Below are 70,659 nucleotides of genomic sequence, written 5' to 3'. Positions count from 1 at the left end.
GGAAAGAAAGGGCGAGACACGAGAGGATACAATGAGGGGGCGAGAGGTCGTGAGCGCGAGGAGGCGACCATTACCCATTAGAGTTTCGACGAGAGTTTTGGCATTTATAATTGAGTATTTTTTTTATATCATTCGTAGCGAAATTGAAATTTGGGTTTTTCGATTTCGAGATTTTATCTCACAGCTCGCATCGTTTTCGTCGTGTCTCGCCGCTCACCAAATACGTCTCTCCTCAATTCTTACCGTTGTTCGCTAGCATCCGACTATCATCCCCTCGACCCTTTACCTCGTTAGCCAAGTACTCGTGCCATCCCGCACCGAAGCTCGAATACTTGAACCTGCGAGATCGAGAACGGGTACTCTAAGCGGGAAACCCGAGAAGGCGAGATCAAGATTGGATACACCAAAAAAATTCGATACTCGACCTATGTTCTAGGAGGGACACGGATCGGATATCCGCGTTTTTGGAAATATTCGTCTTCGTTTTCGTCTTCGCGAGTTTTATAAAAATATTATCTCTTTCTCTATCTCATAACATCCGAATACACGTTAAACGTATATCCGCGACTAAATAAAGGATATGAGTGAATACCCATATCTGTGTGTATAATATTTACCAATTTAAAATTAAACAAATATCCAAAAAAATTATATATATTTTAATTTTAAAATATATTTAAAGTTTAAAAGTTCTTATAATATTATAATATACATAAATTTCTAGAAAATTTTCAAATATATAAAATGATTTTGAAGTTAAAAAAATTATGATGTAATAGAAACATTATAAAATCTTAGATATTTCGGTAAATTTGTTTAGAAATGTAAAGGTAATTTGGTATTTTTTATATATATACATATACCTCTTTAAATATTTGAAACTCTGAACCCGAACCTGTAATATGGGTTTTCTATATTTTAATACCTGTTTTCGTTTTCTTTGAGTGTAGAGTACCCGTTTTTCGATTATTCGTAAAGTTGATACATTAGATATCAGTGCATATCTTTAGATATTGCTCTGTAAAGAATTTACAAGACTTATCTTCATACATTAGACGATACAGGGATCAATCATTAAGTGAAGAGAAATCACCAAAAAAAATTATATATGCAAGATTTCTTAAGCTTATTTCCTTCTAAGAATGAGGCAGTGTTGACTCTAACTTCAATCTGTATCATCATGACTCGGAGAAGTGTCGGGCTGTTCTTCTTCGCGTCTCTTCGACTCGATCAGCATCAGGACAACCTCTCGCATGGTCGGCCGAGCAACCGGAGATACGCTCGTGCAGAGCAGAGCGATCTTTAACACCGTGAGCATATGCGAAACGACTCGTTCGTCCTCGACGTTTACCCGAGGATCAAGTATTCCGGATGATAATGCCTCTCTCCTTATGTAATTCCTGACCCAATTCACTAAATCCCCTCCTTGATCCAGCGGTTGGACCGGCGTTTTTCCGGTCAGTAGCTCCAAAAGAACGACTCCGTAGCTGTAGATGTCAGACTTCTCTGTAACTTTCATGGTGTATGCATACTCTGCAGCAAAAAAAAACAAAAACAAGAACAGAACCCTTTTTGTCAGTTTCATGTTCTGTTTCTTTGATGGAAAGCAGATACAGATTCGATGTCACATACCCGGGGCGATGTATCCGTAAGATCCAGCAATGGCGGACATTGATTTGGATTGCGGCATATCAATCACCTTTGCTAATCCGAAATCTCCGACGTGAGCTTCGAACTTGTCGTCGAGGAGGATGTTGTTTGACTTTATATCGCGGTGGAAGATCCTCGGCTTGCAGTCATGGTGCAAATACGCAAGGCCTTGAGCCGCCCCGAGGGCGATTCTGAATCTCGTAGGCCAATCCAAGTTACACGAGGAACCGTGAAGTATTTCCCCGAGGCTTCCCCTCGACATGTACTCATACAGAAGCAGATTCGATCCTTGATGATAGCAGAATCCGTGTAACTTGACTATATTACGGTGTCGGATATTCCCGAGGGTCTGAATCTCGGCTCTGAAGCTGTTATCGACGTTGTTGTTGTTGCCGTCCCGGTTTGAAGCCAGTTTCTTGACAGCTAAGGTGTAGCCTGCGGGTAGAACTGCCTTATACCCTACTACAAAGTTTTCGTCGAAATTATCAGTGGCTGCAACCAAATCTTGGAATGTGAATCCTTCTTTCGGAGGGAAGTAAATGTCGAGAGAGGATGGCGGTTTTCCGACTTGCAAAGCTGAAACTTCTTCTTCCCCCGTCTGAAAACTAATTTTTAAAGGAAATGGTCAAGCCATGATTGTTTGTTTGATAATCAAAGCTTTGAAGCTTGAAATTTTCTATTATTTTTTCCCACATTAATTAAAAAATCCTTACACGTATTGGTCTGCGTGTTACAATATAGCTTCAGCTGCAATGGAGCAGCATAGGGGGAAAGAAAGCACAATCTTGAATTCATTAACAGGAATAGGACCGGTCAGGTTGTTGTAGGAAAAGTTGCAGCCGAGCAAGCTGGAGAGGTTAGCGAAAGAGCTCGGGATTTCGCCCGACAAATGGTTGTTGTTGAGGAGAAGGAACTCGAGCATTGCAAGATTACTGAGCTCTGGTGGGATTTCCCCTGTGAGATTGTTGTAACTGAGATTCAATGCTATCTGCAAGCTGGTCAGACTACCTAAACGCGGTGGAATTTCCCCGTAAAATTCATTTCCGCCCATTTGTAGCTCGGTCAGACGAGATAAGTTCCCGAGAGCTGACGGTATTACACCTGAAAGCTTATTATTTGAGAGCTCAAGAAGCTCAAGCATAGAAAGGGAACCAACCTCGCTTGGTAATGTTCCAGATAAGTTATTTGCGCTGATATCTAGCCGTTGAAGCATCTTGCAGTTGAAGATTTCAGACGGTATTTCCCCTGTGAGCATATTAGACGAGACGTTAAATGTCCCGAGCTGAGAAAGCTTGCCGATCTCTCTTGGGAGCTCGCCGCTAAAACGATTGTCCGCTAGATGCAACCTTTGCAGGGCACTGCAGTTACCAATATCCGAAGGAATCCAGCCATGGAATCTGTTCTGTCCTAACTCGATGGCTGAAAGGTTAACCAAGTTGCACAAGTTCGATGGGAAGCGGCCCACGAGGCTGTTTCTGACAAGACGAAGCTGAACCAGGCTTCTGCAGTTCGTAATGCCGCTAGGGATGTTTCCGGAGAGATTGTTTCCGCCCAAGTTGAGAAGGATCAGGTTAGAATGTAAGCAAAGAAACCGAGGAATCCTTCCAATGAGATGGTTATCGGATAGATCAAGCACCCATAGATTGCTATACAAGCCAAGTCTTGGTGGAATGGTTCCACTGAGGGAATTCTCAAACAGCTGCAACATGATGAGCTCTCTTAAGTACTGAAACCCGAGGGGGATAGGACCCGTTAAAGAATTGATGGAGAGATCGAGCTTTGTCAGGTTCTCCAGTGTAGCAAGCTCAACCGGGATAGTACCCGTTAGTTGGTTCTCGAAAAGGTACAGAAGCTCGAGCCCGGGTATGCGGCCAAGCTCCACGGGTATTTCTCCTGTTAATGCATTCTCTGAGAAGTCTATCTCGAGTGCAGCAGAGAGATTCCCGATCTCTCTCGGGATCGTGCCATTCAAACCGTTCCTGTAAAGGTATAGGAACTTGAGATATTCGAGGTTTCCAATCTCCTTTGGGATTGGTCCAACAAGCTGGTTCTGGTAGAGAGCAAGGACTAGCAGGCTCGTACAGCTGCCAATCTCCTTGGGAATGAACCCTGACAACAGGTTGTCCCAAAGAATCACCTGTGAGAGATTCTTGAGCAAACCCATCTCTTTCGGTAACTGACCGCTTAGCCTGTTTTGTGCAAGGCCAAGAACCTGCAAGCTCTCACACTGGCCAATCTCTGAAGGCAGACTTCCGGATATCAGATTCTGCCCGGCTCGAAAGCTGGTCAACCTCTTGAGTTTGCCAATGGAAGAAGGCAATGGCCCGGTTATGTTGTTGCTGTAAGCCACCAGTTCAGACAGATACGAGAGGTTCCCGATCTCATCAGGGATCGAACCCGAGATTCTGTTGTTGAAGATGTCAAGCTCCCGCAAAGCCAGAAGCTTCCCTATTTCTTTAGGCAACTCACCCTCAACCTGGTTATTGTTCAGAGCAAGAATCTCCAAACTCGAACAGTACCCTATCTCTTTCGGTATATTGCCTGATAACTCATTGTATGACAGATTCAGATACTCGAGATGAACCAATCCACCTATGCTTGGAGACAAGTAACCGGAGAGATTCATCGAAGACAGATTCAGAGACAGAACCTTAGGACCAAAGGGATCGCTGTTGCAGTTCACGCCCCTCCATGAACAAGGTACGGAATCACTCGGATTCCAGTTTCTGAGATTCTCAAAATTATCCACAAACTTGCTCTTAATGTCGAGAAGAAATCGCCCTTCCAAGTTCAACCCTCTTGACTCGGAAACCAAAAGGGTAAGAACAAGAACGGATATGGACAATACAACCTCCTTCTTCATCGTCATCACCATCATCATCTCCATTACCATTTACACATATCCATAACCAGAAGCAGAAATTTCTAGATCTTATTTACAAGACAAGATCCCAGAGTTTCCCTGTCTGCAAAACCACCATACACACGCACATACATGTATATATATATATATATACCCTCCCACCTCTACGCGTCTCTTGAAAATCCATAAGACCCTCCCAAAAAAAACCCGGCTCTTCACCTAACTAACGTGTCTGAAAGCAAAACATAGACCCAAACACATGCCTCCGAAGAGCCTAGGCAAGTAAAAAAAACGACCTTTGAAACTGTCTTTTTTTTTTTTTGATTTACAGAGGAAAAGAGAAAAAAGAAGGGTTTCAGACCTTCCTTTTGTTTTCTCTGAAAACTAATTTTTAAAGGAAATGGTCAAGCCATGATTGTTTGTTTGATAATCAAAGCTTTGAAGCTTGAAATTTTCTATTATTTTTTCCCACATTAATTAAAAAATCCTTACACGTATTGGTCTGCGTGTTACAATATAGCTTCAGCTGCAATGGAGCAGCATAGGGGGAAAGAAAGCACAATCTTGAATTCATTTTTGTATCTGAGGTTGAAAAATAAACGATTAGTTCGTTCATTAATTAATCATTTTTAAAAAAATTAAAATATAAATCTTTCTTCGTCCTTTGTGTAAATCTGAAGGCGAGAGGAAGAGAGAGATGGCCGACAACATGGCATGAGAGCCTTAGCTTTCCCACTTTTCTCACGCCCGTTTTCATGCATTATTTTATTGTGAATAGCAAACAGGTCCCTATAGTTTTCAGCTTTATGCGTAAAGGTCCAATGTTTTTCCAAATTACAGCCTAGCACCTGTCATCTTCTTCCAAATTCCAAGGTTTCCACAACTTAGAGTACAAGATAAATTCACCAGTGAAACGAAAATCGAGTGGTAATATCTTTTCTAAATACAAAACTTACATCTTAAAATATATTTTTCAAGTGTACAAATATTTGTGTACTGTATAACATGAAATATTAAGTTTATGTTAAAAAAATCTCATAATAAATTCACGAAGAATTAGTTGGATCAAAAATTAAAATTTATGATATAATATGAATTCATTCGCAATCTCGCATGAATTTCATGTATATTCATTGCTTATTGAAACAATAGAACTTAGGGTTTATTTGGATGTAAATAAACATGTAACCCAAATTTAGAGCTTAGAATAAAATGGAGGATCCATTTTCAATTAACCATCATTTACATTAAACCCAAAAAGGCGACTTAAACAGTTCACTGTTTATCTATTGATATTTAAACATAAGCCCAAAGGTTTCTGATTATCCAATTATCCTCTATTTTAAAATTATTTTTATATTAATTTAGGCAGAAAGATATGCAAAAGGCACTTTATAAAAGATACACCGCAACAATTGGCATCCCTTTGAAGTGTAAAACTCAAAAATCCATTAACATTCATTAGTGTTTATACAAATAAAATAATACGTTAGAAAAATATATTTATATATATCATTCTAGCCGGTTAAGAGTAGTTCATTGGCTGGTTATTGAGTCCGGTTATGTATTGGTGAATTGAACCAGTTATTGCCGGTTTTGTATGTCAACGGTTGAGGTGAACTCTTGTTTGTTTTTCGGTTTTTAGTTCGTGTATTTTTGGACTTTGTGTTTTGGTATTTACTAAATCTCATTTTTTAATATATAAGAAAACTATTTATTTTCTCTTTTTTCCTGCGTAACATAAGGAAGTGGACCAAATGTTTATCAAAAATCTAGTTTTGAAAGTTGTATAGAAATTCCAAAATTTTATAAATTCATTTTAATATATAATCTCAAGTTTTAGCCACCTCAAACAATTATAAAACATTATATATTCTCATTTAAAATTCTCTTGCATAAGAAAAAAGTCAAGTTATTCACGTAAGACGAATCCCAACCTCTTCCAATTATAATTCTTACGACTTTCAAATTAAATCATGTAATTTTTCATATTTCTCAATAATTCCTCGTATGCTTTTTACCCCAAAAAAAAATCCTCGTATGCTTAAAATTATATGCACTATCCCGCAGAATCCGGACCTTATTCTTTGGTCAACCTTCATATATATATATATATACACACACACACCAAAATATATATATATATATATATATTAAATATTATATACTAGAAAGTAGTTTTGTTTGCACATTTATTCGTACACTTAATGAAAATGCATGGTTCGGAAGTCATGGTCTTTGGTAACATCGCAAATTAAAATGTTATTAATTAAGTCAAACAAATTGATATATATATATATATAGCCTGAATAAATTCCGTGGCTTTGACATATTTAGATTTATTAAAATGACTAATATTACAATATTACCGACTAAAGTCCGCGTACAGTAAGTCGTCCGTGCCTGGGTCGAGATTGAATGAACGTATTCAAATAAAAGGGCGTCAATGGGAAATGTACGTATATGCACATAGCTTATGCTATATATACATATATATATATAGTCGTTGTATCGCATTGGTTAGTTTATTTCACCTATAAGATGTAACCAAAAAGAAAGATACAAATTTTTTTTAAAAAAAAATTGTGTAATGAATAGAAAAACATGAATTTGTGCGTAATTTGCTGACTACTGCGCATGGCGGTAGGTTTTCTCAGGTCCGCGATGCTGTCTGATGTCGTTCTCGTCCGGTCCATGGGCTGAAAGACGTTACGATGTCCAGTGTCTGACCTGAAGGGTTGTAGGATAGGGGTTTCCCATCATAACAAAAAAAAATATGAATTTGTTTAACATTGCAGAGATTTAGAAAATTCGGTTTTCGATTCTATTAATTAGTTTAGTCTTCGATTTTGAAAAATATATATTATTCATTCAGTTTTTATTGTCAATATTAATCTTGATTCTATTCGCGGTTTGTTTCACTTCTTAGTTAAAAATGCTCATTTAAAAAAAATATTTAGATTTTCTATTAAAATTTCTTATTATTTTCATTTTAAATTCGGTTACTGTGATTTAATAAAATACAATGATAATAACATTATCTTAACATGATCAATTCAAATTCAGAAGGCCAAGTTGAAATAGGTAGTCTTATATTTCCGTATCTAAACCTTTTTTCCTTGTAAATTCTACTTTTAAGTTTAGATATATATAGCAAACGCAATTTATGTTATTTTAGTATAACAAAAAATAAATAATGTAACCATTATGTATTCACATGCATGATAAAGTGATTTTTGGATCAGATTCGTGTCCATGCTTGCGTGAATTTAAGTAATTAAACCTCATTTTTATTTATATTTTTGCCGTTGGATTAAGATAAAGATATTCATTGAATCTAGCAAATCGAAATCATTAAAATTTTCAGTTCAATAAAAATAATTCCAAAATATGCAATTGAATATCCCAATAGCAAAATAAATATGTGGTTATTTACACATATGATTCCCACTTCAATGTTGGTAATGGTATTTACGTACACAAGTTTTCATATAAAATTTAATTAAATTGTTGTATGGCACATTACATAAGAAGCTTCCATTAATTTGGATATTAATTAATACATTATCATATATATATATATAGTAGGCTTTCGTCATTGCTGACGTTCATCAAAGCGCACATTCATTGGCTGCGTCACAGCTGATGTATTACGGATATATTATAGTAATGCTAGGGTTTTTATCGTTATAAAAACAATGTTAGGGTTTTTCTCGTTATAAAAAAAAATGTTAGGGTTTTTATCGTTATGAAAAAAATGTTAGGGTTTTTATTTCTCGAAGTGTTTCAAGAAATAGAACCCCTAACATAAAAAACATTATTCATGATTTCGGTCGTAACATATGGAAGGTTTTTATCAATGTCTAAGTCTTGACATACAGATTAAACAAAATTATTATTATTATTATTATTATTATTATTATTATTATTATTATTATTATTATTATTATTATTATATAAATTATATACACTGTTTTGCACGGCGGAAGCCACTGAATCTGCGATAAAATTTGATAGAATATGAATAAAGTGAAAAGAGAACAATGGAAAGCGTCGATTTGGTATGGTAATTATGGCTCTTTTTGAAAATATTAAAAGGACCACGATATCGGGCTGGGTAAAACAAAACACGAGCCATCCAATTTGGTCTATATATACACACACACACATATATATATATATAAGCATATGTATATATTATACAGGCATTTTTTTTCTATTACACTAACAAATAATCTCTAAATACAGAATTTAATAATATAATTTACTCCATAAAAACATATGGTGAAAATAAAAACACTAAAAACAGTGAGGACTAATCTCTATATGGGGCAATAATAGCTTCTTGGATATATCATATGTCCACATTTGGAGTCTCGAGAGTAGCGGATGTGAAAGACTTGGGATACTGAACATTATTTTGGATTTTTCATAGATGATAAATACGATATTCATTTTTATATAATTATTTCATTTAATATTTTAATTATTTTTCAAAGTTTATTTGTTTTTATTTTTATTTTTTTGTAACCGGTTATTCTAGTTCGAAGTCAAGACTGATTCCAAGGGAACTCATGTTAAGGACTCTCTCCGAATGTAGGATTTCGAATTACACTAAACACCCCTTTCATTTTATTTTAATTTAAATATTCTATTATTTCATAAAATAATGGCAATGTGTTGTTTTTTTTTTTTTATCGTCTTCGTGCAGTCACATTCTTGAAATAAAAAAACTTTCATTTGCTTCAAAATGATATCAATTAGAAGATATTAATATAATTTTTTATAACGTTTTGTGAAAGTGCGATATATCTCTGAATGGAAATGCCACTGACATTCTGCATCTAGTCTCAGTTGTGTTTAAGCTTCCCAATGATTGCAGTATTGACTGAGTTGCCACCACATAAAAGTTCATCTGCTTTCTATATATATGTATATATATATAACCAAATATCCGATTTTCGGATAAATAATTGATGTTTGAAATTCGGTTATCTGGAAACTTAATTATTTCGGTTTCGAATTCTATATTCGTAATAACCACAATATATTTTGTATGTTATCAACATTGCAAATTGTAAAAGTATTATTAATAGTTTTCTTATCCCAACGTAAATTTTTCTTTAGATTTTGATTCTAATGCCTACAAATATCGGATTATTATTAATACTTTGATTGAAAATAAAGATTCGGATTTAGATATCCACCAACAGCTTAACATTTTTACGTTCCAAATTCGGATATCTAAATTTTGTAAACGTGGAATCTAAATTAAACATTCAAATCAAAATATTTAAATTCAGGTAATCTTATAATGTATATGTCTGTTTGGGCGTATTCTATCTGTAATATATACATATATATATATATATATATATATATATTGCATAATGTGCATGATAATTATGGGTGCGAACACACAAAATAACATTCCATTAAGGCCGTCCCCATGAACGGATCAAATCAAAATGGAAAGACGTGCCTAAGTAATCATAACCACACCATTATTGCTCATATATAATATTACTTTGCCAATTTTAATAATGAAATGTGCACTAATAAGATGATGCCAAATATATTCTTAATCACTTTCTTTAGGGTATAATGTTATTTTTAAAACATAAAAAAATGATAATGGTATAAAAAATGAATTTGCAAGATCCAAGTTAGCTGTCCGGAAGATCGATTCTTAATACCAATAATCAAACGAAAGATTTTTTGGATCTTAAATAATAAAATATTTCATTTTTTTAAATCCTTTTTCTCTTGGTACTTCAAATTTCAATTTTTTTTATTATACAAAAACATGGAATTATGAAAAACATTATTTGTAACGAATTATAGACAATGCATATTAAATTGCTTCACCAGTGGTGTGAAGAAATCTTGATTCACTAGGGAAGATTCTTATAGACATTGTTAACGTGAAATGTGCAATACGAACCAATGGGCCGGAACCATCACACTCCATCCAATTTCGGCCCATTTCACTTTTTATTTTTTATTTTCATGTAATTTTTTTAGACATTGTTATTTTTTTTTGTTTGTCTGTGTCGTCTCTGTTGGAAAAAAAAATCGTTTTAGAAATAAAAGATTATTCCATTTAAACTCAATTTCGATGTGAGTTTTGATTTTGAAACTATTTTTCTAACAAAGAAAATTATTGTGGTTTGGAATTTTCTTTTTATTTTTTTTTGTTTGTTTATGAAGTCTTTTGATAACATAATGTAAATATATCTGAAACTAAAATAAGTTAGTTCCAACAAAATAAAAATAACAAAAAAGTTTGATTAATTAATTTAAAGTAAATATATTTATTAATAAACATTGAATCCAAATTAAAAAATATATATAAAAATATATAATCAAATGTATATTTTTCCTGAAACCCAAAAATTTAAGAACTAAAGTAATGGAAGATAATCAGCAACATATATCCTTGCATATAAATATATATATACATATGAATATTTCTTGCAAATACCCTGTACCCCTGTGGTTGTAGACTATCAAAATCTATATATATAAAAATTGGATTTGAAGGAATATGGTGATGACACATCAACATCCTACATGTCTTTTTGCTTAAATCTCATTGGTTTATAAAATTAACAAAATAAATTTATATTTTTGTGGCAAAAATATTTATTAGCCACTAATGAAAATAAAAAACGGTCACAAGTTTTCATTAGCCCACTAATCAGTACAGTAAATGGAATTAAAGAGATTTGATGCTTAATATTTAGTGGGTTACACGGACTTTTTGAGCAAGGACGATTCTTTGAACAATAAAGCAATAATCTTGCTAATTGACTTGTGATTTAGCAAGTGTTTGTGTTGTTCTTTCTGCATGAATCAATCTCTTTTATGCATGTGATTTTTTTATTTAATTTTATATTGTCATATTCGTATTTGTTTTTCTGCGTTCTCTACAGGATGGGCTTAGGAAAGGATCATCCGGAAGGAGACATGATGAAATGTATCTTATGGGACTCAAAATTGTTCGCTCTAGGTGCACGGAGGTTCTTCTCCATCGGCGCTTCTGTTTCCGGAGATACTTTTCGGATTTTCGCACTTCTCCGTGTTTTTTTTATATCAGATTTATGTGAACTTTCACTTCAAAATGCCCTTTTTCCTACATTTTTTTTTTTGGATGAAGATGATACATATTGGTTCTGAAACTTTGGATTTTCCGGCAGAAAAATTGTGTAACTAAGATTTCTAGGGACGGAGATTGATTTGAGAGCAAACGCATTCGGCGTCGACTTTCATCTCTCGTAGAATCTGGTGGCTACCGGTCTCATCTTCTCCTTCACACATGCTTCGGCTGAAATCTATGACAATCATGTATTATGTATGTACATCTCATTGTTTAAACATCCAATATATATATATGTAATATATTATTATTATTATGTGACTATATAAATGTTAACAAAATATCAGGAAATCACATCAAATTCATAACTATATGCATATTTATAAAATATAGTCATGCAGGACATGCAAGATGAACCATGAATTTGAAGGCTAAGCTTAATTTGAAGACCATTCGGCGAAGTTAAAGTATATCTCATTCGTGAAGCATTGTATCTGGTCAAGAATCTACTACAAGTACCTTTTTTTTGGCTTACATGGATATTCATACCTTCTGATCTTCCTGTTGATCTGAATCTAATTTTTTTTTTGTCTCTTTTTGTATAACAATATTATATTTTTGCATATGTGGACGCTTCCATATATCAGATACTGAAGAACTTGAACATCATCAGTACTGGTGTTTTGTACAGAATTATATTGAACAAAAATTAAATTCTTTTCCTTCCAAATGTATATCATTATTTGCAATCCATTAGATTTTTCTTTCATATGTTTTCTCCTCTGTGTTTGCAACAACAATTTAGGTGATTTGAAATGTGAAAAATTGTTAAGATTCTGTTAATATATATATATATATTTTTTGGTAAATATGTTAAGATTCTGTTAATATATTTTGCCATCTAAATCTTCCACAAGATTACGCGAGATTCAGTGGACGGCCTCCATCCTACTGCATTGTGGATGCACCACAGTTCAACTGGATTCCAAGTAAGTGTGGCTCTTTACTTTTTGCTTTCCTTGGCCACTGAATATTTTCAAGACGAGTATTGGTTATTCTCGCTTTTGATTAAGAAAAGTAAATGATCCATCGAAAAATATTTGTATGTATGTAACTATGTGTATGAATATATATATTTATATGTATGTAATATATAATTTCAGATATGTGTATGAATAAATTATTTATGTATCTGTCTATGTGTATGATTACACATATATATATATATAATATAATGTATATGTATATGTACATATATATAAATATATATGTGTAACTATGTATATATATGTATGTATGTATTTTATATTTTTATTTTTATGAGTGTAATTATACATAGTATATTTATATTTTTGTATTTTTAAAACTTAATCAATAAGTTACATGAAAAGTATGTAAATTTATCTATTTTTAAAACTAAATTATGTACGTATATGTATATATATTTATATATATAGATTTATTTATTAATTTTAATATTAATGTTTGTATTTGATTATTTATTTTTCAATTTTTTATTTTTAATCAAATGTAGAGAAATAAAATATATATATTAGATAGATATATAGAATGAGATTTAATCATTTTTTCCTATAATTTACAATTATTTTTATTAAAAATATATAATATTTTTTTAGATATCATAAAATTCAAATTTAAGTTGAACCATTCAAAACAATATATATATATATGAATATATATGTTTATATGTATTTAATAGATAATTTCGGATGTGTACGAAGAAATTATTTATATACGTATTTGTCAATGTGTATGAATATATATATGTATATATATATATAACTATGTATATATGTGTATATATATATTTATGTATTTTATATTTTTATTTTTCTATGAGTATATTTATATATATTATATTTATATGGGAAAACTTTTGGTGTTGATATAGAATAATTGTTTATCGCCATTCGGTAGATGACAAAAGATCTGATAAAGGTGATGAAAGTTAAGAATTCCACTTCATATTTGGTTGCTTCTAATACGAAGACCACTCATATCATGTTCTTTTTTTAATTTTTATATATTCGATATATATATATATATATAAACGAATAAATGAAAGCTTATAAACATTATTATATTATTAGCATAATAATGATATTGTTTTATATATAAATCTATTAAATAATCTAGAATTTATTAGGTATAGGATTTATTCAAAAAAACCATAAGTATAGTCGCCATTTGGATACCAATAACGAAGAAACACCCGTGTTTGGAAATGAAAATAAGGGTGTTTCTGACCAGAGTAAGAAAACTCCTGAGGAAAACAAGGAGAGTAAGGAGGAGAAGGAGAGCGGTACGACTGACGAGAGAGATGGGTAGGTGAGAGATTGCAGAAGAAGACAGAGGCGAAGAAGAGAATGGGTTTGATAAAATATTCTGAATCGGTCACTGGTGTGAGATCTTTCTCTTTAATTCATGGAAATCTGAGGAGAAAAAAGAAAATGAGATAAATCAATGGAAGATGGTATAGATCTATTTGATAACACAGTGAATCAGTGAGTTGATGAGCTTAATTGTATTTTATATATTAATCCAACTCATAAACAAACATGTGTTTTTAAAAAAATATATAGAAAACCTTATCATGTATAGACACCATATGTTCTAAAAAATAAAAAACTTACTGTAAATAAATCTAATAGTTTAAATTTTTTTTATATAATTACTAAATTTTTTAAATAAATTTCAATATATAATTTTTTAATATAAATATAGTAGTTCAAAATTCAAGATAAAAATATCATTATTATCTAACATCCTCACCATATCAATATTTATATTTTATATTAATCATTCTTCTATTATCGGTTATATTTTATATCCATGCATATTATGTTGGTCAAACTAAATTATGTGTATATATATATATATTTGTTTATTTAAAATAATATGTAAAGTAATGAAATGTATTTTAGAAAAATGAGATTAATAAATATTTTTTATCTAGATATTTATAAGTTTTTTCATAAAATTTAATTAAATATTTTTAAAATAGTCGAGATAAATTTTGATAAATTTAATTGATTTTTCATATAATAATTATTATTTTTAATAAAAAAATAAATAAATTTTTTAAATGTAATAAAAATCAAATTTAAATTGAGTCATTCAAAATGAAAAATATCATACATGTATATGTATATAATATATATATATATATATATATATATATATAATATACATAATTTTGGACATATGTATGAACAAAGTATTTATATATGTATATGACTATGCGTATGAATATATATATATATTTTCAAGATAGTTAATATTTAGTAAAGTACAAACTTAAAAGAAGAAACGGTATTCATGACAGTCCATTCTCAATCTCAGATAGTCTCTCCGACAAATCTAACATCCGCCGATCCTCCAACATCTCGCCGGCTATGTCAACTCTGTCTCCATCGATTTTACTCCGTCTCCGTTTTTCCTTAATAAAATCTGAACTGGTATTTAGTTTGCTAGGAAGCTGAATCCGACTAGGATGCGCAGAAGTCTACGTGCTGTGGAATTTAAACTGACAAACCTTTACGTGGATTATGGAATTACAAGTAAAGCGATAGAAAAGTTGCGTTAAAAAATTAAATTTATAATTTTTCAAGGGTGGTTTTGTAATTGTTTACTTTCTTTATATTCCAATTCAGATCGATGGTGTAAAATTGAATTATTTATAGTAGAGATTTAAAAGTAGAAATGAAATTATAAAAATTTATACATGAGGTTAACAAAACAGACTACCAAAACTATACAATCAAATTAACAAAACACTCATACTCAATTAAAAAAAATAAAGATATAATATATATAGATATATTCATAAAAAATAAAAACATATAAATACATATATACACACATAAATATATATATATACACATATACACACAGATATTTTAATGACTCTAGCCCAGTGGCATGTAGAGGAGGGAATAACAATAACGGTATAGCCTTCGGAGGATGACGAGGGAGAAAGGATTGCTGGAGCGATGTAATGGCGATGATGTTGATCGAAGAAAGTTTCATGATCCTTTTGGGGGAGAGCGTAAACAGTGGGATGATTCAGGCAAAACTTCGATGATCGGTATAAGAACAAGATCGATACAGTGAAGAAGAAGTACAAGCAAGAGAAAGACAAGCATCATCAAATGGGCAATAAGATCGACAGTGACACTCTGTGTACTGGTTATATCCTATTCATTTATGCCCGGAAATTGATATGATTACAGGATGATTACAATCTTTAAAACATGCCAAAACTCCGTTTAGTTCATTAGCTTCTCATCAGATAGTTTTGGTTTACTATTTTCATTCATCCTTTATTAAGTAAGATTATAGTCAAACTCACTTTTCGATGTCTCATATTAGAGTCAAATTAATGATGTTAAATTTTTATTAAGTTATTTAAAATGATATAATATTATTTTTAAAATTTCCGGTGATTTTTGAAATTTATTTTTTTAATACATAGTGAATTTTAGAAATAAATTACGGAAGATCGAGGTAACTTGATTGATCAATGATTTTATTTATAACAAATTAAAAATCCAGTAATTTTATGGAAATAAAATATATTAATATAAAAGCTTGTAAGTTCAAACTTTTCTTTGAGCTAATTTGGTGTTTTTCATTGAATTATTATTATTATTATTAACACAAACACTCCAGAAGTGATGAAGTATTTTTATAATTTTTCTCTTATTCATAATTACACTATTTATATTAATATTAACGAATTTGTTATTGTATGCTAATATTCATTTTCAAGGTTTCGAGTTGAGTTATTCGTTGACGATGTTAAAGATGTTATTTTAGTTATTCATCGTTTTTCGTATAAAAATTAATTAAAGTGCTTATGGTATGTGTTTCCGAAACAATTAAAACTAATGTACTTTTTAACACATTTCAAAATTTTAAATCGTTGTCAAGACAACGTTGTTGATACAACAGTAAAGATAAATGGAAGAACAAAAATATAGTCGAGCTATAATAAATTTATAATATTTAACTACTCTAAAAAAATATATCTATAATATTTAACAATATCGTTTTTTAATATCTTTTAATTAAATGTTTTTTTATCAAATAAATAATAAATTACTAATATCAAACATATATGTATAGAAAACGATACTCATATTTCTTTACAGTTTTACCCCTTTAGATTCATTATATAAAATTACAATAATTAAATTTTAAATATATTTTTATATCAAATAAATAAGTCTATATTATTTTTAATATTAATTTTAACTAATTTTATAATTAAAAAGGGAATAACCCGCGCATATCGCGCGGGTACTAAACTAGTACATTCAAAATTTAAATTAAACACCGTATAAGATCCCACACTGAATTCTGGAAAAAAAATATCCGTTATGGGCCAAGAAGCCCAAACAGAAGGACCAAACTCAACGTGAAGAAACCGAAGCCCTTTGCACCCTGTCTTTAACCTTGTCTCCGGCCTTACGATTCTCCTGCAAACTTGAGCGGCTTAGCTGCAGAAAACTGAAACGATTTTCTAAAACCCTAGTTGCTTCTCACTAGAGAGAGACAGAGAGAGAAGCGCAACTTTACTTTACCTCTTTTGATCTCGTTTATCAGAAAAACCCTAGTTTCGGAGATACCCATTTCTACGATCCTGGCTCTGGTCAATCTGCACGCTTTTTTCCCGGTAAAAAATGGCGGGTCTTGTGGACCGTCTTGTCTCCATTTCTGGGTCTGTCTCCACGAGCTCCACGAAGGAGCGGGCCCGGATCTTCCGCAGTGAAATTCCGGCGATCATCGAGAATTCCGGTGAGCATTCCCGTTTTGTTTGGGGAAGTTTTTGATAGGTTCTCTTTGTTTCGATCGGTGATGAGATAGCATTGTTTTCGACTTGGATCTTCGATCAGGAATTCGAGTTTTACTCAGTTTCTTGAGCAAGTTGATATGCTCATTCAACTTTAAAATGTAAATTTTTCTTCCTTTTTTTTGTTTTTTGGTATTTGGGCGTATGGGGTGAATTATGTTTGGTTCTTTTCTTCTGTATCTTCTATTCTTATATCCTTGCCAATGACGCCTTTTTTTTATCTGGAAAATAAATCAGGCATAAAGCTTGAATTTTTCTGGTTTAAATCTTACTTGGGCTATCAACTTAGGCATGAATTTTGTAACTTGGCGGCGTAATTCTGAACTTATCCGTGCACTTATGACTTGTTGAAGGCAATTAATTGAAGCATTTGTAAGTATGATCAACTGAACCTTTGTCAAATGAAATCGAATGTGATACTTGCTTATAGAAGGTCTGCCTTAGTGGACCAATCAACCAGTTTGTACTTTTTTTTCCTTCAAGATGCCGGCGTCTGGCTGAATGCTTCCGGGAATTGGTTGTTTTCTTGTCCTGCAGATTTCAATTTTTGCTTTGTGTACCAATTTCTCTTACATGAATCTTTTTGTCTAATTGGCCTCTTCTATATGTTTTTTCTTTTTAATTTGTAGTCATAGCAATGGGTGGATACTATCTGTTTAAATTCATTGTAGTTTACACCCAAAATGTGCATTTTGCTGTATTTGGTTGTTCTTACAGAATGAGACTCTCTAAAGGTTTTATTTGTTTATTTATCTGATTTCAATATGTTCAAAATTCTTGCAGATATGAGCTCTGATACTGCGCCAGTTCTGGTTGATACAATATTTCAAACGTTGGTTATATATGACGATCGGGGTTCAAGGAAAGCCGTGGATGATATGATTGTAAAGGCATTGGGAAGTGTTACATTTATGAAAACATTTGCTGCAACACTTGTACAAGCTGTGGAAAAACAGATAAAGTTTGGATCGGACACTGGCTGTTACAGACTGCTAGTTTGGTCGTGTCTTCTTCTGGAAAAAAGTCAGTTTCCCACAGTTTCAAAGAATGCGTTGGTTAGAGTGGCGTCAGCTCAGGCTGCACTACTTCACATTATTATGCAGAGATCTTTCTGCCAGAGAAGGGCATGTAGAAGAATTATTTTCCATTTGTTTTCTCAGGTTTGGTCTGGACTCCTTGCATGTAGCAAAAGTTGATGGACTACTGGATTGATTGAACTGCATTTAATTTTTTTTTTAAATTGATTTGCAGTCACAAGATATATACAAAACATATGTGGAAGAAATCAAAGATTCACGGATTCCATACAAGGATGCTCCTGAATTGTTAGGACTATTGCTCGAGTTCTCTTGTTTATCTCCTGTTTTATTTGAACAGTCCAAGGTAAGTTATATTTGAATTTCTATTCCGTATCCACTTTCCCCTGAAACAATATGTTCTTCAGCTTCCCTGAAACCTGTGTATATGTTGCTCCTATTTTTGATTAATACCTCTAAAATTACTTTGGCAGGCAACGTTTCTTGATACTTATGTCAAAGCAGTTCTGAATTCTAGAGAGAAGCAAAAAAAGCAGCTTAGCGAGTGTTTTCAGCCGCTTCTCATGCGGCTGACCCATGAAGAGTTCCAAACTATAGTCCTTCCAGCCGCAGTGAAAATGTTGAAACGCAATCCAGAAATTGTTTTGGAATCTATTGGGGTTCTTTTAGCGAATGTGAACATTGATCTGAGTAAGTATGCCTTGGAAGTGCTACCAGTAATACTATCGCAAGCTCGACATATGGATGAAGATAGGCGTTTCGGGGCATTGTCGATGGTTAGGTCTGTAAGTGAAAAGTCAAGTAATCCTGATACTTTGGAAGCAATGTTTGCTGCTGTTAAATCTGTGATTGGAGGTTGGTCTTTATTTCTTTGATCATATCTTTGGTTATTTTTTCTATTAAAGATTTTTTTTTCTAGTGAATTCCTCTCTTATGCCAAGTTGGTGCAATTCCCTTGTTTGTGTTTGTAAGGGAAGGGGCCTGGGTTGTGTAGGGTATTTTCCTAATTGATGAATACGCATGTATTTATGGATCTGTGCTGATAGGTTCCGAAGGAAGACTTCAATTGCCATATCAAAGGATAGGAATGATGAAGGCTATGCAAGAGCTGGCCAATGCTCCCGATGGCAAACATCTTGGTAGTTTGTCGAGAATTGTTTGCAGCTTTCTCATATCCTGTTACAAGGATGAAGGTAATCTACTATTTGTTGGTTATTGATGGCTTGCTACATTGGTCTTATTCCATGGGATCTTTGGCCAATGCTCCCAACGGCAAACATCTTGGTAGTTTGTCGAGAACTGTTGGCGCTTCTGTGAACCAACTGTTGGTTCAAGTGTTGTTGGATCTTTGGATGTCTTCAAGTTCGGCATTGTGTCGCAGTTTCTGCAGAATTGAGATTCTGTGTTTAGTTGTATATGTTCCTTTGTATCATCGATACTTTTCCTCACGTAACCTTTAGGTGTCATGTTGCTGATTGCTGTTCTGTATTATTACATAACAGGAAACGAAGATGTAAAACTTGCAATTTTGTCAGCCATAGCTTCCTGGGCATCACGTTCTTCTGAGGCGATCCAACCAGATTTAATTTCTTTCATTTCTTCGGGCCTTAAGGAGAAGGAGGCTCTTAGGAGGGGGCATCTTCGATGTCTACGTATCATATGTAGAAATTCTGATACCATTTCACAGGTTTGGTTTCGTTTTCCAGCTTTTATAGGTTCCCTCTTCCATGTCTATGATTGTTGTTAACTAAGTAATACACTGAATAAGTATTTCAGATATCAGATTTGCTTGGCCCTCTCGTTCAACTAGTGAAAACGGGATTTACGAAGGCAGTACAACGCTTAGATGGAATATATGCTTTGCTTATTGTTTCGAAGATTGCAGCTTGTGACATCAAAGCAGGTCTCAAACTGACAATATCTCTCTCCTTGTGTTATTTTTTCCTGGTCCTTTTCTTCATATTTCTCAGTTTCTAATTTTATTTCCTCAATTGAGTTTATCTTCTTTGTAAACTTCAGAGGATACTATAGTGAAGGAGAAACTGTGGACTTTTATATCACAAAACGAGCCTGCCCTTGTGCAAATTCCTTTGGTACTATTTCTTATCAAGTTCCTTTGCTACTGAGTAATCTTGAATTAATTTTTGCATACAAGGTGCTTTAAGTGTCATTTTCCTTTTCTTTTCTCATATACTGGCGCATCTCAACCCAAAGACCTCGAAACTATCAAGCGATGATTGTGTGGTGTGTGTTGAACTTCTTGAGGTGCTTCTGGTGGAACATTCACGCAGGTAGACCTCCCATCTGGTGCTTATACTTTACACTTTTACAATATTAGCTGAAATCTTAGTATCTTTGCTGCTTGTTTTGTAGAGTTTTGGAAGCGTTTGCAGTGAAATCACTTTCACAGGTAAGCAAGTCTATGATCCTGGATGTCTGCGATGCGACTGTGGCTGTGAATTATGACTGTTGTAGTAGTCGTGGTTGTTGCTGTAGATTTTTCTACTGTGGCAGTAACTTCGAGTGTAGACTAAAACATAATTGATGAAGATTTGCTGTAGGGTGTAGGTCTAAAAGGAGTAAAAGAGTCTATGGATATTTTTTGTTTGTTGTATATTAACCAATGATATATAAGAAATATTTATTTGTACTTGTATGTTGATTAACCAAACTATTAATAAATTGCTGGAAAAAATTGTAGCTATTAATATACTTGTAAAAGGAACAAATGTACTGTCTCTGAAGTGCTGACCAATGGCCATATATGCATTTGATGTTTCATGTGTTGGTTGTTGCAGTTGCTTCTCTTTCTAATATGCCATCCAAGCTGGATTGTCCGTCAAAGAGCTTACAGTTCCATCAAGAAGATCCTTGCTTCAACTTCAGAGTTTGCTGAAGCCCTTCTGATCGAATACTTGGATTTTCTTTCTGTAGTTGGAGATCGAGTTACTTCTAGATCAAGGTACGAATGACAAGTCTGTTTTCTCTTTACAATAATATATGTTAGAATTAAATTTCCTTCCCTTGTTTTTCATTTTTTTCCTTTGAGTAAAAAAAATTGTTTTGTGTTCTTCCTGAAAGAAGCCAGACAGCAGTTCTAGGCTTGCTTTTATTGCATTATCTGGCCTGAGCTTAAATTAAGTCAGACTGTGTCAGGTTATGATTATTTACTGTTTTAGTCACCTTTTATATTAATGGAAACTTTTACTTTTTGTTCAATAATGTAATAGTGACCTTTATTTTCTTCTGTCTGAATGCGTCTTGAAGATTAGTTGGCAATTGAACCGATACACACGAAGCTATGTATTTATGATAGGAAGACTAATTTTGCTCTCCTGTAGTGACACAGATAACTCTGTGGAACCACAAGCTTCATTTGTCCCGTCAGTGGAGGTTTTAGTAAAGGCTTTGCTAGCAATTTCATCAGCAGCAGTCGCTGCAAGTCCAAGAACATGGATTGCTCGTGTCATAATCTGTTCACATCATCCATGCATAGTTGGCACTGGGAAAAGAGATGCAGTTTGGAGGGTAATCTTGATATAGTCACATTCTTTGCAATTTTCTCCTTTATATTTTTCTTATTGGTATTCTGCATACACACAGAGGTTGCAAAAGTGTCTCAGAACTCTTGGTTGTGATGTTGCTGCCATTTTACCTTCCAATGTAGAGACTGTTTGCCAGGTAATCTTTCTGTTGTCATATTGAAATCTTTTGTTTGGTGTCATCCATAGAATCAGTCGTATTCACTGTTGTCTTTTAAATTGTCCTGTTTTTTCGTTTAGAAGTCTGTTTGTATTTATCAGCCATGGTTCTAGGTGCCTTAAATTTTATATTTTTACTGTGGTCAAATGACTTTTTGGATTTAGAAATCCGGGTTCCATTTATATGCAACAAGCTGGCAATTTTCCATTTCGGTAGGTTTTGGAGGCTAAAAGGCCAACTGTTTTACAAATTTATGTCTCTATTGGACTTTGATTGTTATTGTTACGTTTTTAGATGTTGATAACTTTAAGCCATGTCTTATATCTCTCAGAGTCTGCTTGGACCAATGGGTTTAATGAGTTCGAAAGGATTTGAGCAGCAAGCTGCAGTGTATTCATTGTCCACCTTGATGACTCTGGCACCAGAGGATACATATGCTTTGTTTAAGACGGTATTAAATTTTATGGTGGTTTGTAAGCCTTATTAATTTAGTTGATTTTTCAGCGCTTTTGCTAATTTCATATTCTTCTTCATTATAGCATCTGCAAGAACTTCCAGATCGTCTCTCTCATGACATGCTTACAATGACTGACATTAAGGTGATTCTCCTGGGCTTTCACTTCATTTCTTTTAGTAGAACATTGACTTTGTATTTGTATTTCTATTTACTGACATTTCAACTGTGGCATGTGATGTAAAATGTAGTGGGTATTGTATACTGTACAGAAGCATGTTGTGTAATTATTTCTGTTTCGCTTGTATTTTATTTTCAGATTTTCAATACCCCTGAAGGAATGCTTTTAAGCGAGCAAGGCATTTATGTCGCAGAGATGATTGGTGCCAAGAACATAAAGCAGGAGCCGGTACTTAACTTTTCTACATTTATTTATTTGATGCGTTTAATTTTGGCTTCTACTTGAAAGAATTAGATTTTATTTTGTGTATGCTTGTTTTATCCAGAGCTCAAATCATTCTTTGAAGAAAGGATTGGCTGGTAGAGAAGCTGCAAATTCAGGGAAAAGGGAAGCTGGGAAGTCAATAAAGAAAGCTGGTAAGTCCTTGTTCTACCTTGGGATCTCTAATTTGATTACTTTGCCCCCTTTCTATCTATATAGTTCAGAAATTTCGTAATTGCAGACAAAGGAAAGACAGCAAAAGAAGAGGCACGTGAATTGATGCTCAAAGAAGAGGCCTCTACCCGGGAAAAAGTTCGCGTTATACAAAAGAATCTTTCTTTGGTGCTTTATGCTCTTGGGGAAATGGCCCTTGCGAATCCTGTATTTGCTCATAGTCAGTTGCCTTCCTTGGTATGTAAAACCTCCTCCAATATTGTTATTTTTTTTTAAATTTGATTTATCAATGTGAATTGTTTATGTGAACATAATTAATTCTTGCTGAGAGGATATATCCTTTGAATTCTTTGAAAAGTACTCTTTGCACTTGTCTTGGTAAGCTGCTTGTTTAATGTAAGAATCTGGGGAAGTGTGGATAAATTTTACCTGCTGTATGCGTGTTTTCTGAATCTACAATTCAGGCATATGAATTTTTAAAGGGCTTTTTCTTTTTCCCTAGAAAAGTGCAACTATTCCTATGCTGAAAAATGGAGAAGCAGAACTTCGGGAAATAATCATTCTTTTTGGTTCTTTTAATTCTGTTGTTTATATTTTGATTGCCACTCTAGCACACTTTAGTGGTGTGAGCTGCATGGTTAAAGCTGTTCTAGTGTATATTTTCTTGTAATTCTGGGATCGTGCTCTTATTCTTGGTGTATCTCTTTACCAGGCTAGTTTTGTGGATCCTTTGCTTCGATCACCTATTGTAAATGCTGCAGCCTTTGAGAACTTGGTGAAGCTGGCAAGGTGTACAGTTCAGCCACTATGTAACTGGGCCTTTGACGTTGCAACTGCTTTACGATTGATTGCGGTCGATGAAGCCCATCTTCTATCTGATTTACTGCCATCAGACCACAGTGATGCGACTGGGAATGCATCTATGGGTCTTTTTGAAAGGATTGTTAATGGATTATCCATATCTTGTAAATCAGGACCACTTCCTGTAGATTCATTCACTTTCATTTTCCCGGTATGTTTTTCTTGTCACTGATGTCGGTGTAACTTATGTTCTCTCTTTACTTGTTTTCTCTTTACTTGTTTGAGCTCTATATTTGTTCTCTTCAGATACTGGAGAGAATTCTGCTATCACCGAAACGAACAGCACTACATAATGGTGTGCTTCAAATTCTATACATGCACATGGATCCACTACTACCCCTTCCTAGGCTCCGGATGATATCAGTTAGGTGCCTCCAATTTTGTTAAGTAACAGTTTTACAAAATGTTATGTATATTTATATGTGGTGTATCTATATCTGCGTACTTTTATATTCTTTTCTGATTGTACCATCACACCACCATCTTGTTATTTCAATTTTCAATCAATTTCATGTTCTGAGTGTAACAACTTAGATACTTTTTGCAGGTTCTTTACCATGTTCTTGGTGTTGTTCCTGCATATCAAGCATCGATTGGACCGGCACTGAATGAATTGTGTCTTGGTTTGCAAGTGGACGATGTTGCTCATGTATTTCTTTTTCTTCTGTGCTCATATTGCCTTTCGAAATTCCCTTTTTAGAATCTCCTATTTATCTTTCATTCTATTTTTTCAGGCACTTTATGGGGTATATGCAAAAGATGTTCATGTCAGAATGTCCTGCATAAATGCTGTTAAGTGTATTCCAGCTGTTTCTAGGTGCTCACTCCCTCAGAGTGTTGATATTGCAACAAACATTTGGATTGCTTTACATGATCCTGAAAAGGTTAGCTTTTCCATTTTTATTTTCTTTGTATGTATGTTTGTTTTCAGTCATATGCTTGTTTTCTCGTTTGTATTGTTTTACTGTTGATAATATTATCAATGAATCCGGTATTAACCAGTTTACTTTAGCAATTTAAAGCTTCATTGATTAGTGGATCTTATATTTATTGTCTCGAATGCTTGCAGTCAGTAGCAGAAGCTGCAGAGGATGTATGGGCTAACTATGGATATGATATGGGGACTGACTATTCAGGAATCTTCAAAGCGCTTTCTCATATTAATCTTAATGTGCGTTTGGCTGCCGCAGAAGCATTGGCTGCTGCTTTGGATGAGAACCCAACAACGATTCAAGTGAACACACTTTAAACCTTTGATTTATCTTATCCTCATCAAGTTTTGGTATTAAAGATTGAGTAACTTTTTCAGGTATCTCTGTCGACCCTATTTTCGTTGTACATCCGTGATGCTGCTTCTGGTGAGGTTGGTGTAGATGCTGGTTGGATAGGCAGGCAGGGGATAGCCTTAGCATTGCAATCTGCGGCTGATGTGTTAACGACAAAGGATCTTCCTGCTGTTATGACTTTTCTGATATCACGTGCTCTGGTATATCTTCTCATCCTGTCACATAAATGCTTATATAATATCAGAATGATGCTCACAAAGTTAGATGGGTTGGAAGCAGTGCTGGAGATTGCATTTTTATCGCTTAGAATCCCAACATTTATGTTTCTTTTGAAGACTATATAGCTTTAAGCTCTTTCACTAATTACTGGTTATAATTAGAATTAATGGCTGACTCTAAATTTATGCCTTTCCGACTGCAGGCTGATCCTAACGCAGATGTTCGGGGAAGAATGATAAATGCTGGTATCATGATTATTGACAAGCATGGAAAGGAAAATGTTTCATTGTTATTCCCTATCTTTGAGAACTATTTGAATAGAAAGGTTTGTTATCCGAGCAATCTAAAGATCTCCCAGATGCACTATATTTCTTGTTAGTCGCTTTTGAGCTCAACACGTAATTGCTCATGCAGGCATCAGATGAAGAAAAATACGATCTGGTCCGTGAGGGTGTTGTTATCTTTACTGGTGCACTAGCAAAACACTTGGCAAAAGTAAGTACAATATCTTTACTTTTTTTCTTTATTCAATATATGCAATTATTTGTGGCTTAAGTATTCCATAATGATTCAGGATGACCCTAAAGTCCATACTGTGGTGGAAAAGTTGTTGGATGTGTTGAACACACCTTCAGAAGCTGTACAGCGTGCAGTCTCAACATGCCTTTCTCCACTAGTGACATCCAAACAAGTATGTTTTCTCGAAGTAGTTTTGAGAAAAAATTAAAAGAAATGACTCTGTTCTTCTCCCGTTTTCTTGTGGGCTTGCCCTTAAGGGGTTTATATATAGACTCATGATACAAAGATAAAGTTATCGATTTTTTTTTCATTTTTTGTTAGGAGGATGCCCTTGCACTTGTTTCTAGGCTCATGGATCAACTAATGAAGAGTGATAAATACGGTGAGCGTAGAGGGGCAGCTTTTGGACTTGCAGGAGTAGTTATGGGTTTTGGAATTGGTAGTTTGAAGAAGTATGGTATTGCAGCCACTCTGCAGGAAGCTCTGACAGACAGGTTTTTCTTTAGCCGTATTTATTTTTCCTTTAAACCAATGACAAATGTATTATTTTTGGAATCTTTGTTATATGTGCTGCTGTTTCACAATTCTTGTTGGATGTTCTGTCTTTGAATACTATGCTGTTTGTTTCAAAGTTCACGATGGAATGGGTTTGCCCACCATTTGGTTGAGGCAAAACAACTTTTCATTTTTGTGGTGATGAACCGATTCATTCTGTATGTGGTGGACTATGTCTCTGTGTCAATTTAATTTTGTGATTGCTGCTTAGAAGAGCCTACTGTGTTTCTATCTCACTTGTCTCATAAGAATATTATTACAGTTCAATAAGAGCCTGTATTTATGTTCTTGTTAAATTCTTTTGCTTTGGCTGCAGAAATTCTGCGAAATGTCGTGAAGGAGCTGTACTTGCGTTTGAATGCCTCTGTGAGAAGCTGGGAAAATTGTTTGAACCGTAAGTGAACTTTCTAGCCATTAATATGTCAAAGACGCTGTGTCTTGTATTGTGTCGTAGATTTTCTAATGGATGTTATTTCAATCTGTTGATTCAGGTATGTGATCAAAATGTTACCGTTACTTCTGGTATCATTCTCTGATCAAGTCGGAGCAGTTCGTGAGGCAGCAGAATGTGCTGCTCGTGCTATGATGTCTCAGCTTACTGCATATGGTGTGAAGCTCGTCCTGCCATCTCTGCTTAAGGTGATAGGCCATGTTTTTTCGAAGTTCACTTAGCTTCAGCATTCTCCGTATATTATATTTTTGTGTAGTGGCATTAGGCTGTGCTCATTGTTGTCCCTTCTATTTTAGTTAGCTATGTTTATGTCATCTTTTGTTCCTGCAGGCAAAAGATGGAAGATGTAAAAGCTGTTTTTTTTTAAAAAGAGAAGATATAGATGATTGCAGATCTGTTTTCTAGCTAGTTTGTGTTGTGCTGCCTGAGAAATATGCTTCAGCTATGACTACTCAAATACCAGGATATCTTATGCGTGTATTTGTTGGTCTTACATGTCACTTCTTTTCGGTGAATACTTCTCTTTTGATAGGGACTCGAAGATAAGGCTTGGAGAACTAAGCAAAGCAGTGTTCTGCTTCTTGGTGCTATGGCATACTGTGCTCCCCAGCAATTGTCTCAATGTCTTCCAAAAATTGTGCCAAAACTTACAGAGGTGTGTACAACAGATGCATGAAAATTCACTGGTAGCCAAATCTAGAGCCTAACAGGAGGCTTTTGTTCAGTTGATGGTTTAAATTGATCTGATTGCATAAGTCTTATTGATGCAGGTTTTAACAGATACACATCCAAAAGTCCAATCGGCGGGGCAGACGGCACTTCAGCAGGTTGTACTCAATAGCATAGCAGTTTCCATGTTTGTCGCAAACTTTCCTCACTTGAAATTCTTTTCCACCATTGTTTTCAGGTTGGAGGTGTCATAAAGAATCCAGAAATTTCTTCTCTTGTTCCCACTCTTCTTATGGCCTTAACAGATCCCAATGAGTACACGCGTCATTCTCTTGACATCCTTCTGCAGGTAATTGTTCTGTTTATTAGTCATCCTGAGGTTATACTTTTGCTCGCTGCTTCCTTGGTCTAAGTATTTAACTTTTTTACAGACAACTTTTGTTAATACTGTCGATGCCCCTTCACTTGCTCTGTTGGTGCCGATAGTGCATAGAGGATTGAGAGAAAGGAGTTCTGAAACTAAAAAGAAAGCTGCTCAAATAGTTGGTAACATGTGTTCTTTAGTGACCGAGGCAACGGATATGATTCCTTACATAGGATTGCTCCTTCCAGAAGTTAAAAAGGTTGTCTGTTGTCCTTGATCAAAATAAATAAATTATCTTGTTGCGCTGGCTATACATATAGTTGAGTACTGGAATGGACAGGTTCTCGTGGATCCAATCCCCGAGGTACGTTCTGTTGCAGCAAGGGCAGTTGGATCACTTATCAGAGGGATGGGAGAGGAGAATTTCCCAGATCTTGTTCCGTGGTTATTTGAAACCCTCAAATCTGATACTAGCAATGTTGAAAGGTCTGGAGCTGCACAGGGATTAAGTGAGGTATGGAGGTCAAGATTTGTTTTGTTCTACTTAACTCGTTATATTTGAGCATTTTCTCTTTTTGCCTGTGTTATTCATTATCTTCCGTTTTGTTTGAAGTGTATAGCGCCTAATCTTTTTGTATTGTAATATTTGCTAATAAGTCATTAAGAGATATACAGATCTTTTTTTTTGGCGTTTTATGGTGGAGGGATTCTATAAAATCTTTTGGCACAGGCAACAGATACATCTTTATATATGTTGTTTGCACTGATTCTTTGTCTGGTTGGTAACATTCGGAATCACTGTTCTCAAATGTCTCTGTTTTCTTGTTCAACTTTATTTTTCAACAATCTTCAGGTCTTAGCTGCTCTTGGAACAGAGTACTTTGAGGATGTACTTCCTGATATCATCCGGCATTGTTCTCATCAGAAAGCGTCTGTCCGTGATGGATACCTGACACTCTTCAAGGTAATTTCAATGGGTCCTATGGTTTCTTATCTACTTGAAGTTTGTTATCTGGGTTTTCGACATTTTGTTTATTCTTTTTGCTTTATTGATTGCAGTACTTGCCGAGGTCGTTGGGTGCTCAATTTCAGAATTACTTGCAGCAAGTATTACCGGCAATTCTGGATGGTGAACTATATCTTTGTGGATGAATTTAATATTCTAAACAGCTTCCACTTAATTTTTGGATTCATTAAACATAAAATATTGTTGTGTTATTATACTTCAGGTCTTGCTGATGAGAATGAATCTGTCCGTGATGCGGCTCTGGGGGCTGGCCATGTGCTGGTGGAGCACCATGCAACGACGTATGAGTTCCTATCCTATGTTTCCTTCATTGTGTTTCGTGGAGACAATATACTAACTTGCTTTAGTAATGTCTTGCACTATCTGTTAGTTGATATGGTTTGCATACTTGTGATATGTTTCTAAATATTGTGCTGCACAAGAGCATTATTGTTTCTCTTGAAGCATTTGTAATTCATAAATTAATGATCTCTGATGAACAATATGGAAACACTGTTGCGTGAACTCCGATTGATTGTTGATATGTGAGCATGGCAATCTCGTTTCTCAAAGTTTTATTATCCTATCAGGCTTTAATAGTAGCTTCTTTTCTTTTTGTTACAGGTCTCTGCCTCTTCTTCTTCCAGCCGTGGAGGATGGTATTTTCAATGACAATTGGCGAATTCGTCAAAGTTCTGTGGAACTGCTTGGAGATCTATTGTTCAAGGTTTTCTTTAGCATCTTCATGTTGTGTTTTACTTGTTTATCATGCTTTTCGAAATCGTTAATCGCAGTGTATGAATATAGCGAACTCAGAAAGCAGTGAGTGTCATCCTGTAAGCTTCTTGCAGTCATCGTAATTGTAGTATTTTATTTGCCTTGATGAAAATTTGCGCTTAATATGTGTTTAGAATGGGACGAAAAAGCACGGAAATGAAAATAATATTAGATTGCACTAAGCAATATTGAAGAACGGCTAGTCTCTGGATCGGGAGTAAATTGATGTGGATCTTTTGACTGTTTCATTTATGTCATGGTTTTCTCTAGGTTGCTGGTACATCCGGTAAAGCTTTGCTTGAGGGTGGAAGTGATGATGAAGGTGCAAGCACTGAAGCCCATGGTCGTGCAATTATTGATGTTTTAGGAATGGGCAAGCGCAATGAAGTCCTTGCTGCATTATATATGGTTCGGACTGACGTTAGTCTGTCTGTGCGCCAGGTAACACTGTTAACAATGTACCTACTTGTTGTTTCTAAGTGAAAGAAATAAGTTTTGAGATAAATGTATTTTCTGCTTTCTGTTCAGGCTGCACTGCATGTGTGGAAAACCATTGTAGCAAATACACCAAAGACGTTGAAGGAAATAATGCCAGTTTTGATGAATACCTTAATTTCGTCCCTTGCATCACCATCCTCTGAGAGGCGACAGGTTTGAATTATACTGTTAGCTTTTTCTTTAGTGTTTCACCCTGGAGTTACTTAAGGCTATTGCGTGGTATAGGTTGCAGGAAGAGCACTTGGAGAGCTGGTCAGGAAGCTTGGTGAAAGGGTGCTTCCTCTTATCATTCCAATTTTGTCTCAAGGACTGAAGGATCCTGATGCTAGCAGAAGACAAGTAAGCCTTGCGATCATGATAAATTAATTTTCATCTATCGGTTTTGGTTAACTACTGTGTTTTAATTAAGTGTATTATTTGGGCTAAAATAGTTACCGCTGGGCGCTGGCATGTGAATCATGTTTTTTTTTTGTGTATCTTTATTTAAGAGGTCAAACAGCTTTTGGTCATTTTAGCTGGTTACTTACATAATTTTTGTGTTTTTCCTATCGAAATAAATGGAGCTAGATATGACCGCAAGGTTTTTTGTTGGTTGGTTGTGAGATCTGCTGTATTGTGTGTAGATTCTACTGTTTTGTGACTCTTGAGTTGATGTGATCGTACCTGACTGTCAGGGTGTGTGCATTGGACTGAATGAAGTTATGGCGAGTGCTGGTAAGAGTCAGTTGCTAAGTTTCATGGATGAGCTCATTCCTACCATTCGGACAGCACTTTGTGATAGGTTCGCCTTCTTTCTGATCGATTGGCTTCTTGTTTCAGTATATTTCTTTCTTTTAGAAATAATATTTTTATCGCTTACCATTTGCCACTTTTGTCAACAGTGTAATTGATGTTCGCGAGTCTGCTGGATTAGCGTTCAGTACTCTTTACAAAGTATGAAATCTGGCCCTTGTGTCTTTTATAGAATATTCTTCAGCTCAAAAAGTTTTATAAGGTTTATATATTTTCTGTTCAAAAATTGTAGAGTGCTGGAATGCAAGCTATTGATGAGATCATCCCAACTCTTCTGCATGCATTAGAGGATGATGAAACATCTGATACCGCTCTGGATGGACTCAAGCAAATCATAAGGTTTTCTTTTAGTGTTTGTTTTCAGTCTGTTTTCTACCCTCTTTCATGGTTCTGTTGACTACTAAATTGTAGTTTATTTCAGTGTCAGGACTTCTGCTGTTCTTCCCCATATACTGCCCAAGCTTGTCCATCTTCCTCTCTCGTATGCGTTTCCTTTTTCTCAATTTATAATTATGCAACGTGAGGCATTGAATTGGCGATCTTTGTTTCTCTATAACTTTTGAAAATGTTGTTTGTAGTGCCTTCAATGCGCATGCTTTGGGAGCATTAGCAGAAGTTGCAGGCCCTGGTCTTAGCAATCATCTTGGAACTGTACTTCCTGCTTTGCTTTCGGCAATGGGAGGTGAAGACAAGGTATAACAATCTTATTGTCTTTTTATGCTGATATTATATGTGAAAGTCATTTGTTCATGGGGTTAAGATTCCTTTTCTTGTAACAGGAGGTTCAAGGATTGGCAAAAGAGGCAGCAGAAATGGTGGTGCTTGTCATTGACGAAGAAGGCGTTGAGATTTTATTTTCTGAACTTCTCAAAGGAATTTCTGATAGTCAGGTTGGTTCATAAGCATTCTTTTTTATAGATTTTTCTCTGCATGTGAGATACTTAAGTTTTTCTTATTTGTTCCATTTCAGGCTCCAATAAGAAGAAGTTCATCCTATCTAATTGGTTACTTCTTCAAAAACAGCAAGCTTTATTTGGTTGATGAAGCTCCAAATATGATATCCACCTTGATTGTCATGCTCAGTGATTCAGATTCAGCTACCGTTGCGGTAAGGGATTTGACCAAAACTGGATGTAGCTGATAGTTACTCCTTCATGTCTTATCTTTTACCAACCGTTGGCAACAGGTTTCTTGGGAGGCTTTATCAAGGGTCGTTAGTTCAGTTCCAAAGGAAGTACTTCCTTCATATATAAAACTTGTGCGTGATGCTGTATCCACAGCCAGAGATAAAGAACGCAGGAAAAAGAAGGTGAAGTTGTTATATGTTTCAGATTAATATCACTCTATAAGTGCAATTTTATGAATGAGGTGATATCTTTAGTTTGGCAACTAATTTTACTTAATCTATGTTTTTATGTTAATTAAAATTGCAGGGAGGACAGGTTGTTATTCCTGGTCTCAGCCTTCCAAAAGCTCTTCAACCTTTGCTTCCAGTATTTCTACAGGTACTCTAGATGATTGATCTGTTCTTAGTTTTAAAAAGCCCGCCCTAGTAGGGGCGCTTGAGGCACTGAAACGTAGAGGCGAGATGAAAATCGCCTCCAAACGCAGATGCAAAGTGAAGTCCGAGAGGCTTCTCTAGCCGTGCCTCCAGCACAGTCCCGCCTGAGGCGGGAGGCAGCCGTCTCTAGGACAGAGCACAAAAAAGAAATGAAAATTTAGGAAAGACATGAAAATGGAGGACTTAGCACAGTTCTTTGGAAAGAAATAGGAGAAGACGAACAGCGCTTACTCCTATAAACATTTAAGTGCTCCTATATGTATAGTCAATAGTTACTAAAAATAAAAAGATTGGTCAAATCACGAGAACAAATTTAAAAAAAAAGGTGATCGAATCGAGGAACTCGAGAAACGTACAAGTAAAAGTAAGTAGAAGAAAAACTGAAAAAGCTTAAAATATATACATATATATTAACCATAATTATTTAAATGTATCGTTTTTATAAGATCATTTATAGATATATCAGTTATAACATTGTCAGTATATTTCAACTTCAGTTGATTATGACTGATTTTTAGTTTTCTATTTTCAAGTGATAATATCATTTATATTGATATAGATTAATACAATATATGATCAATTTTTTTGTGTATATATATAAATCTATACTATACAGCTTATATTCATATATTCATATTTATAATACATGTTATATTGAAAAATAAAGAATTTGTTTTTTCAGATTTATGTATATATCAATATATACTAAACATATTAAACGATATGATTTATATTATATATATTATATATTGATACAAAAATGATTTATGCGCCTCGTGACGCAGCACGCTTTTTTAAACTAAGGATCTATTTCGGATATCAGATCCTTTAAATAGTCTCGAGCTTGTCTTTTGTGGTGCTAGTCAAATCGAGCCTATTCTTGCTAAGGTTAGGGGTGATTTTGGTCATATTTTTTTAGCCAGGTTCATATATTTTTTGTTCATAAATCACCCCCACCTTTCTCAGTTCCATTCCTACTCTTTAGCCAGGTTCATATATTTTTAGCCAGGTTCATATACTAAACAGCTTGATTGAGCAGTTGTTTTGTGTTTAGTTTGTGTTCGAATTTACCCGTTTATACAAACCTTTTATAATGGCTCAATTTTTATTTTATTGTTGTGTACAAATTTCAGGGTCTTATTAGTGGATCTGCTGAATTGAGAGAGCAAGCTGCTATTGGTCTTGGTGAGCTTATTGAAGTGACCAGCGAGCAAGCATTGAAAGCGTTTGTCATACCGATAACAGGGTATGCAGAGTGTGAATTTACTTTCCTTGTATAAATACATTTGCCTGATAAAGGTCGTCGAGTTTTGCTTCGCTGGGTTGATTTGTTTCGAAGTTCCATGTTGTTATTGGAGACAGCTATCTAGCTACAGACCGTCAGGATTTAGGGGAACTGTTTATGAAATTTGAAAATCTTTGATCTTACAATACAATGCCCTGTAACTTTGTTAAGTATTGTTAATCCTGAGCTGATATACTTGTACTGGCTGTTTCAGGCCTCTTATCCGAATCATAGGAGATCGCTTCCCATGGCAGGTCAAGAGCGCTATATTATCAACACTTACGATCCTAATAGAGAAGGGTGGGTTGGCCCTTAAACCATTCCTTCCTCAACTTCAGACAACATTCGTCAAATGTCTGCAAGACTCTACAAGGTTAGTATCTAACATATAAAACAGGGTCGGGTGAGATAAGTGTATTTATAGTACTTTTGGCCTACTATATTTTGCGTTGTTTGGAGGATGTAAAAAATAAGGTAAAGTGATAAAAGAATAAAATTCTTGGTAGGACTTTTTAAAGTTTGAGGTGGGTGTACAAGGATGTTACTTTTTCTTTCGGAGAACTGCGTATTTCATTTTCTTGATAAAGAAAGGAGCTGTCTATGGTCAATGTTCCCTATTGTATGTATTTTTTAGTGACGTAATTGGATTTCTTAATACTTGTGATCCGTTAATCAGTTTTCTTGGTCACCATACCCGTCTTGACACCGTTACAATTGCAGGACCATCCGCTCCAGCGCTGCCCTTGCCCTTGGCAAGCTCAGTGCATTAAGCCCCAGGGTTGATCCCTTAGTCGGAGACCTAATTACGAGTTTCCAGGTAAATTTTTCTTTACACTGCTTAAATTTGGTGAATTCATACTGATTTTCTTTGAAGTTATTCATGCAGTCATGTTTTTTTAACCAATTTGATATGTATATCAGGTTGCAGATTCTGGGGTACGAGATGCTATCTTAACTGCTTTAAGAGGCGTAATAAAGCATGCCGGAAAGAGCGTTAGTCCTGCTGTCAGAACACGTGTCTTTGATCTCCTAAGAAATTTGATTCACCATGATGATGACCAAGTTCGCATTTCTGCTGCAAATATGCTGGGTGTTTTATCACAGGTACGCTTTTCATGCTTAGAAGGTCCTTCCTACTACTACTTAGTTGCCTGTTTCCGGTTCACTGACATTTGCCTCATAAATACTGATTATAGTAATATCCTCGTGTTAAGTTTTCAATTTCTGGAAGATCACATTCCTATCGAAATGTTAAGCAATTGCAGTTACATGGCAACTTTTAAAACTGTGAATTTGGTGGTCAGGACTTGTTTCTGCTGATATGAAATGTTGTATGAATTAGCATTTTAAATGTAAACTCAGAACTGTGATATCAGTTTATACTTTGGTGGAGCTTAGTTGAGAACTTTCTCATGATACAGTATTTGGAAGCTGCGCAATTGAGTCATTTGCTTGAGGAATTAAAAGAGTTATCTACTTCACAAAACTGGGGAGCTCGGCACGGGTCATTACTCGTTATTTCGTCCTTACTGAAGCACAACCCTTCGACCATCTTCACGTCTTCAGTCTTTTCCTCCATGCTATATTCTCTCAAGAACTCTGTAAAAGACGAGAAGGTACCTCTCGGGGGAAAAAACCTTCTTCTTTATTGTATTTATACCTTGTTCTCATGACGATTACTTCCGAACAGTTCCCATTACGTGAAACCTCAACCAAGGCTTTGGGAAGACTTCTGCTGCATCAGGTCAAGACGGATCCTTCCAACGGAAAAGTAGTAGTGGAAGTCCTCTCATCGATAGTCTCGGCTTTGCATGATGACTCCAGTGAAGTCCGAAGAAGAGCATTGTCTTCGCTTAAAGCTTTTGCAAAAGTAAGTGGCTTATATTCGTATTAATCTGTTCATTCAATTGTGAATTCCGGGTAATAATAATAATAATATTACTGCTGAAACAACTTTTTGCAGGCTTCCCCCGCAGCAACAACTGCAAATGTGGGTGTTATCGGGCCTCCTCTTGCCGAATGTTTGAAGGATGGAAGCACTCCTGTAAGACTTTCTGCTGAAAGATGTGCTGTGCATGTGTTCCAATTAACTAAAGGTATTAATATTTTTGGCTATATATACACACACATTTGATATTGTCATTAACCATCAATCATTTTTCATGCCCCTGCAATTTTAAATTGTTCAACAATGGTAGATTGTAATAAGTTTTGTATCGTTCTTTTAACGGTCTGTCCAGGCACAGATAATGTTCAAGCTGCTCAGAAGTATATCACTGGCTTGGATGCTCGACGGCTAGCCAAGTTACCTGAACACAGGTACTTTATCTTCTAGTCCACTTGCCCCTCACCTCTAAGAAGAAGAAAAAACCAGTGAAACTGAAATTCGACACAAGCATTTTGAGCCCATTCGACGTGTTTTTATGAGCATGATCTAAATCTAGAACGCTTTTTATACGGTGATACATCCATATCTTTCAAACACCTTTGTGCTTGTAATTTCATCTCCTACATCCCAAACTCTGGTAAAACTATGTCTTTGGGTTTCTGGTATACGCGCTCTTTTTAACTCGTGTAAGCGTGTATTTACATTCGCAGCGATGATAGCGATGACAGTGAAGGCGAGAACGGAAGTGGATGAGGAACTAATGTTGTTTCCGTACAAGAGAAGCCTGTATCGGGTTTAATCTCGTCGCAAGTGAGCTCTCCGCCATAGCTCTCTCATTCCTCGTTCTCATTGCAGCAGTACACGGGGGTTTGAAAGAGCACATATATGCATTTACCTGGTTTTGATTTTTACAAGGACTCTCTCGCTCTCTTTTTTTTCCGGCGTCTCCCCAAGAAAGATTTGAACATTGAGAAGCAATTTTCGTTTGGTTACATGTATTATTGACAATTCAAGTCCCGGTTTTGGTAGATGATTCCTCCCTCATGTTGAGCAAGTGTTGTGTTATTCTAAAGGTGAAACTACATTCCCTTTCACTTTTGATTTGGGTATTATGATATTCAATAATGGATTTTTTTTTTCTCTGTCTGCAACTGTTTATTGATGTTAATGGATTGTCGCTAAAGTATACATTGTGATTGTTTGACACTTGCTTTTTAATCTTTTTGTTTCTTGGCAATTGGTGCGGTATACTACTTGTAGAGCCCTGTCTTTAAATATCCATTCTTTAAATAGGTACTCTATTATGATATATTGGATCATAAATGTATATAAAATTTGATAATATTTATGATTTATCCATGTTTTATATTATCAATTTGATATTTTGGTAAAAACAAAGTGTTTAAAACAAAGTATAAATATGAACTATTTAAAAAAACTGTTGGATTTTATTTAAAATAGAAGATTTTTTAGTAAATTAACTGGTTGATAGTATTTTTATTAAAAATTAATAGATGATAGATTTTTATAATATATTTAAAATAGGAAAAATCCCAAAAAAAAATACTGAACTTTACAATTTTGATAAAAAAAACACTAAACTTTTTATTTTATCAAATAAACATTAAACTTTTTAAATTTGACAAAATAAATACTTAACTCTTCTATGATTGTCAAAATAAACAAAATGAATGACGTGTTCCAATTAGATACAAAATAAATGACGTGGCCCAATTAGATGCAAACACGTCAGATTATTTTACTTAGTTTTTTTTTACAATCAGAAAAAGTTCATGTATTTTTTTGGATCACTGAAAAAGTTCAGTGTTTTTTTGATAATCGTATAAAAGTTTATGTATTTTTTGGATCATTTAAAAAGTTCAGTGTTTTTTTAGACTGATTTAAAAAGTTTAATGTTTATTTGACAAAAACTAAAATTTAGTATTTTTTTTGTCAAAATTATACGGTTCATGTTTTTTTTTTGGGATTTTCCTTTTAAAATATGACTTTTTTAGTAAATTTAATTATTTATTAAACGACATGTATTTCAAAAGGGAGAATGACCTAAACGACATCAATCAAAGAGGAATCCTGGGGACGAAGTGAAGCTGCCTGAGAATGAAAACCGCTGAGCAACCGGAGATGGTGACACCGGGAGAGGTACTTGGAAAATCGACGGAGCTTAAAGCCGGAAAAGGTGCATACGTCCCTCCCGGAGACAACACAATCTACGCTTCGCTCACCGGAATCCGCCGTATTGTTTCGCCGGCTCCGGAATCCGATGACCTGGTTAGGGTTCTGGTTTTAACTCCGACCCGTTTAAAGTTGGGTGTTTCCGAATTGTTTGGTGATATAGCCGATTCTCTGGGTTTAGGGTTTATCATTTGAGTTCGTTTCCACTCCTCAGTTGCTGGGTCTCTGTCAGAATCTTTCTTTGATTTCTGTCATTGACAGTGTAGCAAAGATGAAATGTGATGTCTATTATCGGCTGGTCAGCAGAAAGATGGAACCGATGGTCGTTCTTGTGATTTTGTTGATGGGTTTGTAAGCATACGTTTTCTTCAATGTTTTGCTTGTTTTAGGGTTGTCTAAACAAAGAATTAAGTGTTTCTTGCCTCTGTATGCCGGAGAGAGATGGGTTTGATGCGTTCTCATTTTTCTGGCAAGGGCAAGTAAAATAGGTGTGTTTCATTTTCTAGGGCAGAAGTTGATCATTTGGTTGATGTGTTTGTCTTCCCATCTCATTCAGTGAAAAGATTTCCTTAGTAGGGCTGTAGTTCGATCATCTTGTAATTCTCTATTCTGTTCAAAAGCACGGTTGTGGGATTTGGTTCGGTTTTGTTAGTGAATGTTCTTCCACTTACGATTGGACTAAATTTTGTGTTCTGTTCTTCTTACAATTGTTTTGCAGAGGCCAATTGTAGAAGTTGTGGGTCACAAAGCACATGGCCCAGTTCCAGAGCCTGATTCTGTTATCATTGCGCGGGTAATTCATATATATCTTAGCTGCAGAATTCGCTTATTTGGTGGAAAAGTGTCCATTCTGATCATGTTCCTCCTTAATATTTGATAGGTGACTAAGGTTATGGCACGGATGGCAGCTGCTGATATCATGTGCGTTGGTCCGAAGGCTGTGCGTGAAAAATTCACTGGCATAATCAGGTGAATAAATTTCACTCATTCATGTTTATTTCAAGTTGAATTGCTTTGGAAATCTAAAGAATATTTCTTTATTACAGGCAACAAGATGTTAGAGCTACTGAGATTGATAAAGTTGACATGCATCTATCGTTCCGTCCTGGAGACATTGTTAGAGCCATGGTTGTATCCTTATAAGCTTAAACTCGTCCTGTAATGACCTCTCATTACCCGGTTTTGACGCTCGAGCTTTGGCAGCTACCTTACCCTTCTGTTTGTCAAATACCACCTAAATACCTTTTGGTATAACCTTCTTCTTAAATTAAGTATACTTGCAGTAGTTTTTGCTCTGTATTATTTCTAATTCCGTTCAAGACTTCAAGTACAGCTTATAGAGTCGACTTAACTTAGATTCTTAAAGTTGTCTCTGGGCGATGCACGAGCTTACTATCTCTCAACCGCTAAGAATGAACTTGGTGTGGTCTCAGCAGAGAGCGCTGCAGGTAATAATATTTTTCTTCTATTCTTGTAAATCAATGAAAAACAGACGTTTCTGCATCTTTCTTGTTGTTCTCACTTAGATGTGAGTTTTCGTTGTGCCTTAGTTGCTGAATTTTGGACACTTGGACTGATTTCTGTCTAAGCTTCTACTTTTGGCCACTAATCTCCGAATCCCAGTCGGACTTTGAGGCAATCATCAAAACCCGCCTAATCCTCCTCGCCCAACTTTAATGTGAAATATAGTTAGATCCATGCTTAGTAGGTTGTATTTCTAGTTCGGCTTTCGACTTTTTCTCTCCAAGTATGAGATATCCATGCCATTTTCCGATGATTTTTCAGGTGAAGCAATGGTTCCGATAAGTTGGACAGAGATGCAGTGTCCATTGTCAGGCCAAATAGAGCAAAGAAAAGTTGCCAAAGTGGGCAGTTGAAGCAACAGACGCTATGGCTCAAGATAGATGGAGAGGAGACATGCTTTTTCTTGGTATTATGTTGTTATATGAGGATGAAGACTTGTAGCGTTACAAATGTTGGCTCTCCTTAACAGTTTTCTTCACTTGGGCGTTGACGCTCCGACTTTTGCAAAAGTGGTTTTTCATTTTCAGAAAATTATTTTGGTTTTTGTAAAAACAGACATTCATTCCAGTTTACGATATTAGCTGTTGCTTAAATTTGTTACTTTGGAGTTCTTTGTAATTTGATTTGATTATTTTTAATATAATTTTAGTTTTTGTAAAAATAATAATTGATTGGATTTTTATATCTATTTTTATTGTGAGATCTGTTTAAATTTTTAATAAAAAATACTTTTTTTTTATTTTAGTATTTTAGTTAATTTTAATTTAGATTTAATAATTTAATTTTAACAAATATACCTCATTAAATTTTTTAATTACATTTGATTGATTGAATAAATAAATAAAAACCTTCCTCTTCACAACTTGGGACCAATATCTTTGGACAAAATTGAAAGCCTCGAAACCAGAACTTTTGATTTTCTTTTTAATTTTATTTAAATTTCATTGAAGAAAAACACTAAAATATCATTGCAATTGGAGCACGAACAACAATGGCTTCTCTCCATCTCCTACAACCTCTTCACTGTTCCACTACTTCATTCTACAGCAGAAATCTACTTTCAATCCCTTCTTCGACGTCATTAAAGCCCTTAATCTCCAAAAACTACAACCTTTCGAAATCTCTGACAATCCCATTTGCTCTTACGGAATCAGATTCTCCGAAATCCCTTGAACCCGATCCCAAAACCCTTCTTCAAAAACTCTCTGTAAGCGAAATTGCATTATCGATGGTTATTGTATACTTTCCACAAGTCGAATTGAATTTCGCATCGTGGGTTTCGAATTGTTTTGCAGAGTTGTTTCGATCTTCCTTCAGATTTCTTTCAGCAGCTGCCGCGTGATCTTCGGCTTGATGTAAACCCTAGTTTTCTAGATTTTCTCTCTTGAAAGACTAATTCTTTGTGTGATTCGCAACGTTGGATGTGATGGGTCTTTGGTTTTTCAGTTGAATGATGCCGCATTCGATCTTTCCAATGGACCCGTCATTGATGAGGTTAGCGTTGCGTCCTTGTACTGGTTACAGATTACTATATGTAAATGTGAATTAGAGTGTTATTTGTTCTAGTTATTCAGTTTACGAGCTTAATGAGCAAAACATCTGCTGTAGGGACAATCACTTTGTTTAGTAAGTTGTCTCTGTTGATCCCAAAAGTACTGCGAATCAATGTGAATTTCGAAACAACGTGTAAGATAAAGAAATGCATTTCATTCCTTATTCAGTTTCCTGTTTCTAGTTTTTGGGATCAGTCCGAGCAGAAGGGACAACACTGTCACCTTTCACTTTTACTTCTAAAGAATCTTGCACGATCTATGTTTTTAGTTCATTTTCTTTCTCTTCTGTGGTGTAAACCGCTGATTCGGCATGTTGTTTCGCTATATTTTCGTGGGTTTTTTTCATTTTTAAATAATTTTGTGAGCTGGATAATGACAGTTTGAGCCTTCATAACATTGAACTTGGAAACAGTTGCAAGTTTCGGGTGCACCTTGCCCATATGCAGGCGATGTATGTGAACCAAAATTATCTGTGTAACCTCTCTTATCTATTTCTAGTGTGGGCGAGAGCTGGGGGAGATCTTACTAAATCTCTCTCGGGCTTGGGAACTGGCAGACACATCTACTTCTCGTAGTTTGGTGGGAAAGCTTCCTGAAGTGGAAATTTCATTGACGGAGAGTGCCAGATCAGGTAACAGAGGCAGCCCTGTAATCTAGCAGTACATATTCTTGCAATAATTCTCTTGGAAGCCTATTCATTTTAGTTCTCTTATTCAGCCCTTGGGAGGCGTCTGTTATCCGCTGGAAGAAGGTTCCAGGGCATGGGACAGTATGGTCAAGGTGAACTTCAGAAGGTACCTGAAAGATCTCGAATGTAGGTGCAGTTGCTTCTACCGATTGTTTGATTGGGTTTTCAAAGAATTTATACCAAGGGAAAGCTCTGTAGATAAGCCTTCGCATACTGGTTTTAAATGTTGATTATTCTTCTCATCTGATATCATGAATCAATACAAGTCTTCCATGTATTATGTTAAATAGGAGTCACTATATGCATTCGTTCATGTAGACCAGCGGCTTACTTGGTTGAGAACTCACAGATTGCAAAAGCTATGATTACGACTGGAAAGGCTCTATCAGCAAGTTCGCTATCTGCTTCAACCAATGAGAAGTCGAAGCCAGAAACTAGGATGTTCAAGGTAGTATATAATGGGTGTTTTGTTCTAATTGTTCACCTGAGCCGCTTCTTTGATTCCAGAGTACTTGATAGGAAACACCGCTTTGTTCTGCAGTTTGGAGAGCTTCAAGTTGCAGTGACAGCAGAGAAAGGATATGTTGGAGCTGCTATTGGATTCGTCTTCGGGTACTTCTCTCGCTCTTTCTTTTCAAAATCTTGACCTCTGAATTTTCAGCCTGTTATTCTGCAAGGACATGGATATAACCTTCTTTAAAATACCATCCATATCTGAAAAAAAAAAAACAAAAAATACAGGTTTCTTTCATGGCAAATCAGTCAGGGGATCCAAAACATACCAGAGAGCTCATTGCAGTATGCAAATGACAACGCGTTGGTACTTGCTAAGGTTAGTTGAAAAGCATCATAGGGTCGATCTTTCAGACAACTTGTCATCATTTTTAGCTACAAGAGTCAGTTCCCCTTCAGATATCAAGGGAAAGACTCAATGCTGAAAATCATCCACTAATTTAGAAAATGACGAACATATGACGTTTCGTATCTTGGTATTGAACTAGGGAAAGAGTTAGGAACACATGAAAAGCTTATGAATCATAGGACCCGGATATGAATGGCGCAAAAGTGTGAAACTTTGTGTTTCTCTTTTATGTACCAGTCGATGAATCCGACACTTAATTGGCATTTTTACCTGGGATCGGCGTTTGTGTTCATCAACCTTCTTTGTCTTTGTCAATGATGACGCAGTCTCTGAGAGGAGCTCTTCTTGCCATTTTCTACTCGTCGACTGTGCTGTCTGGCTTTGCAACGATCGGACTTCTCCTACTCGCTAGGCAGCTTTCGTCGGATAAAGATTGAAACCCGAAACGAAGGATAGGTAAAGGTACTCTGATCTTTGGCTGTAAATATGGAAAATGCGACCGGCAAGCATGTCTAGAGACAGACGCAGAGGTTTCATGGACTGAGAAGTGAGTTTGTGTCTGAACGAAGTACATTTTCTTCTTTTTTCTTTTTTTTTTAATTAATACAGCTGAATCATTTTATGAAGATCACTATGACCTGTGTTTGTGTAACGATCACTATGTTTGTTATTTGAGATTTTCCCTAAAAATCGAAGGAAAGAAGATTTGGAAACAAGGTTTTTGAGACAAGGTCCAACTTATTATTATTATGACTATTATTACCAGGGAAAATCCAAAAAAAAAAATACTCAAACTTCAAATTTTGACAAAAAAACAATGAATTTTTTATTTTATTAAATAAATATTAAATTTTTTATATTTGACAAAATAAACATTTAACTCTTCTACAATTGTTAAAATAAACAAAATAAATGACAGAACACCATGAGATGTAAACACGTCAGATTATTTTACTTAGTTTTTTTATAATAAAAAAAAATTATATATTTTTTGGATCATTAAAAAAATTCAGTATTTTTTTTATAATCGCAGAAAAGTTCATGTATTTTTTCGATCATTTCAAAAGTTCATTTAAAAAGTTTAATATTTATTTGACAAAAATAAAATTCAGTATTTTTTTTTTTAAAATTGCAAAGTTTAGTATTATTATTATTATTATTGTTGTTATTATTATTATTATTATTGTTTGTACGGGTCAATTGTACTAATATTATATTTGAACTATTGGAGTTTATTTCAAACAATTTTTCTCCTTTTTTTTGACGATTTGTTTAGTGGATATAAGCCAAGTTGCTTATTATTTGTCTTTTTTCCCCACCCTCCAGTCTTTATCTTTTTTTAATTTTTTAATGGATCACTCGAAAGCGTCTCTCTCCACATTCCATCTATACACTTTTTTTCCTTTTTATTTAGGTAAAATGACTATTTCGATTATTAATAAATAAATTAAATTAAAATCTAATAATCAGTAATCATACTTGAAATCCAATTTATTATAAGAAATAATAAATATGATTTTTTCAAAAAACTAGTAGAATATAGACTGAAATAAATTGAGAAAAATGAATAAATAGAAATTCCTTTAAAAATGAATACTTCTTTATAAAAATCAAATTTAAATAGAATATGAATGAATACAGTGTAAAAATAGACAAAACTAAAAAAATGTAAATTAAAAAAAATAATAATAAGAGTGCTAAAATATCTACTATAATTCAGACATTTAATTTGGCAAAGTGGCTTAGCAGTGAATATGATTATTTACAACAAAAGGGTGATAAAAAAGAGAAATTCATAGACATCCATTTATTGGTTTTTGAATTTAAAAAAGAATAGAGTCCATTTATTGATCTTTTCTGATTATGATATATATATATATATATATATTGGATTCTTCGAATCTTTGACTTTGCCAACAATTATTGCTTGGCTTTTGAAATTCGAGTAGAGGAGAAGAAAGACAGACAGACACGGTTCCAACACGTGATTTGTTATATAAAAACACAGTTTCCTATTATTTTATTCATAAATTCCTTTTTAAGGTAATTAAAAGAGTTGAATATCTGGTTTTAATCTATTTTTGTGTATGTGTGCTGTCTTCGATTCCATTTTAAGTTCATAGATAGATTTGGAAATATATAATGTTTTTTTTACCTAAAATATATAATGTTTCTTACAATATTTTTAAATTTTTAGAGTTTAGTGTTATAAATGGAACAAATTCATTACGGATTTAGAGAGATTGATGAACTTAACATCCAGACTTTAATAAAAACGGTTCATATTGAATATTTTTATGTTAACTTTTTATATGTTATTATTAAATTTTGGATTCCGTAGGAAATTCAAAAAATATAAGAACAATATATATATATATATATATACAGAAGAAAAATTAGAATGATACTATATTGAATAACACTATTTTAAAACAAAATATTTCATATAGACACTGTATTTTTTTGGAAATAAATGTAAATTTAACTGATCATTGAAAAACTATATGTATTATTAGATTAGATGGCCTCTTTTATGAGTTAATTAATTTAACTAGTATGATATAATACAAGTCAAATTTATCAGGCAACCGACCCTATGCATTAACTACTTAAACTTTATTTTAATATCTGCTGACGAAAAATTAATAATTCTTAAACTCTAATAATTGCGCTATTAACAAATCAAATAACTTGAAAAAAAAGTGTTAAGGTCCCTATGCAAAACGTAGGGCTTCGTGCCTCTTGTGATTTAATTAAAATTTAGAAGTAATCATTTTATAAAATCTTTTTTTTTTTTTTTGTAAGTGGAGACGTACTGCACGTCTTTTTAAGTTTTTTTTATAAGATGTGTTTTTAAGTTATCACTAGTAACTCTGTTATATTTTATTTGGAAATTTCACGAAATTTTTTTAAAATGCATCTTTAGTAAAACTAAATGCAAACAAATCAAATAATATGTTATTATATTTCAAACATATTAAATTTTCTAATTTTTAAAATAATCAAAATATATAATAACACAAAAACTTTAAAAATTATACATATATATATATTAAACTTTAACGAAATTAAAAAAATAAATGCAAAAATTTTAAAAATATAATTTTATAAAAAGAATAAAGTTTTATAAACAATTGAAAAATATATATATGGAAAAAAAACAAAGACCGGAGATGTCTGGTGCGACTTTTAATTAACTATCTTAAAATGTGATACAAGTTGTCGGAGACTAAACGTCTGATCTGAACAGATGCTTTTAATTTTGGGTTCCCTGCGTATCAAAATTTTAATGCTTTTAATTTTGGAATTAGAAAAGGCATTTATGTTATAATTATGAAAGTATAATAATTGGTAATTGCTTCTCGCCGTGATAGAAGGGAACCTCATTTCATTTCATTCCTACTAAAAGGACTTTTTTTTTTCTTTTTAAAATTATTATGTAAACTCTTGAGAATCCTTTTATATATAAATCAAACCCTATTTCCCCACATATATTGTTATGTCTATATCTCCAAACTATCCGAAAGAACGCAGCCGAGTGGTATAACTATTTGAGAAGGGTGGAGTATCCTTATCTCAAATTCTATATTTGAGCCGTGGGTTGGGAATGGAAGTCCCATTTACGATACACAGACTGGTTCTTAACCTCAAGAGATGTATTCGAATTGAAGACACGAAAAACTTAAAGAGTTATAAAAAAAATATCGTCCAAACTCATAATAATTAAAAGAACTGGTTGTTTATATTAGGATATATTCTCGAATATATTCTATGATTTATATAGAAAGATTCTCTGAAAATCTAAAAATGTTATCCCTATACAAGTGTATTAAGTGTTTCATGCAATGTATAAAAATTTCGACACTCACGATTCCAACACTTTTTCCATATTTTTTGTTCTTAAAAGAAATTAAAAAAATAAATAGAATCTCACTTAAATATAAATCATGTAGATAATAATTGAAATTGCTAAATATATAATAAATTAGAAAACTTAAATCATTAAAATTATCGTTAAATAAAATCATGATAATTTCTATAATAGTAAAATACAATTGTAAAGATTAATTATTTGAATATGATTGAAGTATTGTATATTTCAACTAGAATTATGAAGAAAATAATGACCGAAATAATTTAAAATTATATGCTATCAATTCAACTATATATTTTTGGTAGCAAAAATTATTTGTGAAAAAGCACTCGGAAAATGAGTAATAATATCGGGCACTTCCATTATGTTGTATACATATGTGTGTGTGTATGTGTGAGTAATATGAATAATGCACAATTATATTTAAATATAATTGTATACATTTACGTGATTTTAAATAAAAGAAAGTGTTGTGTTATTCCCTTTTTCGTGGATCGACACAAGCCAGTAATCATTAAAAGTAAGAATTCTTTGTATAACTCCAATGGACCGTGAACCGTCCATTTATATATATATATACACAGTAGCGGACCTAGAACAAATTCTAAGTGGGGGCAAAATTAAATTTAGCATGTGATAAATATAATTTACAATAGAATATTTATAAATTTTGGTTAAAATGTGATCAATTTTATAAAGGAATTATAATTTTTTAATCAAACCAATGGGGGCATATGCCCCTATTCTTCTCCAATTGGGTCCGCCCATGTATATATATATATATATATATATAAACAAAAATTTGAGATGCCGAAAAAAAGGAAAACAGAATTTTCGCACGTGGAAAATGTAAAGTAAATATTTTTACAATAATGCCCTTATATATGTGTGTGTACATTTTTTCACATCGAGTTATCTTAAGAATTTCATTTTTAAAAAAATTATGAAAACATATGTATATTAATTATTTATTAATATTTTTCTCTGGTGGACCATATGATGCCATTTGTCTTTCCGGATGTGATGTGTTCATAGTTGTTTTCTTCTCCACAAGTGGATCCATCCATCATATCGGTGATTAACCAATATTCATGCACGTCTTCACCGCATATACACACACACGCACAATATATATATATATATATATGTGTGTGTGTGTGTGTCTCGTGACGAGTGACTTGACGTCTGCATGTAAAATAATTTATTTTGAAAAAAATATAGTCTAAGCACATCGAATTATAAAATTATACTTCACTAAAATTTGCTATTAATTTTATTTCTCGCAGCTATTCGAACCCGCCGGGGGGAAGTGGACTTTTTAGTCCAATAAACAAGACGATGTACAAGTGCACATAATAATATTATTATATTTCATATTATATATATATATATATATATATATTAAAATGGAGAGTAAAACGTCATACTGACAGACTGGATTCGGATGCTGTATATTTAATTCATGTTGCATCATGAAAACTCGTAAGTGTGATTTGTTTGTATTACTGATTGATTTAGTGTTGAAAGGAATATTATAGTTATTTAATTATGGTGTATTATAAATAGTCAATGTAACGAAATAGTGTAACATATATGCTGAAAAAAATGCTGACGTATTTGTAACTTAAAATTCGATCCTTAATTGCCAATTGAGTACATGCAGACAAGGATCGATAACAAATCCACTATACAATCATTAATAATATTTGAAATTTAAAAAAAAACTTGTACTCTATTAACGGTGAATTACAATCATAATTTACTGATATAACTTCATCTGAACGAATATATGTATATATATATATATATATACGATTTAATATGATGATAATCAGAACATGGGTCCAATATACAAGATAGTAATATTTGTTAACTAATTATAGACTTTCTCGGCAGCAACTGTATTCGTTGATATATTTACGATTCAATCTTCGTAGTTAAACATTGGGTGGCCAAAATAATCGAATCTGAAATAAACGAATCGAATCCGACCGATATATATCTAAATCGAACCGAATCGATTAAAATAATATACCCGATTGGACTTGAATATTTTAAATCTGAAATATCTGAATCTGAAATAATCAAATCTTCAATAATCGTAAACTGAATAAATTGAACCCGAATTAACAGTAACCTAATATAACCGTTTATCCATCTATATATCATCAATTAATATATAAAAATATTCTAAATCTAATTAGAAAAATTAGTATAATGATCTTATTTTATAACCACAGTATATAAGAAAACGAAATATTCGTATATTTTAATGTTGTTTTTTGGTATTTTTATAAGACAATTAGTTGAATTTTTTATCGATTTTTTGTTTGAACCGAACCCGATCCGAACTGGATCTGAATTTGAATCGAACTGATTAAAATAATATACACGATTGGATATGAATATTTTAAATTCAAAAACTCAAAGAATTAATCGAATCCGATTAAACCGAACCGCTCGATCGCCCAACCATAGTTAAACATCATTTAGACAAATAGTTTTTTAAACTACCCTTAGAAAAATTATTCTATAACTTTTGATAATATTCTCAATTTTATACCAAAAAATGCAATTAATCCTAACAGTATGATAAAAACAAATATTCCTCAAGTTCACATTTAAAATAAAATTCAAATCCTAAATATATCACAAAAAATTATCATAAATGTTCCTGAATATTCGTTTATTCTCTACATATCTCTCATTTCGTAGTAAAAAGAAAAACTATTGAATCAAATATTTTTAATCATCTTAAATTTTACATTTTTGTCTGTTGGTTCAATTTTTTTTATCTTTTAAAGATAAGAAATGTTTTAAAAGGTAATATATATATATATATATATATATATATAAGTGTCACCTTGATGATTAAATTTTCAATAATTAATTAGTAACTGCCACGATTAAAATGTTATAGTTTTATCTCTATATATAGTACATAAATGAATGAACAGTGCTTACGATATACCATTAAAGAAAAATAAAGTACTTATTATATCCCATAAAAGAAAAACAAGTGATGTACACATAAATAAATGGGCATTATATCAAAAATAACCTTAAAATGCTACTTCTATTTCAACACCTACCCTTGTGACTATGTGACCAATGTGACCGAAATATAGTGTGGTCACATATTGATCTCATTGTTCATAACGTTAAATTTATGATGTTTTAATCAAATGATTAGTAAGATATACAAGGTATGAACATAATGAATTAGTGTGATCACCATAAATTTAACGTTATAATCGATAAAAATCAAAATGTGACCATACTATATTTCGGTCACATTGGTCACATGTGATCAGGGTAGGTCTTGAAGTAGAAGTAGCATTTTAAGGGTATTTTTTATAATGCCCCAAATAAATGACATCACATTTATATATAGTCGTTTAATCAAGCCATCAAGATTTGTCCAACAATAAACGTATTCGCCCAACCTGCTCCAAAATTTTAAACACTCACAACTCTTAATTTATTCCAACTTAATAATATATATATATATATATATACAGACACACATATATATACATATTATAATCTTATTCTACTTTTTTTATCAATATAAATATTCCAAAGACACCCTCACCAACCAAACTCAGAAGAGAACACCCATCACACCTCTCTCTCTCTCCCTCTCTCTCTCTCTCTTTCTCTCTCTCCGCCATGGCCGCCGCCTCGTCCCTCACATGCTCCGCCGTGGACCTCGCGGCCCTCCTCTCCTCCTCCGCCTCTGCCGCTGCGAACGCCTCCTCTTCTGCCTCCGCAGCCGCCGCCGCCGAATTCATCTGCGGCCAAATCTCCGGTGTCTCCGGCAAGCTCTCCGACGTGACCTTCGCCGTCGACAACACCTTCCTCCTCTTCTCCGCCTACCTCGTCTTCGCCATGCAGCTCGGCTTCGCCATGCTCTGTGCCGGCTCCGTTCGCGCCAAAAACACCATGAACATAATGCTCACCAACGTCCTCGACGCAGCCGCAGGAGCGATCTCCTACTACCTCTCCCTTCGCCTTTGGCACGCCTTCCAACGGCTTCATCGGCCGCCAGCGGGATTTCTTCGCCCTAAACGCATTTCCTGAAGGCGCCGGCTTCGACTTCAGCTTCTTTATGTATCAATGGGCGTTTGCAATCGCGGCCGCGGGAATAACCAGCGGTTCAATCGCCGAACGCACACAATTCGTCGCGTATCTTATATACTCCTCTTTCTTAACCGGTTTTGTATACCCGATCGTGTCGCATTGGTTTTGGTCGAGTGATGGTTGGGCGAGTGCGACCCGGTCCGATAATAACCTCTTATTCGGTTCCGGTTCGATTGATTTCGCCGGTTCAGGTGTGGTTCACATGGTTGGAGGAATCGCCGGTTTGTGGGGTGCCTTTATCGAAGGACCAAGAATCGGCCGGTTCGACAGGTCGGGTCGGTCCGTGGCCTTACGTGGCCATAGTGCTTCACTCGTGGTTCTTGGTACGTTCTTGTTGTGGTTTGGTTGGTACGGATTTAACCCCGGTTCTTTCCTAACCATACTGAAACGGTACGGAGACGTTAACCTTCCGTACTATGGCCAGTGGTCAGCCATCGGCCGGACCGCCGTGACCACGACGTTAGCCGGCTGTACTGCCGCGTTGACGACTTTGTTCAGCAAACGTCTCATGGTTGGACACTGGAACGTTATCGACGTCTGTAACGGCCTTCTCGGCGGTTTCGCTGCAATAACCTCTGGCTGTGCCGTGGTGGAGCCGTGGGCCGCAATTGTGTGCGGATTCTTCGCGTCGTGGGTCCTCACCGGATGTAACTTCATCGCCAAGAAACTGAAATTCGACGACCCGCTCGAGGCGGCTCAGCTTCACGGTGGGTGTGGGGCCTGGGGATTGCTCTTCACGGGATTGTTCGCAACCAAGAAATACGTCAATGAGGTATATTCCGGCGACGGTGAGCGGCCGTACGGACTGTTTATGGGAGGCGGAGGGAGATTGCTTGCGGCGCAAGTAATACAGATTCTTGTGATCGCCGGTTGGGTCTCTGCCACGATGGGTCCTTTGTTTTATGGATTGCACAAGATAAAGCTTCTCAGGATATCGCCGGAGGATGAGATGGCCGGGATGGACATGACACGTCACGGCGGGTTTGCTTACATGTACAACGACGAGGATGACGTGTCAGGGAAACCGTGGGGCCAGACCACCGGACGAGTGGAGCCCACCAGCCGGAGTATGACTCCGACTCCGACGATGTCCGTTTGATCGGAGATCGTTTTGTGTGGTGGAGAGTGAGACAGAGTTGTGATAAGACATGAAGACAAAAAGAGTTGGGAACCAAACTTTGTTGTGATGCATGTGTTTGTGGAGTTTGGGCCCTTTTTGTCGTTTTATGAAATCATATTTTATTGGGATTTAGGGATCCACACACCCTTTTTCTTCGTGTATAAACCAGGAAAAAAAAAGTCAACTCTTTTTGTCTGTAATCTGGTTGCTGACTTTTATTTATGTGGTGTACTCTTTGATTGTAATAAGCTTTGAACATAATAACTGGTAATGTTGACGTGGTGATAGTATTTTAATTCGTGTCTTGAATAAGTTTCAGTTGCATTTGTTTTCTTAGATTTTATAATTTAGATGGATACAATTATTTGACCGTCCAGTTATAATTAACATCTGGATATTGTGTTTCCAGTACATTCCTATAATAATTTACACATGTATTGGCTGATAATTCAGATTTTGGTTCGATACTTGTCGTGACCGGTTCGAAAACAGTTTACTCGGTTCTATAAAAAATATACTGAGTTAGAACCGATTATTTAGACCGATTCGATTTCGGTTCAGATCGGGTCGGAACTAAATTCTCGAACCGAATTGTCTACCCCTAACACAAAACGCTACAAAAATGCATATTTCTCTTGATCTTCTTGGGAGCTAGAAGATGCGTATAATGAAGTGTTGATTCCATGTTTGAATTATAGTTTTCCCTTGAAATAGTTGATTCATGAATGAGTTTACTCCCAAAACAAATGAACTTATATAGGATCCATAAAAACAAGTATTCACTCACACTGATATAGATAAAAAAAAATTTGAACAAATTCTATATATATATATATATATATATATATATATGCAAAATTGATTATTGTAACAAAATTGATCAGTTTATTTAGTTATTAGATAGGTTATGTCTCTTTAACAATGAACTGCAAAAGTTTGAAAGAAATATTATTTTGTGGACATTTGGAGGAAAAATATTCCTTACAAAATATACGATTTGCTGCTTAGATTTTGTTTTTCTCAAACTTTTTTTTTAAAAAATTTACGTATAAAGTTATACGTAGAAGCAAAATAAATTTAATTCAGTCAATACAACGCGTGATATTATCTAAAAAATGGTGATACGCATAAAAACATATTCTCTATATATAATCTTAAAATAGGAAAAAATTCGGTTATAGTTATGGACTGAATTATATAATATGATAATGCAGTAGAATGAAATATATACATGAAGATCTTAGAATTATGGACCCGATAATATACCATGATAATATATATAAAACATCTATGTAGAATAATGTACGGGACCGATGCCAAAAATGTCCAGATTATACGTTGAATGGATTCCATTCACTGCCAAGAATATTAACAATTGTCTTTTATATGTGTGTATATATATATATGTTTTGAACTAAAAAAGTTATACAAATAAAAAAGAATAATGGAAATTATTGTACTTATTTTGCCGATAGCAAAACAGAAAAGATTCTTCCTATTCCCTTTCCTCAGACCACCCAATTTTAACAAAAAGTCTGTTTTAAAAGGCAATTAATATTCCCGACCAAATAAAATCTAAGTCTATTTATTATATTTTATATATAGCCTTGTAGGAGTTATTCTCCAAAAAAGATGTCCTAGAGAATATTATGGACAATAAAAACTAACCATTCATAATAGGGCATTTTTTGAAAAAAAAAAGGAAAAAAAAAAGAACAGGACAAGCAAACTCTTATCAAAACAGAATGTTAAAAGAGTTGAAAAAAAAGTGTGTTGAAATGAAAGATGTAATACTATTAAGCTAATGTAATAATTATTCAAGATTGGATGGTTTAAGCAGTAAGGGAAGAAGTTTGAATCTTTGCTTGGAAAAAGGCGTTTACATGGATTTTTCTGATCTTTTGAAAGATGTAGCCGGGTCAAAACTTCTAAATTATTAAAAAGAAAAAACTATAATAATATTTTTCTAAATTTGTTAGCCCACAAATAAAAAAGGTGTCACAAAATCCAAAAGTTTTATTTCTTTAAAAAAAAAAAAAGTTGTATAGTTGTGAGCCAAAATTTTGTGGACCATGGATTCATATAAAAACTATATGGTAAATGTTGATATTTTCTTGGGTCCTTATCCGCAAAACAGTCCCGTAACTATGGGGATATGTGACAAAAAATTCACAAAGCCCATACTGTCCAAACTGTTCACTGATTGATGCTTGTTTGTGTGTGCTGATTGGTCAATAAATTTATGGAATAAAGAATTAATCCCTCCATCTTTAAATAAATAATCGATGGTTCATAATCCCTCTCCTCTGCCCTCCTCCATGTGACTCTTAGCTCTACCTCTCATCATAATTCAAAATTTCCCCAACTTGCTGAAATTATATAAAAAAAAAAGTTGGATAAAAAATTTCTCAAAAGTGATTTTAAAGCTGAGGAACAAAATTGTTTGCTTGTATGTATGTATGTATGTATGTATGTATGTATGTATGTATGTATGTATGTATGTATGTATGTATGTATGTATGTATGTATCTGAAGAGAATGTTAATCATTCAAACATAATAAGATCTCAAATTTACAAGTATTTCGTTCCACACTTTTAGTGATTGGTTTCAAATATTTACCGTATATATGGATTTTGTGGTCACTAATCTATCACCAATTGAAATAATTTTTGAATTTTGTATCCAAATAATTTGATTTGCATATTTAGTACCTACTTTAAAATTCTTTCGGTTTACCTATTTTTATGTCAGTTTTCCACACGTGTCTAGTCTACCTACTTTCATACTATGCTTTTGCGGATATGTTTCCTTGTCCCATTATAAATAAGATAATAATTCTTCAAATTTCTTTTTTTTTTGGCCAATTATTATTTTTCTTTTCTTCTAAACTTTTCGAACTCCAGACACTAGTAAATATTACAAGATTTTATATGTAGTCTATGTTATTACAAAATTTGTTTATTTATCGTATATGAAATATAAAATATATATTGATTTTCTGTTTTTCTAGTTTCTTTATTTCTCTCTTTTTTCTTCGTTTTGTTTGATGTATACTAAAATTCCTAGTTTTCTTCAAACGGTGTTATACATTTGTTAAAATTTCTATTTTTTTTTTCATGATAATTGTTTTCCAAATCCCGCTGAATCGTATTTACATTGTATTTTTGAGCATTTTAAGGTTTTTTTTTGTGCGTGGTATTATTTTCTCATATTTTTTGTTAAACTTTCCAATTTTATTTTTAAATTACTGATATAATTGTTATCTTTTTTTTCTTCTTCATGTTTTCGTATTTGTTGAATTTTTTATTGTTTTTGTGATAATTCGAACTCCATATGGACTAAACGGCCTATGGTTGTTTCCATTTAAGTTATCTTCTTTAATTATTATTATTGAAAAAGTTCAAGAAGTCTCAAAGGATTTAATGTATTTTGAAAAAAAATGGATGAAAGTTTATTATTGGATGAGAAGAAAAGGTTCATATCATCCATATAATATATAGTTTGAAAATATTTCGTAATGCTTTTGAAATTCAAAAAATATTATACATTCATTACACCAGAACTTGACATATGTATACTTGCAAGAAAATATTACTAATAACATCCCTAATTTCACATTAAATTCGGACAGGATTTCAAGGCATAACCTCCCTAGAAAATACATGGTTACGTCCTCAATAAATCTAACTACATAAACACGCACAACATATTACAATAATAATAAGAAAAAGAGGTTTAAATCTTAGTTGCTTCTTACCCAAGAAACCGTCTCTGCAGCTTTTCTTTCAAAATTCACGCGACTTTTCCAAACATTTCATAGCTCGGAAGTATTTCTTCCTCTACGAGTGCCCAGAAAGGGAGAGAGAATAAGGATTCTTCTTCCTCGTCGGTTGAAAACTTGCAGAAGATGAAAATGTAGAACCCTAGAATCGTTTCCTCTACAGAAGCGTACGTTATCCATTTTAGACGGTAACTCAAAATCGTTCCGATTCTGGAGACAGCGATACTCGTGAAGTGCAAGTATCCGGTCAAAAGGACGTAGAACTTCTCGAAAAGTGTCAACTTCTCGAGATTCCTAACCGCCTTGATATCGGATTTGGACGGCTCTCTTAGGCTGCCTATGGACCATGTGATGGGGAAAAAACACAGAATAGCAGCATATAACGTCGACCAGTAAGAAAGTTTGGTAACTTTGGTTCCACGGGTTCCGCTTCTTTGTTGCAGGACCCGTCTCGGTGATCAAAACGTACGCGATGTTCTTGAAAACTTGGAGGGCGATCACGACGAGGAGAAGGGTTTTTTTCGCGTTCTTGAAGGTAGGGTTCGACGTAAGACCAGCCCGTTCCGATGAGGATGATGACAGTGAATAGCATAATCCCTTTCAAGAATCAAAACACGTGAAACGCTACGTCCCGACCGTGTGGAGACGTCAGTCCCGGATCTTCCGACAAAGATCTTGCCTTCGTACGCACAAATCATCTTCAGGGCCTTGACAATGATGAGTATGTCCTCTTATTTTTCTAGAATTATATAAATTATATGATTGCTTTTTATTCTCTGATATTAAATTATTATACATTTAAAAATAAAAATCTAGTTTGCTATTCTGTGAATTAACGTAATTTAATATTAAAAAGAAAAAAAAGAAATAAAGACTTGGTCCATTGCGAATAAGGTCCAATGTATCAAAGCCCGTGCAACGTGAGTCCACCACCCGAGGAAACATAAAATACTGGAAAACAATATATAAATCACCGGTCTTTCTAAATTCCTATTTTATTTTTCATCAGTCATAAATTTCGAAATGAGAATTCTATATTTTATAATGGGTTTAGTGGCCCCTAGAATAATACATATTGTTTCAGAAAATTATTATTTAATATGTCGGTCTTATTATAACAATTTAGATTATCTGTAGTCTTATTGTAACAATTTAGATTATTAACCATTATTCTCACTAGATTAAAAAAAACTAAAGGGCATATACATAACGTAGAGAAACAATTAAATCATTCTAAACCAATTGGGTCGATATAGTTTCTCACCGCCCAGATTCAAATCCCATTGGATCAAATATTACAAAAAAAAAATTAATTAAATAATTCCATTTGCAAGCTCTATATAGTTTGGACGAAACTCCGGAAAATATCTACAGCGATTTTCGTCGGTGGATTGGATTCTAGTCTTTTTTTTTTCATTAAAAAAAGGAATATCCCAAAACATATCTGAACTTTTCAATTTTTACAAAATAAAACCTAAATTTTATAAACCTGAACTTTATAATCATTATCATTTTTAACCCTATTACTGACGTGGCATTTCCGACATCCTTCGTGCTAAGTCAACACTTTGACCGTATTTGACACATCATCGTCCACGTGTCACGATATCAGAACGCCACGTCAACAATAGAGTTAAAAATGACAAAGATTATAAAGTTCAGGTTTATTTTTGTCTAAAAAATGTTGAGCTTTTATTTGATAAAAAAAAATATTTAGGTTTTATTTTGTAAAAATTGAAAAGTTTAGATATTGTTTTGGGATTTTCCCTTAAAAAAATATAGCCGGGTGGAAGAGAGAGGATCGATGAGATAAAAATGTACAAAGGTATTACAGAGAAGAACGCATTGGGTCCGTAAAAAATCGGACTTTTAAGTGAGATTCAAATCGGATTTCGGATTCGATTTGAGTCTGAAAATCTGATATTTAAAAAAAAATATTTATAAAAGAAATTACGAGGGACGGTCTAGTCTGTTCTGACCCAATCTGAATCCAAAATATATAGGGGAAAGTTTCAGATTTAGTTATATAAACGAGAAAAAAATTAGATAGACCCGAATCCAAACTCAAAATCCTGGTACCGAATGACTCGGACCGGATACGACCGATTGAGTCATTGACACGGCCCTACATTCGGATATATGCAGAGACATTGTGATTGACATTTACGTCATATATATATATATATATATATTATAGAGAGAGAGACGAATGTACCCTTTGGATCTCGGATAGTACTAATGGTAACATTTAATAGAAAAAAACAGCTGGAGCGAAAAGCTTTAATTAATGATTAAAATAAAATAAATTAGGGAGATGGAAATGGAAGAACACCGCCAACGCCAAGTGTTTTTTTTTTTTTTTTTTTTTTGGGGGTTGGTCGGATATATGCAGAGACATTGTGATTGACATTTACGTCATATATATATATATATATATATTATAGAGAGAGAGACGAATGTACCCTTTGGATCTCGGATAGTACTAATGGTAACATTTAATAGAAAAAAACAGCTGGAGCGAAAAGCTTTAATTAATGATTAAAATAAAATAAATTAGGGAGATGGAAATGGAAGCACACCGCCAACGCCAAGTGTTTTTTTTTTTTTTTTTTTTTTGTGGGGGTTGGTTGGTTCATCGGCACACATCAAATAATTGCACAAGATCACAAGATCTGAGGGCCTCTAGGGCAAAAAAAAAAGAAGAAAAAACAGATGGATGCTGTAACAAGATCTGAGAGTGCATCATCATCATCATCATTCATATGGATCCTCCGTGCCCTGTCGCCCGGGTTGAGGTGTACGGAGGAAAAGACGAAGATGGGGATGTGAGAATCGATGGGTATGACTGCTTCAAAATCGACCAGAGCTTCGCAGCACAGAGTGAGAACTAGTGTTTAGCAACACAACAAAAATCTTTTGAGTAGCCCCAGATTGTGTCTATAAAGGGAATTCCATCTTATGGATGAGAACCCTGTGACTGAAATTCCGGGGTCGTTCCGGCCTCCTTGGAAATGACCAAACAAATGATGACTTCATTGAAATCTGCAAGCTCTCTCGTGGTCCGTGGGGGAGAATCAATGCCTAAAATGCTACAAAATTGAAAACAAAACCATACGTAACCAAGGAGTCTGTCACGTTGTTTTACCAGGGTTTAATGTGAAGACGCTGAAATTCAAGAACGTACGTGAGCTTTACCGTCTGGGATGTCGGGGCCCAGTACAAGGTATTGTGAGATCCTCTTTATTCATTTTCACGCTTGAATATGGGTTTAGTTTCAATATTTTATGCCTATGAATATGCTTATCTAGATCCAGCGCTTGTGTTATTCCCGCACTCTACAGTAAATCAATATCTCCCAGAATTTCTAGTAGCATCCTTTGATTTTCAAAGAATGATATGTCCCATATTTTACGGAGTTGGGGTTACAAAAATTCGAACAAAGAAAAAAAAAAAACAAGTCTGGCAAGCTGAATTCATCGCGAGTCAGCTCAACGAGTATAAAAGCTGGCTCGCGTGACAGAATTTTTTTAATTTTTAACAATTTTATTATTATTTTGTAAACTCATTTGCTATGAACATAGTGTTTTCATCCGGGGAAGATCGAAAAATCCCATGTGATATATATATATATATATATATATATATATAATGCAACGATGTCTTCGTCTATAGCATCCTTCCATGCTTTGGTTCGGTTCAAAGTCAAGATCAAACTTGCTAGGGAACATTCTTTGGTTAGTAGAATAACAATTTTCAATAGGGTACGCTACCACATTTCCCATTGAGAATAATGCTTTTGAACTTGAACATCCACAGCACCGAGTGAGCACTCGAACTTGAGGACATGTTATGAGTTATATCGTCAAAATTGGAATTGGAGGGTGACAGATTATCAATATCATGATTTTCCCTCATATATACCATCATTGAAACGGTTTTGATACTTTATATACATATATATCATGTTTTCTTTGTATAATTACAATAACAACATCATCACCTTAATCTCGATTTATTTATGTAATTGACATGATGAAAAATACTAGTGTTTTAAATCTCTCATATTTACATTTCGTAATTAATATTCAGTTGATATTAAAAGCAATTCTTTATTCGTGGAAAGTTTGTTAAAGCACTTAAATCAACTTCAATTATCCTATTATGGATAATATTTGCAAAAATGTATCGCAATTAATTAAGAGGAAAAAAAAAAACAGAGACCTAAAAAAGGCAGAGTCCTGCGCAGCTCAGATTACAACTTGTACCTTCTCTCTCTCTCTCTCAAACTAAGAAAAAACTTAACTTCGTACAATCTCTCTCTCTCTCTCTCTCTCTCTGAATGCGCTTCCTTTTCTCCACGCGCCTGATCAGTACCTCGCTCCGATCTCCACGCGCCGTCGCCACCGTCCCCTTCCGATCTATCTCTGCAGACGCTTCCTCTCCGGTATCTAGATCGGCGGCGAATCCGAAGGCGGCGACTGCCTCCTCCTCGACGACGGCGATGACTGCCGTTAGCTCATCGGAGGAAGGGCTCGCGGCGCGGCTGTGGGTCAAGTTTCGTAGAGAATGCCTGTTCTCGATGTACAGTCCCTTCGCCGTCTGTTTGGCCGCTGGGAATCTCAAGATCGAGACGTTCCGTCACTATATTGCTCAGGATGTTCATTTCCTCAAGGCCTTTGCCCAGGCGTGAGTTTTTCTTGGCTTCTGTTTGATTTCGTTCGTTATTGTTGCCTATCAGTATTTTGGAGTTGTTTATGTTCGGTGGTAGGTAGATGAGACTAGTGGACTAGGATTCTTGATAGTATTTGCTGTGTCTAATAGTCCTTATGAGAGTAGAACAAAGTTCTCTTTAGAACCCTCCGACGATGCTGATCAAGGAAGATTGATGAGCGAGAGTTGCCAACGGAAATGAATGATCTTTCATTTGTTCAACAGAGCAAATGTGCTTTGATGATGAATATATAGGGGAAATGGAAGAATCAAGGGCTGGTTCTTCTGGATTCTTTATTTGATTTAGTGGAGTAGATGAGACAAATAAGTTAGGTGTTTGTTCTGAGGAATTAGTTCTGTAAGCGAATAATGTAGTTGACATCCAATTCGGAGGTTTACCTTTTTTTTTTATTGGCAACTAATCTTAATTGCTTAGTTGTTATTGTTTGTCGGAGAGGAATGGAGATACCTATGAGCATGTTAGTGATTATTTGGCTAAATTGTTGTTGGCCATGTTTTCTTATGAATCTGGAGAAGAGGTTGAAAATATTTTCAGCAGGCTATATGTTCATCTTGTTGAAACCAGTCTTTTCTTTTGCCGTCTAGGGCGCCTATGTTTATTGGTGAACGTAGATATCTGATAGAAAAGGTAAATGTTCTAGATACAGTATGAAGAGAGATCAGTGTGCAATTGATAAGATTTTTATTCATTTTGCACACCATCTTGATTTCTTGTGGGTTTCACTTTTTGCATCCCGAACTATTTGTTCCAAAAATAAGATTTGAATTGTGACCATCCTGAGATTAAACCTAGAGGTTCCTGCCTGTATTCCCAGTCGGTGGCCATTATGAACCATAGGAGGAAATTTGGATGAATAATCTGATTCAAGCTTCCTTTTTGAATTACTTGATCTTCTAAATTGGATTTGTTTATTAAGTTTGCAATTTTAGTGTAAGGAAAAAAGGTGCATTGTGCAGATTGCAGAATTCTTTTCCTTAGATTCTTTTATCTTTTCGTTTCAGAAGTTGATTGAATGATATGATTTTGCTAGTGGTGCATGTGAGAAACCTATTTAAGTGCTTATCAAAATTTGTTGAGGCTGGTGTTTATTTATGACAAGGCAAGATAGCTGAAATATCTCTGATTTGTTGAAGATGGTGGTGAAAATTATTCTTGGTAATATTGGGAGTTGCTAGATGCTTTATGTTTGACTTTAGGTATGAATTGGCGGAGGAGTGCGCTGATGATGATGATGACAAGTTGGCAATCTCTGATTTGAGGAAAAGTGTTATGGAGGAACTGAAAATGCACAACTCAGTTGTACAGGTAGGATGAATTCTTCAAGCCACATGAATTTTACTCCTGTTTCGCCTGTTGATGTACTCCATAGTAAAGAGGAAACAAAAAGAATATTTGCATTCGCCCCAGAAGTGGGAGCTAGTATTGTAGATAACTAGATATTACAAGGGTGGAAGTTGATCTGACACATTTATTTTCTTGGACACCTGATTCAGTGCTTCTTCGATGTTTTATTTTTCCTATATATCAATGAAAGGATAATTGGGTGCTATTTTCCAGGTCTCATAATCTCTCATTTATATCATGGGTTCTTTTTGTGGATTTCTATAACCATATTTGGTGCAGACGTATTTTGGTTGTTTCAGTGTTGTTGCATGGTGTATTTTATTACTTCATTTTATGGATATAAGTGGTCGGTTTCTCTTAGGAAGTTAGGTTAAAGGTTGTTAACCTTTAATATCTTCATCATGAGAAATAAAGAGAAGAAATAACCTTTTTTACGATTTTGGTCCTGGGTTTCAAATGCTTTTAGTGGGTACCTGATTTTATGTTCTAGAACTTGAAGAAAAGTGATAGACTGAGTTGCTTCTGTTTTGTCTAAGTCACTGACTTTTCTTGGTGTTCCTTTAATTTGGAAAGTGACCAGATTCGTGTAGAAGTAATACCTAGCTTATATTTCTCAACTTCACAAAGAGGAAACTTTTTAAGTTGTGTGGCACTTTATCTGGTCTGCGGAACGACATGCACATGGTTACACGTGTGCCTCTGTAATCATCAGGTCAACTGTGATAATCACAGTAGAATCTATGTTTGAGCCATGCAGGAGTGGGGTGTAGACGTTGAAGAAGAGGTTTCAGTTAACTCTGCAACTTTGAGATACACTGAATTCTTATTAGCAACAGCCTCTGGAAAAGTAGAAGGAATAAAAGCTCCCGGCATGCTTGATACTCCTTTCGAGAAGACCAAAGTTGCCACCTACACACTTGGTGCTGTGGCACCTTGCATGAAGTTATATGCTTTTCTCGGTAAGGAGTTCGAAGCACTTGTAGATCTGAGCGATGGGAACCATCCTTACAAGAAATGGATTGAAAATTATTCTTGTGAAGATTTCCAGGTATACATAAATATTGTATTTTCACATGTTTCTTTTGAATTTTGAAATCCTGGCCAAGTTTTTCGCCAAGGAGAGATGACGTATATAATGAATGGTCTGTGATCTTCAATGGCTCAGTTATTGTATTCTTTGTGTTTAGACATCAGCTAAGCAAACGGAAGACTTGCTCGAGAAACTTAGTGTGTGTATGACCGGGGAGGAACTAGACATCATTGAGAAGTTGTATCAACAGGCTATGAAACTTGAAATAGAGTTCTTCCATGCACAGCCGCTTGCTCAGCCTACCATAGTTCCTCTGACGAAAGAGCACAACCCTGAAGAAGATCATCTGATGATATTTTCTGATTTTGATCTTACTTGCAGTGTTGTTGATTCTTCTGCCATTTTGGCAGAAATTGCAATAGTAACTGCTCCAAAATCTGATCAGAGTAAATCTGAGCAACAAATTCATCGGATGGTGTCAGTTGACCTTAAGAACACATGGACTCATCTTTCTAAACAATATACAGAAGAGTATGAAGAGTGTATAGAGAATGTTCTAAAGAAGGAAAAAGGTCAGATTTGCTTACCTGTTGGCCAATTCGAGTTCTGTACTAATCTAAGAAATTTTTGTGACTTAATGTGTGTGATTTCATACTACTGTGCTCCTGCAGTGGACGCCTTTGACTATGAGGGTTTATGTAAAGCACTAGAGCAGCTCTCGGATTTTGAAAAAATGGCAAATCTCCGGGTGATTGATTCTGGTGTACTCAAAGGTCTGAATCTTGAAGACATCAAAAGAGCTGGTGAAAGGTTAATTCTTCAAGATGGCTGCCTCAATTTCTTCCAGAGAATTGTAAAAAATGAAATACTGAGTGCAAATGTCCACGTGCTTTCTTATTGCTGGTGTGGCGATCTCATCAGAGCAGCCTTTTCTGCAGGTACGTGATTCCTGGCTCTTAATCAGTAAAGTTTGGAGACTATTTAGACAAATAGAACTTTGCAATTTTGCGTAGCCTTCTTTCTAAGGCAATTCTTTGCCAGAATCTCCTCCCATTTCTTTCTTCTGAACTGAATTCCTGTTTTGTTTGTCAATTTGAAGCTTCAGTATGTGTTGTTTTGTTGAACACTCATCCATACAAACATATGTTGTATTTTCTGTCATAGAACTGGTCTCATGCTCTTCTTGGTCTATATTCGATTGACTATTCTCATTATTCTTCTTGATGATTTACCTGTAAGTTACCTGTATTGCTTGAAACTCTCCTTGAATGTGTTTTTAGCTGATTCTCTCTTTGTCACGATATTTTTTCCGTAATGGCCTCTGTTGTGGCTACTTATTATGGATTTTGCATGCTTGAAACAGGAGGATTTGATGCCCTTAAAGTACATGCAAATGAATTGACGTTCGAGGAGTCTATATCAACCGGCGAAATCACAAGAAAAGTGGAATCCCCGATCGATAAAGCTCGAGAATTCAAAACAGTTCTGCATAATCGCAGTAGTGACAAGAAAAGCTTATTAACTGTTTATATCGGAGATTCAGTAGGTGACTTGCTGTGTCTCCTCGAAGCAGATATAGGAATAGTCGTTGGCTCTAGTTCGAGCCTCAGGAGAGTGGGAAGCCATTTCGGCATCTCGTTTGTTCCGTTGTTCTCTGGCATCGTTCAGAAACAAAAACAAAAAGCCGAAGATGAATCCTCGACGTGGAAAGGACTCTCTGGCACGCTCTATACAGTATCCAGCTGGGCTGAGATTCATGCCTTCTTTCTTGGTTGGTAGGAAACTCGGGTTTGTTCTTTTCAGCAGAAATCAGTTAGGAGCATTACCGAGGAGTTAACCGTATATACGGAATTCAAAAGATTAAAATAAAAAACTTTTCCAGTGGCTGATTTTATTGAAGAGCCACGGATATCCCGTCTTTCGCTACTTCCTTCTATTCTACAGAGACAGAGTGATCGACGCACAACAAAAACCTTTAGCGTCGGGAGATCCACGATGCAGACCGGTAAGTTACTCGAAGCTGTTTCGATATAAATTTCTTGCGCAGTTGCGGTTCCGAGATCTCGGGTGTTTGATGATATGGTGGTTTCGGTTGTTATTTCTGGTGAATTTATTATTCCTTTTTTCTTTCAATAGGAATCAACAAATCTCAAGGGCAAATTCACAAGCTGTTCTTTGGCATTTGTGTTTCCTCCCCCTCCAATATAAGTAGATAATCTGCATTGATGGCTCCCATATTATTTTGATAAATTTTAAGTATGAATTCTCGAATGGAACGAATCAAAAGGTATGATATAGATTGTGAGATATGAATGTTTGTGATTCTTGGCTCAAATTTTATTTTCTTTGGCAATTTTTTTGTTGCCCGCGATTATTGTTTACAATTTGTAATATTACTTGTTGAAAGCATTGTATTTGGTATTGATGAATAAGTAGTGAATTTGACTGAAATGTTTTATTTTATGGCAATTAATATATAAGAAGTGATTATATGTTATTTCACCATTAGTAGAGTTGGTAAATTTCCCATTGTAATTCCGATTCTACCTTGAAATAAATAGAGGATTAAATAGGTAAATGTAATGTAAATCATGAAGAAAATAATATATTTTTTTAATGTGAAAATGATATTTTTATTTGAGAATACATTTCTATTTAAACAGTTGTTTTAACCGACACACAACGAGTCCACAAAGCATCTTTTTTTGCAAGATACTCGGGTTCACGGACAATAAAACTTGGTCTATCGGCCATGTATTTGATCAGAGTGTCATGGCAGAGCTTTCCCTCTTCGACAAGCTCGCGACAACAAACATCGGAGACTGTCCCGTTCCAAAAAATCTCTTCGACTATATCCAATGTACACTTTGGAGACATTTTGGTGAGACATTTATCCCAGAATTGCTTGGCTTCTCCTTCTTCAATAGCAAAGGCAGGTACAAATGCATATGTCACAGCTACAATAGCCAATGCCATAGTAATCTTGATGTTGAGTTTTGTCATCTTCGCTGAATGTGTTTGGATTTGGTTAATTTACTCTAATATGTTATGTTTTGTGTTTTTTCTTGATATGGAAATTGAAGTAGGAGTGGTATTTATACACAACAATGCAACTATAACATTTTTTGTAACTCTTATAGCATTTATTAATTGGGAAGTTCCTTTGTGTTTCTAAAATTTCATCCAATTCAATGAACTGAATGTTGTTAAAGTTGTTCATAATTTCAATGTCTAGTGATCGAAGACGTTTTAAACCATTAGACTTATTGGCCACTTAGACGTTTTAAATAAATAGATTTCCAAAACTTACATGTTGTGTTGATTCACAATGTGGTTACATTTAAAAATGGTAATACAAAAGCATATGAAATGTATTATCGGGTATCATATTTTTTCTCTCTATCATATTCTTGTTAACTGCTTCATCTTCAATTTGAACATATCATGTTAGAAAGCAATTGCATAGTCATTTTAAACCAGAAAAGAAGTGAAAATAAAATTAATTTGATGGTTTATGTGTAAATAAACATAAGGTAAAGCCCATTTACCGTATTATAATTAATTGATTTTACCGTAATAAGAATTAAATGGTTTAATTATATAATTTAAAATATCATTGTATTTTTAATTATTTTTTATTTTGTTTCCGGGATGCTAGTTATGTCATTTTCTAGCAATTTTGTGTGGCATATCTATTATTTAAAGCGGGTAATTATTGGTGACTAAATAGCGAACATTAAAATAAAAAATATAAAAATATTTAATTCCGTGATATATTGTGAAACGTGAAAAAGAAAACAAAATTCTTGCCATCGTAATTCCGATTCTACCTTGAAATTTATTGTTGTGTATCTGAAAAATAAATAGTGGTTCAAATTCCACTCTAAACGTTAACAAACAAGTGTAAAAAAATGTAAAATTATAACAATATTTATTTCAAAAGAAAAGTTGGCCCCTTTTCCCTTCTATTTCCGATTATTTTTATTCTATATATCCTAGTCAATTTTTAGATTGGATTTGATTCTAATACAATCATATAATTATATATAACTGTATTGTGTTTGTTCGATTATTATCGAATAAGTTAAACCTTTTTTTAAAGATAAAATTATAGATTTTAATTGAGGAAAAAAATAGAATAGAATAGAATAATTGGGAATAAAACTCTTTTTTTTTTTAAATTTTGTGATTAACAGGATGATAAATTCTTTCTGGTCTCAAATCACGGACCCAATAGGTGCATTTATAACTGGAAAAGAAATTTAGAAACCAACATATGACAAAGAAAGTGGTATTCCCTTTAGACAAAGACATACCACTTTTCATTAAATCCAAAAATAATGCAGCAGCATGTGAACCAGGGCCCTCTATTCTGCATGGTCCGCCTTGTTTGCTTCTCATTATCAATTAATATATATCATGAATAATCTTTGAAATTCAAAACATTTAGTACCAAGATATTTAGATAATTCCGATATTTTTACATAAACGTTTTAATGCAAATTGCATTACGTTGTCCACCCAACCCTAAGTGGCTCAGTGGTGTGTGGCCCGGGACAGGGAGATGGTAAAGGGTCAATGACCCGACCCACCCTTCAACTTTTTGATATATATATATATATATATATATATATATATAAAAGTTGCATTAGATTGTCATACATACTAATATATGATTTTCATTCGTAACATTTTGTTTTACATGTCGGGTAAAATTTTACCAATATATATGTACCGTAAAGTCGGTAAACATAAATGGTTAAAATCCCACTTAAGTCAGACGAATGAGATTATATGCATGTGATTATCATGTTAATGCAAGCGTTCTTTGAACTTGGAGTTGATGTTTCGTATATGATAACTAATTTTTTGTAAATAAGCTCATGAATTTTTATGAGCATAATAAATCATACGAGGAGGGAATCCTCTACGTGCGTGTTCACACGTTTCTTATGCGTTTCTCATTTATTTAATTTGTGACCAAACACATTTCCTTATACCTACATACATGCTCTCTCTCTCTCTCTCTCTCTCTATCTCGGTGTGAGATCCCAATTTCTTCCAGTTTTCTTTTGGTTCCTCCTCCTTATGACCTAAATGATCATCTTGTCTCCATGTCGAAATTGACAGAGAGAAATAGTTATGGCGGTCTCAAGTCCATTGAAAGGAAGATATCGTCGTCCATCGGCGAATATCGATGCCGCCTTCGAACCATGGCCTAAAGAACTTCATCAAGAATCGAGGGCTTCGATGTTTTAGCGAACCCCTCGACCGATATAGGCAAGTCTGATGCTTGGCTTTCGATCCTATCGCCCCCCCTTTTTTTTCTCTTCTCATCATCTTTATAATCACTTTTTTGTTGCTTTCCCAACGAGGGTTTTCTCCGAGTGTTCTTAATTTAGATCTTTAGTTTTTCATGTTTTGTTTTTTCCCTTGTGTGTTTTTCTTGGTATTGTCTTGGATTAAATCCTAATGTTTATTTTCTTGATAATATAATAAGATCTGGAGCGAGATTTTCGTATCATATCCATGTGTGTATATATGCCAAAAATGTATAAACGGAATCTTGGTCCCATGTAGGCTTTTCAAGCTTTCTCTTCTGGGTTTTCATCGTTTTTTGTTTCTTTAATTTTTCTCATGTCCTTGTCCTATTTATGAAAAAAAGGCTTTAATTTTCATGTAAATGAAAACATATGTATGGATAATGAACGTTCAATATGTTAAATAACTTAAGAATTTTGTAATTAATTAATCTATAGTTATTTACCACACGAGTACTTGTGTGTAGTTGTATACATCTTGATTCCAATTACCGATTTAATTAACTTTCAGATCATTAAAAAAACTATGAATTAAATAAGAAAGGCATAGACAATATAAGCAACTTTAGGGTTTTTCTTTATACTAAAGTAGAAATAGTTTAAAACGGAAGGTGATGTTACTATGAATTCCATTCGACTAGCTAGCTTCCCGTTGAAGATCGATATATAGTAGTTTCTCTCATAACTTAGAAAAATTGAACCACGATATTGTTTTCGTTTGAAAGACGAACAAGATTCACGATATGGTCCCAACACTTTTTTTTTTATAAAAAAAAAATCTTTTATAAATTTGTTTTTATCGTAATTGAACATGTAATTCGAATTTTGACGGTTTTTAAAACAGTCGTTAACTAAAAACGCGTTGGACTCTTAATTCTACCGGATATATATTTTCATAAATTCAAACCAAATAGAAATCATATTTAATATAAACTTTCAACTTTATTGTCAATAAATTTTTCATCCTTTTCTTCATACATCTCATCAAATTTAGTTTTCTCACTAGTTTCTATAATAATTCAGTCCATTACAGAGAGATTCTGTAGCGAATCAAATTGAAGAAGAATTAGTTGTATATTTCACAAATTGTCAACATGATTCCAATTTCAATATAAAATTCAAATTAATTAATTGGAAGTTGTAGATACCGTCCGACCCATTTGGTGGATTTGAGGAATCTTTATTTTCGATTTTTTATTTTCTTTTTACCAAAAGAAAAAATATTGGGTTTTCCAATAATATAACTGCAATGTTTCTCCACAATGTTTTTTTTTCACAAATAAAATGGATACTGTCCGACAAATAAAGTGACTTTGGACCGAATCTTTGAGGATAAGGATCACTGATTTTCCGGAGACAAAAACCAAAGTTGTACGGAAGAAAGGAAATCCAAACACTTGGCCAATGTGGATTTTCTGTTTTTTTTTTCTTTTGTATTATTTCAAAAATAGTTTTTCTTCTGAACGTGATAATTAGTAACCATTAATTTTGTTTTTCATAGGATATCAGCTTAAACAACTAAACAGAATATGAAACAATTAGATTCGCATCAGAATTAAAATGGTGTTTTAACTCATGTGCTTTGCATTATAATAAGTTGAATTACTTAATTAACATAGTTATGCAAGTTTTTCAAAAAAAAAAATTTGGTCAAAAGCAAGTTAACAAAATTGGTCTATAGAATAGAAAATTTTGGGTTTATTGAATTTTAAAAATGAGTTTACTTATTTTGGATGACGCATTTTTTGAGTTTATTTTTCTTAACTAATTCCAATTGTGTACCAATCTAAGCTATTGTAAACAAAGCCATTCAAGAATTTACAATCCAACCAAAAAAAAAAAAAGAAAGAAGAAAACACGCACAAACTTTTCAAAAGAAAAGTTACACAAGTTAGGTGGAGCGGTGTCTATATATATATATATATATATATATAGAACAACAAGGGTATTGGGAGCATGGATTATTTTTTTTTTATGAAATATAAATTGCATAAACCAATTTTTTCATTATCTAGAAATACAAGATTTATTAAGTTTTATGTTGAGGTAATAATTAATTTTTTTTTACGCAAAAGAAGTGGAATGGTTAATTCAAATAACTAAGACAATTTAGTTACAAAATAATTTATAAAAATCGATTGAACTGCTATGGTTTTAGACTAAGAATGCAAAATATTGTGAAAGCAAGAATGGAATTACCAACAGTGTTTTTTTTTAATTAAAAAAAGCTGATTTGATTAGTTTTTAAAATTAAAATTGACTATATGACACTCCAACATGTGAAAGAGATTGATCAGCTAATGAGTTAAAGAAAATGTTAATTTCTTTGATTTCCATCGGATTTTTTTGTGAAGCTCCACGTGATTATAATTTATATCACTTTAATGGGCCAAACTCTGAGAGAGAGAGAGAGAGAGAGAGAGAGAGAGAGAGAGAGAGAGAGAGAGAGAGAGAGAGGGGGGGGG

The 70,659-nt window shown here is 34.2% G+C and overlaps 6 protein-coding genes and 1 long non-coding RNA gene across 9 annotated transcripts; 6 read left to right on the top strand and 1 right to left on the bottom strand.

Moving 5' to 3' along the window:
- Nucleotides 1-978: 978 nt before the first annotated feature.
- Nucleotides 979-5,045, bottom strand: LOC104821594 (probable leucine-rich repeat receptor-like protein kinase At5g63930). The gene is given in 2 exon segments (XM_010552514.1): nucleotides 979-1,533; nucleotides 1,633-5,045. Coding segments are annotated over 2 exon segments (3,279 nt in total). The 5' UTR covers nucleotides 4,544-5,045; the 3' UTR covers nucleotides 979-1,165.
- Nucleotides 5,046-17,116: 12,071 nt separating this feature from the next.
- Nucleotides 17,117-37,215, top strand: LOC104821587 (eIF-2-alpha kinase activator GCN1). The gene is made up of 60 exons (XM_010552509.2): nucleotides 17,117-17,432; nucleotides 18,271-18,647; nucleotides 18,739-18,870; nucleotides 18,998-19,379; nucleotides 19,571-19,717; nucleotides 20,027-20,211; nucleotides 20,301-20,427; nucleotides 20,544-20,617; nucleotides 20,739-20,815; nucleotides 20,898-20,934; nucleotides 21,323-21,486; nucleotides 21,866-22,052; nucleotides 22,128-22,205; nucleotides 22,558-22,677; nucleotides 22,766-22,825; nucleotides 23,000-23,089; nucleotides 23,187-23,277; nucleotides 23,364-23,533; nucleotides 24,009-24,308; nucleotides 24,404-24,520; nucleotides 24,705-24,806; nucleotides 24,892-25,041; nucleotides 25,227-25,391; nucleotides 25,467-25,643; nucleotides 25,865-25,987; nucleotides 26,077-26,157; nucleotides 26,237-26,353; nucleotides 26,503-26,675; nucleotides 27,053-27,130; nucleotides 27,228-27,375; nucleotides 27,720-27,842; nucleotides 27,958-28,014; nucleotides 28,095-28,205; nucleotides 28,288-28,479; nucleotides 28,561-28,734; nucleotides 29,074-29,184; nucleotides 29,280-29,349; nucleotides 29,450-29,528; nucleotides 29,851-29,953; nucleotides 30,274-30,444; nucleotides 30,532-30,654; nucleotides 30,727-30,840; nucleotides 31,176-31,282; nucleotides 31,383-31,434; nucleotides 31,526-31,632; nucleotides 31,715-31,774; nucleotides 31,872-31,986; nucleotides 32,073-32,183; nucleotides 32,264-32,401; nucleotides 32,480-32,602; nucleotides 32,727-32,798; nucleotides 33,988-34,100; nucleotides 34,354-34,512; nucleotides 34,860-34,956; nucleotides 35,061-35,243; nucleotides 35,561-35,755; nucleotides 35,830-36,009; nucleotides 36,103-36,235; nucleotides 36,380-36,458; nucleotides 36,738-37,215. Exons 1-60 carry the CDS (start codon nucleotides 17,318-17,320, stop codon nucleotides 36,778-36,780), a joined length of 7,839 nt encoding a protein of 2,612 aa, XP_010550811.1. The 5' UTR covers nucleotides 17,117-17,317; the 3' UTR covers nucleotides 36,781-37,215.
- An 868-nt stretch (nucleotides 37,216-38,083) lies between these two features.
- On the top strand, nucleotides 38,084-40,344 carry LOC104821579 (exosome complex component CSL4). Its single transcript, XM_010552502.1, has 6 exons — nucleotides 38,084-38,316; nucleotides 38,939-39,013; nucleotides 39,101-39,189; nucleotides 39,267-39,351; nucleotides 39,587-39,668; nucleotides 40,006-40,344. The coding sequence occupies exons 1-6, from the start codon at nucleotides 38,146-38,148 to the stop codon at nucleotides 40,095-40,097; spliced, it is 594 nt and encodes a 197-aa protein (XP_010550804.1). The 5' UTR covers nucleotides 38,084-38,145; the 3' UTR covers nucleotides 40,098-40,344.
- Nucleotides 40,345-40,688: 344 nt separating this feature from the next.
- Nucleotides 40,689-43,563, top strand: LOC104821566. 2 transcript variants are annotated; one of them, XM_010552490.2, is made up of 9 exons: nucleotides 40,689-40,951; nucleotides 41,040-41,099; nucleotides 41,191-41,238; nucleotides 41,796-41,928; nucleotides 42,015-42,111; nucleotides 42,304-42,433; nucleotides 42,527-42,597; nucleotides 42,727-42,817; nucleotides 43,174-43,563. In XM_010552490.2, the coding sequence occupies exons 1-9, from the start codon at nucleotides 40,736-40,738 to the stop codon at nucleotides 43,282-43,284; spliced, it is 957 nt and encodes a 318-aa protein (XP_010550792.1). In that variant the 5' UTR covers nucleotides 40,689-40,735; the 3' UTR covers nucleotides 43,285-43,563. The 2 variants fall into 2 exon arrangements, with proteins under 2 accessions (XP_010550792.1, XP_010550799.1); XM_010552497.2 differs by having other exon boundaries at nucleotides 40,691-40,951; nucleotides 42,015-42,091; nucleotides 42,335-42,433.
- A 6,750-nt stretch (nucleotides 43,564-50,313) lies between these two features.
- LOC104821557 (ammonium transporter 1 member 2) lies at nucleotides 50,314-52,280 on the top strand. The gene is given in 2 exon segments (XM_010552480.2): nucleotides 50,314-50,725; nucleotides 50,727-52,280. Coding segments are annotated over 2 exon segments (1,569 nt in total). The 5' UTR covers nucleotides 50,314-50,393; the 3' UTR covers nucleotides 51,964-52,280.
- A 6,277-nt stretch (nucleotides 52,281-58,557) lies between these two features.
- On the top strand, nucleotides 58,558-59,128 carry LOC104821550. The gene is made up of 2 exons (XR_773093.1): nucleotides 58,558-58,647; nucleotides 58,916-59,128. It is a non-coding gene; the product is annotated as an uncharacterized LOC104821550 (long non-coding RNA).
- Nucleotides 59,129-60,023: 895 nt separating this feature from the next.
- On the top strand, nucleotides 60,024-65,331 carry LOC104821538 (probable aminopyrimidine aminohydrolase, mitochondrial). Of its 2 annotated transcripts, XR_773092.2 has the most exons (7): nucleotides 60,024-60,453; nucleotides 61,696-61,804; nucleotides 62,601-62,891; nucleotides 63,031-63,445; nucleotides 63,545-63,811; nucleotides 64,237-64,878; nucleotides 65,010-65,331. XR_773092.2 is itself a non-coding variant. In XM_010552463.2 (6 exons), exons 1-6 carry the CDS (start codon nucleotides 60,107-60,109, stop codon nucleotides 64,650-64,652), a joined length of 1,845 nt encoding a protein of 614 aa, XP_010550765.1. In that variant the 5' UTR covers nucleotides 60,024-60,106; the 3' UTR covers nucleotides 64,653-64,879. The 2 variants fall into 2 exon arrangements, 1 of the variants encoding a protein (XP_010550765.1); XM_010552463.2 differs by lacking the exon at nucleotides 65,010-65,331 and having other exon boundaries at nucleotides 64,237-64,879.
- The last annotated feature ends 5,328 nt before the right edge of the window (nucleotides 65,332-70,659 follow it).

This window comes from Tarenaya hassleriana, unplaced genomic scaffold (assembly GCF_000463585.1).
Source record: "Tarenaya hassleriana unplaced genomic scaffold, ASM46358v1 Cleome1, whole genome shotgun sequence".
Taxonomy (NCBI): domain Eukaryota; kingdom Viridiplantae; phylum Streptophyta; class Magnoliopsida; order Brassicales; family Cleomaceae; genus Tarenaya; species Tarenaya hassleriana.
Note: the sequence above shows the minus strand (reverse complement) of the source record. Positions and strands in the feature narration are given on the sequence as shown.

What these genes read in the sequence shown, in the direction of transcription:
- LOC104821579 (XM_010552502.1), top strand. Translation starts at nt 38,146, where the DNA reads ATGAAAACCGCTGAGCAACCGGAGATGGTGACACCGGGAGAGGTACTT. An exon ending in CTCCGGAATCCGATGACCTG is followed by an intron (nt 38,317 to 38,938) that starts GTTAGGGTTCTG and finishes ATTGTTTTGCAG; the next exon opens with AGGCCAATTGTAGAAGTTGT. An exon ending in ATTCTGTTATCATTGCGCGG is followed by an intron (nt 39,014 to 39,100) that starts GTAATTCATATA and finishes AATATTTGATAG; the next exon opens with GTGACTAAGGTTATGGCACG.
- LOC104821566 (XM_010552490.2), top strand. Translation starts at nt 40,736, where the DNA reads ATGGCTTCTCTCCATCTCCTACAACCTCTTCACTGTTCCACTACTTCA. An exon ending in ATGGACCCGTCATTGATGAG is followed by an intron (nt 41,239 to 41,795) that starts GTTAGCGTTGCG and finishes ATCTATTTCTAG; the next exon opens with TGTGGGCGAGAGCTGGGGGA. An exon ending in CAGAAACTAGGATGTTCAAG is followed by an intron (nt 42,434 to 42,526) that starts GTAGTATATAAT and finishes TTTGTTCTGCAG; the next exon opens with TTTGGAGAGCTTCAAGTTGC.
- LOC104821587 (XM_010552509.2), top strand. Translation starts at nt 17,318, where the DNA reads ATGGCGGGTCTTGTGGACCGTCTTGTCTCCATTTCTGGGTCTGTCTCC. An exon ending in CATATGCTTTGTTTAAGACG is followed by an intron (nt 22,678 to 22,765) that starts GTATTAAATTTT and finishes TCTTCATTATAG; the next exon opens with CATCTGCAAGAACTTCCAGA. An exon ending in ATAGTCAGTTGCCTTCCTTG is followed by an intron (nt 23,534 to 24,008) that starts GTATGTAAAACC and finishes TCTCTTTACCAG; the next exon opens with GCTAGTTTTGTGGATCCTTT.
- LOC104821538 (XM_010552463.2), top strand. Translation starts at nt 60,107, where the DNA reads ATGCGCTTCCTTTTCTCCACGCGCCTGATCAGTACCTCGCTCCGATCT. An exon ending in ATTCTTGTGAAGATTTCCAG is followed by an intron (nt 62,892 to 63,030) that starts GTATACATAAAT and finishes CTTTGTGTTTAG; the next exon opens with ACATCAGCTAAGCAAACGGA. An exon ending in TGTTCTAAAGAAGGAAAAAG is followed by an intron (nt 63,446 to 63,544) that starts GTCAGATTTGCT and finishes GTGCTCCTGCAG; the next exon opens with TGGACGCCTTTGACTATGAG.